Source organism: Rhyacophila brunnea, unplaced genomic scaffold (genome assembly GCF_057557595.1).
Source record: "Rhyacophila brunnea isolate RB1 unplaced genomic scaffold, BYU_Rbru_1.0 scaffold_22, whole genome shotgun sequence".
NCBI classification, from domain to species: domain Eukaryota; kingdom Metazoa; phylum Arthropoda; class Insecta; order Trichoptera; family Rhyacophilidae; genus Rhyacophila; species Rhyacophila brunnea.
In genome coordinates, this window is record NW_028232882.1 from 12,480,861 (window position 1) to 12,552,949 (window position 72,089).

Consider the following 72,089-nt stretch of genomic DNA (forward strand, 5'->3'; position numbering starts at 1 on the left):
GTACGCGGACCAAAATTATAGTACAAATACTATAATTATAGTACGGTTGGCAACACTGTTCGTTCCTCAAATTTTTTAGTGTTGCCATCTTTATGACACCGTATTCGGTAAAAATTATTATAGTACAGACCACAGAGGTATTATTTAATCTAGAGACATACAAACTTATCTGTAGAAAAGGCCAAAAATGGAACTTCAAATTAAATGGTATGATTTGTGAAATTCCGAGGCCCTTTTTTACTTATGTAGGTACCAAAGGTACCTAACTCTTCCGAACAAAAATGCTGACTGGCAAATTTAAGAAATTCCATTTATGTCAGGGGCAAAGACATTGCAAGTCTAATCTCTTTGGTCAAGGGCTTTTGTTAGGTACCTACTTCTTTTGAGCTACTTTTTTTCGGCTTCGTTCTGTGTATAGCCTTAATACATAAATTTGGAGCTCCGGAGCTGGGTCCCCTATCTCCTTCGTCTCAATTATAATTTTGGTTTTTGTAGGCTTTGGCAAGTACAAGATTATATAATTTCATACCTACATAAAAAATACGGTTTATTTTCTTCATCCTGGCAGTGATGTAACCCAGATTCAGGTCACATCACTGGTCAGGTGGTTTCCGGTGAAATCTGCTATGACATTGATAGCCCGGTTGTCTCCCCCGAGCAGTATTTAATCTTTTATACTTATGTCCCTTGTTGTTGGAATGGAATACGAGTACCTATTTCTATTTTTTAATACTAGGGAGGAAGGTTCCCTCCGCCCGTACTTGCGTCAGGCGGCGGGGTGCCCTTCATCTTTTATTATCCTCGGGAGAGGGTCGGGTATCAAAGTCTCTCCATGTTGCGCTGAAAAAGAATAGGTTAATCGCTCGGATGATAGGGAGTCTGTAGTATGGATGTAAGGGAACTATGGTGATTGCTTGTCCAGCAGGATTGCCTTCGGCCTCCTATAGACGTAGTCTGTGTCGCTACTATTTTTGATTAACAAGTTTTTAATAGTCGCGTTGGGATGGTTTATCATGGTTTTGTAGAGTTTCTTCGACAGTTTCATGATATGTTCGTGGATGGTTTCTATTTTAAGGTCTTTGTGAAGTGTAGTATTGCGTACAAACCACGGTGCGTTTGTGATTTGTCGCAATGTCTTGTTTTGTATGGTCTGAAAGATTTTAATGTGCCTAGGGTTTGAGTAGGCCCATATGGGGCTTGCGTAAGTGATTGTTGGTCTGGTGATTGCTGAGTAGAGCAAAAGTTTTGCTCGAGTAGACAGTTTACTCCTGGGACCCATCATGGGTCGAAGTCTTGAATTGACTGTTACGGCTTGGCGTTTTTTCTCTTGAATGTGTTGGTTAAATGTGAGTTTGCTATCTATCGTAAGACCTAAGTATTTAACTGACTTATCTCATGGGATTTTGTGATTATGCATTTTGAGATTTTCCATTTTGGAGCGGTGCCTATTCGGATGTAATAGTATGGCAAAGTGAATGGCAGTGCTCTTGGATTGATTAATCTGAATACGCCATTTGTCGTACCAGTTGGAGATTTGGTTTGCCGCTTTCTGGACTTATTGAGATTGAGCGATTTGCTAAGGATAGCTGTGTCATCTGCGTATTGGGCTACGATGGTCGAGCTATCGTAATTAATTGTCGATGGGAATCGGTATGTCCTTCGTGTACAGGTTGTACAGGGTGGGACCTAACACGGATCTTTGTGGGACTCCGGCTGTGGGTGTTTTTGTAGTGGATCTAATTCCGTTAATTTTTACATTAAAGCTTCTATTCCAGAGAAAGGAGCTTATCATATTAATCATGGCAATGTCAAGTTCTGATTCTGAGAGTTTAACTATAAGACCTTTGATCTAGACCTTATCAAAGGCTTTTGCTATGTCTAAGAAAAGTCCTGTTGTGAAGACTTTATAATTGAATGCTTTGGTTATGTATTCAATAACCCTAAGTAGTTGGTGATTTGTCGAATGCCCTGCTCTAAATCCGTGTTGGATTTCTGGGATGAGGTCTGATTCATCGATCATGATTTTTTGAAGTCTCCGTTTTATGACTCGCTCAAAGATTTTACTTAAAGTGGGCAAGAGACTAATAGATCTATGATTTTCTGGTATAGTCAGGTCTTTACCGGGTTTTGGAATGATGACCATGTCCGCTACTTTCCAGGCTGCTGGGAAGTATTGGAGTTCTAAGCTGGCGTTGATTATCTGCGTAAGTATTTCTATACCTCTGTCTGGGAGGTTTTTGACAGCTCTGTTTGTTAGACCGTCATTACCAGGGACTTTTCGGTTATTGAGCCACTTAATGAAGCATCCGATTTCGGTGACCGTAGCCGGCTTTAGAGGATTTGGTGAAGGATCTGACCTCTTATTGTAGATATCCCTGGCTTTTCTAGTGATTTGCCTAACATGGTTAACTACTTCTGAATTGTTCCTGTCTATTGTGTTGAAGAGAATTATTTGGCTATGCTGATTGCGAATGCTTTGGCGTTATCTATGGATGAATATTATACTGGACCATTAGGTCCTTGGACATGAGTTATCTTTTGTTTAGTCTGTCTTAAAATGTTGGTTAGGGACCAATATGGTGGGCTGCCCGGTGATTCATCAGTGAAACGGCAAATAATTTTCAACCATAGGCGCGACGAAATTTTGCACTCGCTCCCATTCGGAGAGACAACGTAGAGCCGGAAACACGTCATTTTGCTTCGTGATGGCAACGGCCGTAATAATTCTTAAATCGTGTAAAGATGACTTAAAACGTTACCCATTTACTTTAAAAAGAACACATGTCAATGAATATATTATTATTGTTACTGATAAAACAATAAACAGAACATTAAATGGACGCATGTTGGATTTATAAGACAAATTATATTTGGTTTGACATGCCTCATTTGCACCCGCGACCCGCAATCCGCGCATCGCCTAGCGACGATCTTTTTAGACCGTGTCTCAACTGAGGTATGGCCTTAATTAAATTACTGACTTTTTGGCACCAGGGCGCAGTGTTGCCAACCGTACTATAATTATAGTACAATACTATAATTTTGATTCTGCAAAAAATGTAAAATACTATAATTTTACGCCAAATATGCCAAAATACTATAATTTTAAAGGATTTAAGCCGAAAAATGTTCCTGTACTATATTTTTTACAGAAAATAAAAAGCATAGAAAAAGATGGCAACACTGCCAGGGCGTCATCTAGTTCTGCGAGTTCTTTTCTGATCTCGGGTATCAACCTGTTATAAATGGTTTTGGATGTGAGGAGTTTTAGCTCCTGCCACTCCTTACGTGCTATATTTTTTTCTCTGATTTTATCTTTAAAACGTTGTTAGACGTCTAGGCGGAGTTTTTCGGCTCCCCAATATTCTTCTTATATTACGCAGTTATAGTACATTGCACTAATTTATAGTACGAAAAATTAAAAAATTATGGATTTTAGATACTTTTAATGTCGAAATTAAATCTTTTAGTTAAATTTATTTTTACGACATTCATAATTAAATTCTTTTATCGTACCTACCTACATAGTACGCGGACCAGAATAATAATACAGAATGATACTTTAATCATAGTACGGTTGGCAACACTGCTAAGCTGTTCAAGCTTGCTATTATAAGGTTCGTATCATTCAACCTGAATTGAACAAATCAAATCACAAGATTGGATTTATTGGATTTGGGACCGTTTGGTAGAATATCCACGGAAACGCTTTTCTGACGTTTGACAGATCATCATTAGTCTATGAACCGTCCGAATTGGTTTGACGTTTCATGTCAAACCATTTCTGATGGTCCGAGAACGGTTTGATTTTCGATACACTGAAAGTCTGTATCATTCAACCTGAATCAAACAAATGAAATGGGACCGTTTGGTTTGGGACCGTTTGGTAAATGTTCACGGAAACGCTTTTCTGACGACTAATTAGTGCTGCCAGTACTTAAAATTATTTCATAACATGTCAGTCTCTAAAATAGAAACATATTTATTGAAACGTCAACTTGTTATGGAATTCTAACCTCCTATCGTTGTCTACAATAATACAAATTCGTATTCATTTATTTTAAATGTACAAAATATAAAGAATGCTTCGTGAATAGGTAACCATTTACTTAGTTAATTTATAAGATTTATAGGTATGACAAGTTTTTAAAAAATACTTTTGATAAGAGCTTTTTATAATAAATTGACCACTTGTTCATGTCGACAGTATGATTTTGTGACTTAGACGACAATCGAACATATTAAATTGATAAAATTCGTTTGGTAGGTAATATAAAGATCATTCCGGGTTGATTTAACACAGTTTGTAGTTTAGAATCTCCGTTACAAAATATAAATAAAATCTTGGTCTGAAATAATAATTGTAGTAATGATATTAAATCGAGCTCTTTGCATAGAAACTATGGTTGGATTTTGAGATAATAAGACCAAAAGCGGCTTCTTGTTCGCGTATGGTTACTTATGAATAATAGGTATTGTATATTAAACTATAATATACCTAATTCAAGTAAACTTCTATGGTGTAAATGTCCAACATATTAATATAAACACCTCCCGATATCGTGCCGAATAATGCTTATCAACACTTTGACAAATTGCCATTAGTCTATGGATCGTCCGAATCAGTTTGACGTTTCATGTCAAACCATTTCTGATGGTCCGAGAATGGTTTGATTTTCAATGATACACTGAACCAAACGTCAAATCTCAAACCATTTCTGGTCTACTTTCACAATTTGTACAATTTGTAAGTATATTGTCTATGGTTTAGTTTGATTTGTTTGATTCAGGTTGAATGGTACGAACCTTTGGTTGAAGTCGGAATGACATGTCGAATTTTATTACTACTCGTTAACAAAATAGGTTACGCAGATAAATAATGACCTACTCATGATGACGTGTCAAAAGCGCCAAATAATTTCATCGATAGTTAAGCCGTGTTGCCACGATCCGAGTACAATCGGACCGATGAGACAGCTTCATACTTATTACTAGGATACGAGCTACTCGGACCGCGTTCTACTCTTCCGAGCTAGCTCGTAATTCCTCGTATAGGACTATTTTTTATGTAGTTTATAACTAGCGGCCGTTATATAAACTATGCATTAGCAAACTGCAAACCTGTGGCTCCATTGTTAAACTTTCGCACCTCCCTTTGCAACACTCCGCGCTTCACAGGTTGGAAATCGCTGATATACATGGATTAGCCATATGTTTTATAGCATAGTGAACTCTTTAAAGAACATTGAAGATTGCTCATAAAATAATATACTGAAATTTGCCATATGATTTTTTGGCGCATAGTTCTTTATTTCTCTCGAGTAACCATTCTATGCGTTTTATATTATATGTTTTGATTGTCGTTGGTGAACGTGAATAGCTTTATATAATTAGTATCTTTAACAAATTTTAGTAGGTACCTACTTTTATTTATAATTTGTTTTTGTAGGTATATAGGTACTACCTACTTACTTAATAAAAATCACCTACCCGTTGATACCGTTAGTATTGTATTCATGTATTGCTACGTGTGACTATGATTTATAAATTATTATTTCACTATATTTCATTTCAGATCATTTATTTTTCATTAAATATTATCAATAATTTATTCGATATTTGAGTTGTTATTTAGGTAATTACTTTTCATATTGTCAGATATCCATGACATGACAATAGACAATATTAATTAAACTAGTAGCTGGCAAGTAATGTAAATATTCGAACAGGCTAAATCCATAGAAAATATTTGCCGACAGGCACAAGCTGGAAATTGAATTATCCAGCCATTTTGTTTATTTTCACATGAAAAGAAGTGTCCCGCCGCCGTAAATTTTAGTGAACACAGTTTATTATAATCGCTTAATGCCCACATGTGGTTCACGGAACATCAAATTAAACCTTACTAATCGATTATTTGTGGCAACCGCCAGATTCTCTCAAAAAGAGGGCTGGAAAATTTGCAGACATTGGGCGCACCGCAAGCAAACACTTTGTCAAAGTGACCAACTCATCCGCGAATAAAAATAACTCACACAATTCCCATTTCTCGATCCAAAACTCTCAAAATCCGCAAAATCATTCTAACCGAGTGTCCAAAAAGTCCAAAGGGCCAAACCCTCTGGCGCTAAAGGTAATCAATTAATGATATGATCCTATTATTGACATTGATGTATTACATTGCACATTAAAGAACAACGAAGTAGTGACTGTGAAAAGTTTTATGGAGTATTATATCGATTTAGCCGGGCGGTGGGCATTGTTTAATAGTTCTACGCTCGTTTTTCGCTGTAGATTAATGAATTGATTTGTTTAGGACGTTACTGATTGTGCGGGGCGAGATCTCCCGGTGGCGCGCCCGGCTAACATGAACCACTCGCCTGCGGCTGACAGGCAACCAGATAATAATGTCAGCCAGGTTGAAGAAATGGAAACACAAGACGGTAAGTTACGACTTCGGTGTTCACGCCGATGACTTTCAAATCCTTTGTTCCAATCTTGTGCAACTGACTTAATATAAACATTGCTGGAAGATTTGCATGGCAAATTCGCATTTGCATTCAAATTATCGGGTATTATCATTAACACGCTTAAATAAATCAATAAATGTTGTAAAAGCATTCGGTAAATATAATTAATAGGGTAGCTGAGTAAAAATCAGCTTTCACTTACATTCATTGTTTTATGAAATTGTGTAAATATTGATTTATAATTTAACTTTGCCTAAGTATGTATTTACTGTTTTCAAGATTAGTTGTCGAATTTGACACTTATCGACTAATAATAGACACTTAAGTCACTCCCTTAGAAAAAAAGTATTCTCTGTGGTGTGACATTGTTTTAAATTTGGAACACTTTCAATATCATAACAAAACAAAAGAAATTCAATGTGTCAATGTTCTCGCGATGCATTCAATTGGTGATATTAAATTATTTAGTGGACATAGAAATAAATTGATGTGCAACAAGGTACTGTCATATTTTTCTCTATTTCACCGTAATAATTAATCTGTCATTGGTCACCATAATTAAAATACTTTAATAAAGTATAATATTTTCTATATATTTTTCTTTAACATAAAATGTTTGAAGAAGTACTTAACTATTTTTATAGCCTATGGCCTTGGCGGCTTAAACGTCGGCCAAAAGCGTCGTGGGTCCCATGTTCGAATCCTCTGTGTCTGGCAAGTGCACATATTGTTTTTCAATTTGTGTATGAGTCAGAGTATGGACCTAATAGGTTGAGCAAGTGGCTGACATCCATCTCTCGTAATAACAAAATCTGTTAATACAAACTTCCACTCTGAGGAGGCCCATATGATTTTATTAGGATTGGACATGGTCGGAAGAAGAAGAAGAATATTTTGTGCAATTGCTGGCTTTATTGAAAGGCCGAAAAGGCAAGGGGTCCCATGTAGTCCTATTGGACTTGCATTCTTCTGTTGCCATTGCATTCTATAACCACAATTTAAACATTACTCTGTAATGACTATAACCAAGAAATACGGCTTTAAATGATCGTAATAATCATTCCAACCAAAAAAAGTGTTAGTTGCTGTCATGTACTAAAAGCTTTTTTTTTTGTTTGTTTTTAACATTTTTGGAGCAATTATCCGTGCTTCACAATATGCTATTTATATGAGATGTACATAACAAACATAATTTTAACCAGAGCAAACTGGAACCATGATAACTCCATAATTATTTTGGTACCTATCGTATTTAAAATATTCTAAATTGTTACTAAAAGAATTATTTTTAAATTAAATGAGGTGCATTGAATGATCATGTTTCTTATGTGTCAAAATATGTATGTGTATAATATTTTTGTATATTGAAATATACCTCAGGCATCATAATATATACATATCTACATGATGATTACAAACTTTTGCACAACACTTCATCATTGCAGCCCTCGTAGTCCAATGCGTAAGGCGCTGGCCTTTTATCCAAGGGCTCCGGGTTCGATCCCGGTGAGATCACAATATATTTATGTGATTTTCTCTAAATCTGGGTGTTTCTGATTGTTTCACTTCGATTACATGGACCTCGTGGCCTGTTGTAGTGTTAAAAAAGTATAATATAGGTAGGTATTATACTTAAATTGTTATATAGAGTCTGATATATTATTTTAGAATTTGATTTATAAAATCTATTTTCATTTAAATTTGTTAAACTTGTTTGTACCAGTTTGGTAGTAAGTATGAGGTGTTTGAGAGAATAAAAAACATAAAATGGCCCTTTATCTTCTAAATATCTTGAAGAGTATTATATTATTTAGGTCCAGTTTTAGTATATCTCTCTTTTATCATTTACTTCTATCATGGAATTTTTACCTTTGTCATTTTGTATCAAAAAAAGCTAAAAAAATACAAAAAACTATATTTGACATGTTTTCTTAATTCCACAGTGGGACACAAAATTAACTTAAAATATAAATAAATAAAAGAAGAATTCAATACCTATAAATATTTAAAGGATTTATTCGAATTCAATGAATAATAAATGAGTTATCGTCACTGTACCTCCTATGTGGTGATTTTGATGAAAATTAGTTATTGATACCATGTGATAGACATTTTTATTCTGTACCATATGTATTATGTCACTTGTGGAAAGATCAAATAAAAAATTAAATCACCAAATGAAATCGATATTAAATTAATACTATGTGAGAGCATCCAAAATCATACACCGTAATTAATCCTATGACACAGCGTCCGCCGCAATAGATCAGTATTAAAATCTTATGTGAACACGGCATGTTTACACATGATTCAATGTATTCAACACGGTGCATATAGAATTAATCCGATGTGATAAAAAGCTACGATTTTACCATTCTATAATAAATAATAAGTATATTATAAAAAAAATATGATTATCCAATTTTAATTTATGATTAGGATCTATACAAAATGTTAAAACATATATTTACGATTACCTATTTTTGAAAGCAGTTTTTTTCGATTATCTCAGAATATGACTCAAAAGAGGTATTTAGAATACGGCAACATTGTATCAATTTTAGTAATCAGTGTGCTTTTTTAATTGATCCTGCAAAATTTACCTTTTTTCAAAATAATAAGTTTTTAAACTGTTAATTTAAGCAACTTAATTTTTTTTTGGATTTAAATCTATTGACTTTATCAGTAAGTACGTGTTTGTCGCTGGTTCTCGCTGTATGCATAAATATTGTGTGGCACACTGTTTGGACTGGTTTTTTTTTTTTGTTCAGCATCCATCAAATAAAGAAAATAATGGAGCTATCTCAAATTCATGAGGGGGTTGTCGGTTTCAGAAATGAGCATTTCTATCCATTTTCTATTGTGTAATAACACAGTGCAGATTGGTTCAAAGTGTAATAATTAATAAACCATTGCCTTGTTCGGTTTCAGTGGAAACAGTTGAAACTCTAACGGACACCGGGGGTGGCGAAATAACGGAGCGCAGTGCCAACGGAGATGTGATGATCGGTCCACAGAACCAGGATGTCGCCGGGGCAGCTATTCAGGTCTTTACAATTCATTACATGTACAATTTGTATATTTAATATAATTTCCATAGCAAATGAAGCTGTCATCGCTTAGGACAGTCTTCCATTTATTGTTATAATTGTAATTTTAGCTAAAATAGATATAGCAATTGCTGAAAAAATAATTTTGAAAAGAGAGGAATATTAAAAGAAAACGTTTGTCGCAGGATGCGGAGATGGTCGACGATGAGGCACGCTCGGAGGCGACGTTCACATTCACGGTGCAGAACTTCAGCCGCATCAAGGAATCTGTGCTCTCGCCGCCGTGCTATGTACGAAACCTGCCGTGGAAGATCATGATCATGCCGCGGCACAGCCCGCAGGTTGACAAGCAGCAGAAGTCTCTGGGCTTCTTCCTGCAGTGCAACGGGGAGAGCGAGTCCTCCAGCTGGTCCTGCTACGCCATCGCCGAGCTCAAGCTGCACTCCCACAAGGCCAAACCCGAACCCTTCATCCGCAAGATACAGCATCTCTTCTTCAGGTATAGACAACCTCGAATTTTTGCAGGGTTTTCTGTAAAACCGATAACTGGTGCAACATTTTTTGTTGCAAACAGAAATATGATATGATCTCTAGGTAATGATAAACTATCTATAAAGTTAGATTTGACACCTACGTATAAGGTCGGAACTGCAAATTGGTAACTTTTCAGTACAGTCTCACCCCGATTCTACGTTTTTGAAGGGACCCTAAAAAAATAAAGGCCAGACTCATAAAGATTTTGTGTAAACATTAAAATACGCAGTTATATATCAAGTTCTTTCATAATATCCTTAAAGAATATGTGTATATACTCACTGCGCCGAAAAGGCGCCTGCAGATTGTCATATCCATCACCATACATCAACCAATTATTATTAACACTCGAACATTCCAGGTTTACGATTAGAAAAAAAGCGACATAAAGCGACACGACTGAAAGGTCTGTATGTATCATAAACAATTCTACAAAAGCGAAATGAAAAATATTTGACAAAAACGCTCAATCGGGATAATATTTTTGACAGGACCATAATATTTAGACGATAGATCGAGGAAAACGATAAATCGGGGAACGGTTAATGCGGGATTATTTAACATTGTTCTTATGGGTGTTTGGCGGGACTTTTAAAAATGAACGATCCAAGCGGGAAAACGATTTATGCGAGAACGGTAAATCGAGGTTCCACTGTAGTATGATTTTAATAAATCTTAACGACACCATGTTAATTTAAACGTTGGAATCATAATTTTTTAGTTATGCTTATAAAATATTGTTTGAATTTTTGTTTTTTTTCGATATCATTTTATTATCTTTAAAATTATTTAATAAAAGGCAATTAAGTCAAAATAGCCAGTGATGCAGTTCAAACCTTTTACGTAGGAGTGTCAATATGTCAGCTAAATGTGTATAGTCAATTATTGTCATCACCAGAAGCAAAATCTATCATCAATGAACTTTTGGTGTAGATTACTGGCGGCTGCAAACAATATTTTTTTCAAGACTGAGTGAAGAAAGATCTTGATACAAAATTATACTATTTCTATAAAGCAACTGTAGAAACGATGACTCTTTAGGACAGTTACCTCCCGGAAAATACTATACACAAGATTCATACCCAATCATTGAAGAAGCATCACAATGTAAATAGCAAATCGATACATTAGTTTAATAGAGAAACAATTAAAAAAATTGATAATTCTTTTAAAAAGCAATTCAAAAAGTCCTCGATGTGTCATAAAATAAACCTTCAGGGATTATTTTAGTTCTACAATGTCTAGGTTGGTTCCTTATGGTACGTTTACATTTGACACTAATATCATCATATTTATGTATGACACCATATTCACTTATGGTACGTTTACATTTGACACTAATATCGTCATATTTATGTATGACACCATATTCACTTAAGTGTAAACAGTAAGTATATTTGTATCTGCCACTTATTTTGCGTGTGTCGACTCTCACCTGCCACTTATTCAATCTACTTATATACGCAAATGTAAACACCGCGTATTCGACAAGTTCGAACTTGGAGCGATATATCACCGAAGTTGGACCACCGTCTACTTTTATGTCAAGTACCTGACACATTATTCGTAGTTTGACAGGTACCTAGTGAATTGCATATGTATATTTCTAAAACAACGGACAATCAATTATCATAGGTACACCATGAATGTATGCCCAACGTTTACGTTAATAAATGTACTGTAGCGATCTGTCAAAAATCATAGGACAATGAGAAATACATCGGATGTGCCGTGTTCTATGGATTTTGTTCGAAAATAAAATATCGCTTGTTCTCGGCACATACGATTAATTCTGATGCACTCTGTGAAGAAAAAATGCGCTTCAAATGGTATTACCTAATTCATTTTGGCCCACACCTGCACTCGTATTAGGTACGATAATATTATATTGAATATGCAATGACGATCAAGTGCTAGATATCGCAATGTTACTGTTAATCGTTCTTCTACGCATTTCTGAATTGTGTCTTGTTTTTTGGCAAAAGGTCCAATCTTGCAAACTAAAGTTCACAAATTGAGTTGGATCTTCGATTTTAAACTCTGACATTAAACGGAAGGCACCTAGTTCTTCTCGTCGCTGAATCCATTCCTGCATCCATCTAGACCAGGGGAGGGCAAACTGGGCTGCATGTGGCCCGCCGGGTACTTTTTTGCGGCCCGCCATCATTAATTGTACTTCTGATTACGAATTACTTTTTTTATATATTTTTTTTAAATATTGACAATAGATTAAAATTTGAAGAATTTGTTGTTTCGTTAATGGATTATCTCAGTATGTCTTCCTTGCGTCTCGTCTCACACTATGTAACACTATTTTCTATGTTGAACATCGTGATATATTTAAATACTTTTAACTCTGCGTTGCAAGGAAAAATAATATATGCCCACGATATGGTGAAGAGTTTGAATGGATTTCAATTAAAACTCAAGTTGTTCCTTCGACAAATATCGAATAAGAACGTGGACCACTTTCCAACTTTGAAGTTGCTGAATATACCAGAATATAAATGTGAAGAATATGGTAAAATTATTAAAGCTCTGAATGACGATTTTTTACAAAGATTTGGTGACTTCCGAAAAATTGAGACAAGTTTAGCAACAGTACGCGATCCATTTTCAATAGATATTGATAGTGTACTGACAGAGCTACCTACAACTTGAGATTATTGGTCTGCACTGTGACACTGATTTAAGAGAATTGCATCGTCGTGAAGATATATCCAAATTTTACAATGCCCTTAATTCAGACAAATTCGAACAACTTAAAGATTATGCAAGAAAAATGTTCGTTGTTTTTGGATCAACCTATATATGTGAACAAACATTTTCGATCATGAACCTCAATAAAAATTCTTTACGATCAAATATCTCCGATGCCCATTTACAAGCAGTTTTGAAAATATCAACCATAAAATTAACACCTGAATTTGAAAAAATGTACAACACTTTCATTCTTCTCATTCATTTTTTTGTAATGTTTATTTTTCGTGATAATAAATAGTGTATATCTAAAAATGGTGTTTTACTTGCGGCCCGCCGCTCATTTTGAATTCTTGAATTTGGCCCTCCATCCAAAAAGTTTGCCCGCCCCTGATCTAGACCATTTTTTCCTCCTTTTTGTTGCCAAAAGACTTATAGAAAGATAGAAAATAATAACACTCGCTGCTTTCTTTTTTAACATTCCCATATTGACAACTGATATAACGTTTTTGAGAAGTATACGAAATAAGTGTCCGAATAAGTTACAATACCATATGTAAACACCGCATATATTTATTCCAAATGTTGCCATTGAATAAAGTGTCGAGACTTTATTTCAACGAGAAGTATACGAGCATTTTATGTCAGATCCATGCAGGTGTAAACAGTAAGTGAATTTTTATGTCAGACACATAAAATAAGTATAACAGTATAAGTGTCAGATGTAAACGTACCATTAGTGTAAACAGTAATTATATTTGTATCAGCCACTTATTTTGCGTGTGTCGACACTCACCTGTCATTTATTCCAACTACTTATATACCTAAATGTAAACACCGCGTGTACGACAAGTCCGAACTTGCAGCGATATATCACCGAAGTTGAGCTGCCGTCTACTTTTATGTCAAGCATCTGACACATTATTCGTAGTTTGACAGCTGGTGAAGTTGATATTATTTCGGAAACAGTATGCAATAAATTATTATCCATGATGAGTGATAAAAAGAAGTGGTTTAAGACAGATATTGACGAATTAATTGATCGATATTATTTAATATTATTAGACTTCACGGTAAAAGTGCACTATTTGGAACGGCCCTCAAAAATCAACTTTTTTAAAAGTAACTGCTATAAACACTAGATATATGGATAGAGTGACATTTTGGCACTTTTTAAATATACTCAATTCATAAGGAATAAGAATCAATTTCACTTAGAAATATAGTTTCTCCAAGTGGACTCATCAAAATGATTGATTTTTGAGGGCCGTTCCAAATAGTGCACTTTTATCGACTTCACATTTAAAGTTAATTTAAGTGGGTAGGTAGGTATGTAAAACTATCGATTTCAAAAACTATACCTAATTTATTAGTTTTTTAAAATTTTATATGTAGTAAGTACCTATAATATTTTATATTGCCAAGATAACTCTACTTGAGAACTGTCAAAATATTCCCAAAATTCTTCTCGTATATCTTTTGCATCCAAGGAATAATTATTACTCCCTTGCTGTTCTAGAGGTAATGGGTTATGTGTTGATTCCTCATTTTGCCAACTTCAATTTTCTATTTCACCTGTTTCGATATTCTCTTTATCAAAAAATATTGATAAGAGAATACAACTGACACAACGTTTTTGAGAAGTATACGAAATAAGTGTCCGAATAAGTTACAATGCCATATGTAAACACCGCATATATTTATTCCAAATGTTGCCATTGAATAAAGTGTAGAGACTTTATTTCAACGAGAAGTATACGAGAATTTGATGTCAGATCAATGCAGGTGTAAACAGTAAGTGAAATTTTATGTCAGACACATAAAATAAGTATAACGGTATAGGTATCAGATGTAAACGTACCATTACTGAACTATAAAATTTTTTGACCATGTCCGAACCTGATAGGATCATATGGGCCTCCACAGAGTGGAGGTTTGTATTGACAGATTTTGTTTTTTACGAGAAATGGATGTCAGCCACTTGCTCAACCTATTAGGTCCATACCCCGACACACACAAATTGAAAAACAATATGTGTACTTGCCAGACCCAGGATTCGAACCTGGGACCCACGGCTTTGTAGTCCAACGCTTATGCCGCGCGGCCACCGTGGGCGTTTGATTGAAAATATCAAAAAAGTCTTGTTTCCCTAAAAAAACAGTTTTCAAGGAAAGAACAGTTTGTACAAGAGAAGTCAAACACCGTTAACTTAGAATATCATTTTTGAGTTGTTTCCGTATCGAAATGTAATATTGTATACCTTCAAATTATTTTAATTACAGTAAAGAAAATGATTGGGGATTTTCGCACTTCATGGGTTGGAGTGACGTACTGGATCCAGAAAAGGGTTATGTGAAGGACGACACCATCACGCTGGAGGTCCATGTCTCGGCTGAAGCTCCCCATGGAGTTTCATGGGATTCAAAAAAACACACTGGCTTTGTTGGTTAGTTTATAATTTCAAATTTTCTCCTCTGGAATCTCTTCCTGGAAACCGTCACTCGTAACCACAATAGCAACTTCTTTTGACATATTATGGTTACAATGTATGCATGATTCCCTGTCCTTTGTTCATTTAAATTCATGCTCTATCTCTATAGAATGAGGTTTTCGTTGACATGTGTGCTGCAAAACTGCACGGGAACACTGATGATATTAATCCTTTCTACGCGGACGGTACACCTGTTGTACACTAATTAATTGGCCATTCGATATCATTAGCATGTTATTTAAATGCGGTAATTAAATAGTAATTAAATGCTCCGCAGTCAACAAGATAAGAAGAGTCAAAAGCTGTGGAAACTTGTTAAATTAAATTTTACTTTCTCGTAATATAGTTACAATACTGAAAATGGATGTATTTGTTTGCAGGTTTGAAGAATCAAGGTGCGACCTGTTACATGAATTCGCTGTTGCAAACGTTATATTTCACGAACCAGCTGCGGAAGGCGGTGTACAAGATGCCGACCGAGTCAGATGACAGCACCAGGTCGGTGGCCCTCGCCCTGCAGAGAGTCTTCCACGAGCTGCAGTTCTCAGATAAACCCGTCGGCACCAAGAAACTCACCAAGAGTTTCGGCTGGGAGACACTTGACTCCTTCATGCAGCATGATGTCCAAGAATTTCTTAGGGTGAGAGCCTATCGATTTACTGCCAATGTTAGCATGCTCACAGAGTCATTTGCAAGTACAATTCACTCATGTGAATGGGTTGATTATGATAATTGCCATACAAGATCTGCTGTCTCATTATGACGTACAAAAATAGGTCTAATGTCATAGTTTTGATATTGCCTTTTATTTTGATTCCACATACATGATGGTTTGTTATATATCGTAATGTACCCCACAGGGTATGCAGATGGGTTGAAAATCATCCCTGGTGAATTTTTATACACCCTTGCGATAGTGATATTTGAAATATTTGTGAATTGTGTGAATGTGATGTATTTACTATGCTAGAACCAAGATAGGATCGATTTATCAAAGGCTGGTCATCTAGGTCCAATATCCGGCAGTAAACGCCTCACAAAAGACCGCCCCACTGCTTGCCTTTATCAACTGGCTTGTATGATGAAGTGAGACAAGTTTTTTTTATCAATGCAAGTTAAATTCATAAAATTTTTAAAATCTATTCATTCTCAGGGTCATTGGTAACTTCTTTCAGATCTCTACTTGGTATGCTTTAAATATACTGTTTGATTATCCATTAGTATATTTATCGTTAATGCACGGTGCTTGTTCGAATGCCTACCCAAGTAATTGTATTGTTCTATATCTATCTATTGAGCATTTGGGATGAATTTAATAATATTATGTAGATTTGACATTGTGAGTTTTGACCAAACTTGCTTTTATCAATGTATAATTTTCGCTGGCGCCCAGATTATTTTTTACTGTGCTGGTCAGAAATCATCCTAGAAAAGGCCACTGGTAGGTACCACAAATGCGTAACATTTAAATTGACAGGGCGAATAATAATTATTGATGTCATTTTTACAGAAATGAATAATTAATAATTTCTATTTTCTCAGGTGTTACTAGACAAATTGGAGAGTAAGATGAAAGGCACATGCGTCGAGGGAACGGTGCCAAAGTTGTTTGAAGGAAAAATGACCTCATACATCAAATGTAAAAATGTCACCTGCTCTAGCACACGGCTGGAAACGTTTTACGACATACAGCTCAACATCAAAGGAAAGAAGAATAGTGAGTATATCATGATCATGTTTGAACCGACCGTAAATATTGCTTTTGAAGGTTATCGACATAATTGGGTTTAGTTATTATCTTTTTACTATCTTTTAATAAAATTAATCTGCTAATGGAGTACATAATGTATGTAGTTAGGTACCTGTTTATTATCACATATTATTATCTGGAAGTCTTCTAAACCGATTCTCCTTTTGTTCAGTCGACGAATCCTTCAAAGATTACGTCTCGACGGAGACATTAGAGGGTGACAACAAATACGATGCGGGTGAACACGGACTGCAGGAGGCCGACAAGGGAGTCATCTTCGCCTCCTTCCCCCCCGTCCTGCATCTACACCTAATGAGGTTTCAATACGATCCCGTCACCGACTGTTCTGTTAAATTTAATGATAGGTAAGACATTCATATTCATACAACAGTTCTTTCACTAAAAGGTGACTATTCAATAGGTGGATAATAATTAAGAAACATGTGGCACCATTCCGAATCATTTGGGTCTTGTAATTTTAAGTTTATTTGTTATCAACCGTCCATTCAATTCACCGACTATCATTAAGACAAATTGTATTTGTCCCAAAAATGTTGGAGGAGAGGAGAAGAGTATTTGAAAGTGAAACTAAATTATGATTAAAATTGGTTTCAATTCAAATTGCATTGCAGATTCGTTCATATCAACTTCACAATATTAATGCTACGAGGGTGGGTCAATAATTCCTTAGAAAAAAGCATTAAAACAGTTTTTATTTTTGTATTTTTTTTTTTATTTCTCAACATAATCTCCTTGGAGCTCAATACACTTGGTTAGACGTTTCTCAATTTTTTTTAAACCGTCAGAAAAATAAGTTTTCGGAAGGTCCTCAAAATAAGCATTTGTCCGATCGATGACTTCTTCATTTGAAAAAAACGTTGTCCACTTAGCCATTTTTTTAAGTTTGGGAAAAGGAAAAAGTCACTGGGGGCTAAATCTGGCGAATACGGTGGGTGGTCGACCAATTCGAACTTCAATTCTTCAATTTTAGCCATTGATCGTAAACATGTGTGAACACGGGCATTGTCCTGATGAAAGAGGATTTTTTTCCTGTTTAAATGAGGCCGTTTTTCTTCAATTTTGTTTTTTAGCTGGTCCAATAAAGATGCATAATAATCCCCTGTTATTGTTTTTCCTTTTTCCAAATAGTCAACGAAAATAATTCCACGTGCATCCCAAAATACAGTAGCCATAACCTTACCAGCTGATTTTACGGTTTTCGCCTTCTTTGGACATGGTTCGCCTTTCGCAATCCACTGCTTTGACTGTTCTTTCGTCTCGGGAGTATAGTGGTGTATCCATGTTTCATCTACAGTCACAAAGCGACGAAAAAATTCATCCGGATTGCGTTGCATGAGCGACAACAGGGCTTTAGAGGCCACCACCCTATTGCGTTTATTGTCGACTGTGAGCAAACGCGGCACCCATCTTGCAGAAATATTTTTCATGCCCAATTTGTCATGTAAAATAGAAATGACGCTACCTTTTGAGATCCCTGTAACCTCAATTATCTCACTCAACTTTAATTTTCGGTCACTTAGCACCATATCGTGGATTTTATTGATCATTTCTGGTGTAGTCACCTCTACAGGACGTCCTGAGCGTGGTGCATCCTTTGTTGATGTACGACCACGTTTAAATTCATTTAACCAGTTATAAATAGTTGCAAGTGAAGGAGCAGATATGCCGTGAACTAAATCCAACTCATTTTTTATTTCCTTTGCTGTTAACCCTTTTATATTAAAATGTTTAATAACAGCTCTAAACTCAATTTTCTCCATTTTCCATTTTTCCATTTTCCACAAGCAAATTTTTTTTTTAAATGTACGAGAAACACACAACAACCCGACCAATCTGATTGAAACTTCGCAGCATACTGAATCGGTAGTGCCGCTGCATGAAAACAAACCGCTTACAGTACTAGTCGCGCCACCTGTCGGCTTTTCTAAGGACTTATTGACCCACCCTCGTAGCATCGAGTCAAACTACAAGCATTTCAATACAGTAAAACCTCGTTAATACAAATACCATGGGACCGAAAATCGAAAAAAAATTCGAATTACGAAATATGAAATGTATGGGGGAAAAATATTAAAATTTTGAAAAAAGTTGGATTTTTTAAATTTTTTTAAAATTTTGAAGTTGTGTTTCATTAATTTCGTTTCCGATTATAGATGTGCCTACCAAATTGGGTCATAAAATGCCAGGATTATTTTTATTACCTTCATAAAATAAGTAATTTTTGATGTTTTAAGAAAAGTCTGTCACAATTTTCAATGACTGGCTCATGGAATAGTGTACTTTATTACAATTTATTGAATATTTTTATATGCCAGGACTCTGAAATCATTTAGAATTACGAAATTCGAATTAAAGGTATGGTTTTATATGAAAATAATGTTCAAGGGACTTTTTTTTCAGGAATATTTTGAATTACGGCGAATTTCGAATTATCAGTTTTCTTACCAACGAGGTTCTGTACAATACTAGATTCACTCAAATGTGGCAGATATTGACAAGATAAGCCCTGAAACTTGAATTTGTGTTATCAATGGATGGCGTTGTCTTGTTAATTACTATGTATATTGTTCATTTCCAATAAACACTGCCTGTGAAGGAATACGTTACATCACTTATTTCCTACATAAATAGGCAGCCAAATAACTCTTTTTGGTGGTCAGGGAGACGTCATTATTCTTTTGTTTGGGACAGTTGAGAAATGCTGCACAATTTTTTTTAAACATCACTGATTCCGTCGATTTATTTTAGGTTTGAATTTTACGAGCACATAAATCTTGATGCATACCTCCAAGAGAAGTCATCGGTTCCAGCTGATTATACTCTTCATGCGGTTCTGGTGCATTCGGGAGATAACCACGGAGGACATTATGTCGTCTTTATTAATCCTAAGGGCGATGGAAAGGTTTGCATTCCATCATAATTACTTTTATTTACATACTGGTTCTACTGTCCATGTGTTTTTTATTGTTTAGTATTCTCGGTAAAATGTGCACTTTTTGAGTTCCATCACCAACCAGGTCTGTCAGATTTCAGTTGCGCCGTGGGAGGAGGGCCTAATGTATTTTGAATTATTATTCATTATTCGTGCTAATTTTGTAAGTACGTACGTTAAAATAGCTTGCGATATTGCATCCGTAGATTATGTTTTGAACAGAAGCCAACCTGAAGACCATACATAATAGACGTAAACAGCAGACATAGATAATAATTTAATAGAAAATCCACAGAGAAAACCACTAAAAACAAAGAACGACGCGAGTCGAAGCCTGCAGAAAAAAAGTTCACTGACTAGTGCGGTTCATGATGTAGCACGATACGTGTGAGGTGACCTCATTGTTGTTCTGCCAATTTCGGAACATTTTGCTAACTGACAATGTTCGTTTAAAGACCAAAAATGTGCTACTGAATGGGAGCATCAGTCTGTAACATTTTAAATACCAAGAAAAACGACATTACACATTTTTTTCCCGTTGCACATGCATTGATTGCATTGCATTTTATGAAATATTTGTGACGAATTTACTACTCTTTCACAATCATCAAAAATTAATGAACCTTGTTACTCTATCTTCTCTATCTTTAATTCATCCGTGAGAAAAGCCGGCACATTTTCAACTGTGGCTCGTCAATGATGGATTGCCTGCATTACATAATATTATTAAGCTACTTTGGTCGATCATACTGTATTGATAGTTTTTAATAAATATAATATTTGTTAGAATAAAATATATCAAATGAAATACCTACACTTAATTAACTAAAATGACATAGTTGATGATTTGTGTATTACAGACAAATTAAAATATTTTTGTGTTTCCGATTTTAGTGGTGCAAGTTTGACGATGATGTAGTTTCGCGTTGCACCAAACAAGAGGCGATCGAACACAACTTTGGAGGGCACGACGAAGACATGATGCTCACCGTCCGCCACTGCACCAATGCTTACATGTTGGTTTATATTAGGTGAGCACTGCTAATGACCTTTTCATCTATTTTCTGTGTTCAGTGTTATGAAATTTATAATAATATATTTATATGTAATGGGTTTATGTTTTACATTTGAAATGAATCTTAATCTCAGTTTAACTTATTTTTGATAATCAGACCTTTCTACCAGCAAATAAATGCTTTTCTCAGCTTAGAAACTTTTCACTTTGATTTCGTAGCTTTAGATTTATTCGTGGTTTACAATTTGTTATTGTGTTTCAGGGATTCACAATTAAAAACAGTGCTTCAAGAATGTACTCAGGCAGATATTCCCAGTGAATTGGGTGACAGGCTAGCTGAAGAAAAACGGATAGAAACAGTAAGTAGGACTTTATTTCATTATTGTCCTTGCGCGAAATACAATCTTATTTCGTCCGCTGACTCATAAAATTTTCTCATCGCTTGCAGTTCAGACGCAAAGAAAGGAATGACGCTCATCTCTACATAACTGTAAACATTTTGCTGGAAGACGCGTTCACCGGACATCAAGGAAACGATTTGTATGATCCCGAGAAAGCCAACTACAGAGTGTTCAAAGTGCGGAAGCACGCCAATGTGCAGGAGTTCCTGGAGATGCTGGCTGAAAATTTCAAATACCCCATTAAACAGCTCAGGCCGTGGCCTTTCAGCGCACGCTCCAATCATGTATGCTATATTACTTATTTACGCTTTTCGTATGTGTTGTCAAAAAGGAATCAACCTTCTAATTTTTTGAGTCGATAAATTTATTACAGTAAAAAAAGTAAATCATAATTTTCACTTCAATCATAAGTTTTAAATTTTTGAACGAGTTCACATATGGCTAGGTCTACTTGGCTCCTTCGTCTTATTTTTTCAAACTGTAAAACGTTTGTAGAAAATATTTAACTGAATATTTTGTGTAAAGAATTGAAACTAAAGTAATTGAGAAAGAAAATGTAAATTTCTATTTTCACTCCTAAGCATGTCTCTGCAGACTTTTTATGGTTGTTAGCTATTGGCCCAAACATTGGGTCCTTACTCTGGATCGAAGACACATTGAAAGAAACGTGTGATTTGTGCCAGACACATACAGTAAAACCCAGTTAGTAAGAACACTGATAATTCGAAATTCGCCGTAATTCGAAATTTTCCCGAAAAAAAGTCCCTTGAACATTATTTTCATATAAAACCATACCTTTAATTCGAATTTCGTAATTCGAAATGATTTTAGAGTCCCTGGCATATAAAAATATTCTATAAATCGTAATAAAGTACACTATTTCATGAGCTAGTCATTGAAAATTGTGACAAACTTTTCTTAACCCTTTCCCGGCGACCGTATTCCAGTAGGATACAGCTAGTACGTAACACATGGGCGACCGTATAGCAGTCAGATACGCAAACCTTGACCTGTGGATAACGCAAGAAATATTTTTCATGCGGCATTGAGAATTTTATTAAAAAATAGCCCGATCCATCCGCCTACTTCCACCTATATAACTTTGTCAAAAATATGTTGTTTTAATTTCATAATCATCGATCTTTCGAACCCTCTCGATCTATTGAGATTCGCCGGTACGATTGCATCAGTTCAAATCTACGCGGTATTTTACAGCGCCTGCGCACTAGGCATACAAAATATTTTCATTCGAGTTGAGTGTGCGCCGAGTGATTTACCTTGTAAAGTTGAATATTCACCGCGATCTTTACAACACCATGTTTGCGGGAATAAAAGACAACCAAAAAACCGAACCGAAAACAATAAATAATGTGTCGTCGAAATATTTCTAAATATGTACTTGAACTTGTGTTCTGGATTATGTCATTTATTTTTATTACTCATGGTCATGTCATCATGTGTCACCCCAATTGTTTGAAAGTCATAAATCGAGCTCATTATTGAAAGTCGTAAATATTTGTAAAGATGCGTCCACACGGAATGAAAAAATATAATATATTATTATATTTTAGTTAGGACGATTGCGAGTTTTACCAATAAATTACGAATTACTATGAAGGAATATATAAAACGTATAAATAAACGTAAGTATAAAAAAAACACACGGGTATAATACAACATAATATAAAATATAAATCATGGAATATTGACTTTTCAACTATATTACATATTATCTTTGCATGCAATTTAATGTTTATAAAATTTTAAAACCTCACGCAAAAAATGTTTTTATAGCACTTAATTAAATATTGTTTTTTTTATAAAACATAAAACGACAATCACTAACATAACACAATGCTCAATAAAACTGAAAAGTTTAATCTAGTAAAAATCCAAATTTCACTCAAAAAATAACAAAAGAAATTATTATAATATTTCAACCAGTGTGGACTCAACTTTACGCGAACCATAAAACATGTAATAATATGCGACACACATTTTTATATATTTTCAATTTTCAATTTTATTTTCAATATTTTTAATGGCATTTTTAAGTGTTTCTAACATGAGTAAAATATTATAGTGAGTGATATATTAATTTTTATGGGCGCACAAGCGTGTCTACGTCATCAAACATGGCTCCGTGATTTTTCAATACAAAGGACTATCAATGATTTCATTGAAGTAAACACAGCTAAATTCAACAATCGATTCTATTTTTTAGTGTGGCACTTCGAACCTTATGTATCTAGGCATGATAACAGTTATACCAGCTATTTTTAATTGCCGTATTTATCATAATACAGCGAAGCACAGCATTTAGAAAAACCTTACCGCAGAGCGGGCTTCTTTCATATTGAAACTGACGCGGCGGCCGGGTTAAACATCAAAAATTACTTATTTTATTTCAAAATTTTAATATTTTTCCCCCTTACATTTCGTAATTCGTAATTCGAATTTTTTTTCGATTTTCGGTCCCATGGAATTTGTATTAACGAGGTTTTACTGTATAGTGCAAAATCATAAAAAGGTGTAAAAATTATAGTATTTCTGAAAAAAAAAAACTATTAGTAGGTACACAAGTATTTCTTTGTATTGAGTCATTAAAAATTATATTGTTTGGAATAAAATTATATGTACTATTTTAAGCAGAACCAAATTTTACTATAATTGGCTACATATAATATGCATAAACCCCTAGATTCTTTGTACATACTGTGTTGGAACAATACTCAGAAGATCAATGTAAGGATCTGTGTATCACCTGGACCTGTTCTCACTCAGGATTTTGTCGAGTAATGAAAATAATGATCGGTTGTTTGTGTTCAGACATGTCGACCAACCTGCTTGGATATTGTAAATGACCTGGGCAAGTCAATTCTGGACCTGACAGAGAACACTCCCATGTGGAACATCTTCTTGGAGCTGCTGCCGCCTGACTCGGGCCTCACTGCGCTTCCTCCCTTTGACAAGGACAAGGATGTAGTTCTCTTCTTCAAGATGTATGACCCCCACAATAAGAAGATACACTACTGCGGACATCACTACTTGCCCATATCCAGCAAACTTACCGATCTGGTGCCCATATTGAATAAAAGAGCAGGTACGCTTCAGTCATTCAACATATTCGTTTCAATCACAGTTATTTTTATGCCATTATATGCATATTATTTAATTCTGATTTTTCTTTAAACCCATTTCTTTTACTCTCCTTATATCTTGTGGTCTGCATCCATGATTATATTTTTCTCGCCAATTTGTTCCTCTAGATTAAACTACATTATGTTATATTGTTTTTTATATTGAATTTTTTTTATTTCTCCAAATTTTGAAACTAATTTCCTGCCATTTTTGTTTGATTCCTCTCCTTCCACCAATTCTGTCAATCAGTACTTTCTGTGACATCTGGTTTCGTCTTAGTGCACCATACCCCTGAGATATAACAGCTGTCTTTTTTTATTATTTGGCAGTTGGTGAGTTTATCAACTGATGTAGCTGGGATATACATATCTGTGATTTTTCAATTGACATAAGAAATTTTTCTAAAACAAAATACCTTTATTAAGCCTTTTAATAAATGGCTTGGTATACGCCATCACAATAGTAATTAATACATGTATTTGAAATGTCCAGGTTTCCCTCCCGATACGTATCTCACGCTCTACGAGGAAATAAAGCCGGACTTTGTGGAGAAAATTAGCAACTTCAACGATCCTCTAGAAAAGGTACTGATATAGATAATTTTGTAAGATTTGTCTTTAAATATGAATGTTAAAAACCTTTTTAACTATTGTCAATTTATGGTTTTCCGCATGGGAATACACCAGGCAAATGAAAAGGTAAGACTTCACATTAAAAGGTGTCTATTTTTAAGGCTTCTTTACTAAAATAGAATCTCATTAACTTCTCACAATGACATTCTTATTGTCATGATCCCATTCTCACCCGCTTATTTAATCACACTTTAAATTAAGATTTTATGATCTCCGGGGTAATTAATAAATTAACAGTATTTCTTTTTTGCCAATGAAATGCGATGTAACATAATACCAAGCAAATTTGCCAGTTTGTTTTTGTAGTAAATTACTATTTTGTGGCAGTTATATTAACAGATTTTTATAAAGAATGTTGGTTAGCCATTCACAAAATCATTGGTTCCTTGCACTAGATCAAACATTGATAAAAAAAATGTAATTTTTACCGGCTGTGGGTTCGACGTGATGTATTTTTTTTTTGTATTTTAACATTTTGAGATTTGTCATGCATCATTAAAATCAAGTTCAGTGCTACTCTAATTCAACTAGGGACATCTAGCGACAGATTACGAAGCATGAATGTAGTCTGATGCAATTCATTAATAATTTAACATTTAAATTGTTTTAATTAAACAACGTGTATTTTATAAATTCGAAGATAAAACTTTCAAAATGTACACTCGTCAAAGGCTTTAATTTTTTATATTATGTATTGTTTTATGCATTAATTGAATCTGCGTTTACAAGTTTACATGGTAGAACTCAATTAGAATGGTTATTTTACCACGTTTTTATTAGCTCGTATTCATGTTTGATCAGTACAAATTTTTTCTTGTTTGCACAAGATTTGTATTGGACTTCCTGACTAACTAGACATTTGAAACTTTTAGAATATATCAGAACACGACGACAATGCATTCTTTTGATACTTTTAGCCATCTTTAAGTAGAATTGAATTCATTTTCAGTTAATTTTGTTTTGTATGGAAAGTTATTTCGGAAGAAAATTCGAAAAAAGGAAAACACTATTATTGGTTGCTAAGGGGGTCCTAGCAACTAAATTATTAATATATACGTGCGTTGCTATGGAAATCAATATGAAATGTCAAAATGACATTTCAGTATTCTATATTTATTCAGTATTTCTATCAAGTACAAAAAAAAGTATTTATTAATACATAGAATTGTCAAGTTTATTCAACAGAAAATTTAAAAATGTGGTTGTAATTATTTATTATTATATTATAAAATGAAAGCCTTCAATGAATGTATGTTTTATTACAGTTTCTATTTAAATTTTTTAAAAGTTTATCTGAATTTATCAAATATTTATTAATCCTTTTAATGTTTTAAATACGTCTTGATTATGAAAAAATAATAAAAAATGAAAATTATCAATAAATTGTTTTAAATTGCACGCTTCATATTCTATTGCGAGATGCCCCCCGCCCCTAGCTGCACTCCCTCTTAATGGCAAAGGAGAAGATTCAAGATGCCAATATGTATGTGTCGTTTTTAAGTGCGTGCGTATAATTTAATTTTTTTTATAAAACGATTTATCGAGAGAGTAATTTTGTTAACCCCCGTTATAACGTAGTATAGAGTGGTTTGAAGCTTGTAATATTCAAAATAAAATACATTGAATTGACTGTGCAGGTGCTGGATGAGTTGATGGACGGAGACATCATCGTCTTTGAGAAGCACGAGAAGAACGAGGAATTGGAGCTGCCGACCTGCCTCGACTACTTTAAGTACATCTTCTTCAAGGTCGAGGTGCAGTTCGTCGACAAGACTATCCCCAATGATCCAGGGTGATTATGCAACCTTTTATGCGCCTTCTCGCCTCGAGTGTTTGCCAAAAATCGAGATAGACATTTTCGTTCTCTATTTCAGACATTTCTGAATGTATCAAGAATTTTTCATGTTCAGAGGTTAAATAAATGCAAAAAATAAAGTGTTCTAATAATATTAAATTTATTCATAGTGCTTATCAACAGGGGCGCGTTCACTGGTACTCTTGAGTGCGCGCAGGAATAGGATCTCGCAATGTCAAGGGGCCAGCAAATAAAAAAAAATCCATAATAATCAAATCCTTATCAAAGAAAGTTTGAAAAACCTAAAAATGCTTTACTTACGATATTATAAAAATTGTCATTTAATAATTATGACACATTCGAAGCATCAAAGACAAGCAATTATTATTACAGTAAAACTCTGTTACAATGAACATGATTAATTCGAAATTTGTCTTAGCTCAAAATATTTACTAAAATACACGGTCCTACATATACATTTTTCACATAAGACAGGACCTTTTTGTAATAAGAAATAATTTTGCGAACCCGTCGTAATACCCTATTTACACGTGAATGGATTTACTGCTGACTGACTGTATGTATTTTCGCAGCCATGACAAGAAAATGCATGTGTAAAAACGTATTATCATACAAGTTTGCATGCATCAAAAAGTTCAGAACCTTCTAAATTTTCTCACAACAGTTAAAATTTGTGAGATATGTTGCGCCTGCGCAGTGGAACGATAGTGGCGAACCTGCCGAAAAAAAAAAACTACACAGAGCAAAACATTTTTGACATTTGCACTATACAATGACAACATCGCATCTCGCTTACGCTTGAAGAATGAGATTGGCGAGACAGTCAGCACTTTTACGTGTAAAGAGTTTAATCACTAGTTTAAAATACACACTATTGGTACAAGTAAATCCATCCGTGTGTACAGTGTACACAAATTAAATTATTTTTCCTGTTTATTTACATATGTTTTGTTTATTGATAATTTAGCTTTACAATGGAATTGTCAATGCAAATGAAGTATGACCAGATGGCTGGAGCCGTAGGACAGAGACTGAACGTAGACCCTTATTTAATACAGTTCTTCAGGTGTCAAAAGTGAGTTTATAATATTATTATCCATCGCAATCTGAATATCTATCCATGGAATAATTAATGGAATCTCATAATAGCCATCGTTAAATAGCAATTAAAGATCTACCATCGTAAGTTGGCAGCCGGTCGAATTTGAAACTAAAATTGTCTATCGAGGATAAATTTGTTACAAATGCCATTTAATTTTATAACATGTTTCTCGAATTATGGATTGCATAATATTTGTACAGAAATCTACTACCAATAAACAATTATAAATTACCATTTTTTTGTTAGTTATGGTAATATTCTCAATGTCATACTAGCGCCCTCGCTGAAATGCCAATTTATGATGGTAGATCTATACACAAATATTTTTTTTTTAGTCAATAGCTATTTCGGTTGTCACCATTATCAAAATTAAATCCTCTGTTCTTGCTATTTATACGTATTTGTGTTACAGAAAGAGACAAAACCTTCTCTTTTCACTTATGGTGTGATTGTGACAACTGTCATAAACATCAACTAGAAAACTAATTTGAGGAATATCAATATATTTGCTTGAAATATATCTTGCTTGCATTATAAATGTTTCTTTAAATTAAACATTATTTCAATTCCGCAATTATTCATGCGTTTGAATTTAACCTGTATTTTTTTGTTTTGTTTCAGTTACAAAGATAGTCCCGGGCAATCGTTGAAATACTCTTACGAAGGAAATCTCAAAGAGCTTTTAACGTACTGTAAACCCAAAAGTCCCAAAAAGCTGTTTTATCAATTATTAACAATTAAAATAAACGAATTGGATAATAAAAAACAATTTAAATGCACATGGGTAAGTTCGTAACTATTTATTTACACTTTGATTTTGTTTGCGAAAGAAAAAAGGGAGATAAGCAACATCACTACTTTTCAAGAGAGCATAAAGAAGATAGAGATTTGGAGAACTTTGAATGTGAATTTCCATGTATCTGTGACCTATTATATTAATTCAGGCGCATTGATTCTATGCTAATGGCTATAGTCGAACAAGCACTTCTTGTCCATGTGTTAAAACTGTGAACTAACAATCTCCTCCAGTGCAACTAATCGCACTTCCATTTTCAAATGAGGAACGAAATATGTCTAAAATGATCAGGAGTAATGTTAGAATTATTATTAGTAACCTTTTGGTTTATTGCGAAGAAGAAAAGTAGTCACATCTTAAGGTAGAACTGATACATTATTTAAGCACGTGTTGCCGCCATGATAGCTACTGAGAAGTCTATATATGCGACTACAGCGACTTCTTGTTATTGCCGATTTGTTATTGTAGGACAGTAATTGGCATATCCAAAAAATTATTTCCTCCCTTTTTTCTTTTGAAAACACAATTAGCAATAATTTCATAAATAGTACCATAATGAAGATTGAGATGAGGTGGCTGACTGTTTGCGTCCGATTGCAGGTGGGTCCGAATTACAAAGAAGACAAAGACCTGATCCTGTACCCGAACAAGGGGGGCCGCGTGGCAAATGTGCTGGAGGAAGCGGCCAAGGTGGTGGAGATGTCTGCGGACGGCAGCCGGCAACTACGCATCGTAGAGGTGGCATGCCATAAGGTGCAGCTGGGCCCTGACGCCGACACCCTGCTCGATCAGATCAGCACGGGCGCGCCCAAGATCTACCGTATTGAAGAGATCCCACTCGACGAGCTGCACATACAGGTTTGCTGATGCATATATTATTATATTATTTGCGTTATTTATGTTTTTTTTATCATTTTTCAATCAATACTTACATCTTGTTATAATTGGGGTGCTGAAGATTAAAGGGGTACAAGTGGAACAAGACCTCGTTTACAGAATACTGAATAAAATAGAATATAATAGCATATTTAATTTTGAAGTCGATTGACTCACCTCGCTCAACCAGTACACTTGTATTGCTCCAATCCTCAGTTTCCCAATTATTCCACATTGAGAATGACGTTTGATCGGTAACTGGTAACAATAAATGGTAGGGGTGGGTTTACTGGTATACAAATTATTCCCTCCTGCTTCTTGCGTACAGGAAAAAATGGTATGTGCACACTTTAACTAGTCTCACTGTGGTATGTACCACTGTAGATAGGTAACTCCTTTCGCTAGAGTCAATGCACCACAATATCTTCATGTTGGGGATTTTAGAAAGCAACCAAATTGTATTGTTCTCAGTGATGGCACCTTTTTTAATTAAGTTTATTTTTTCAAAAGGAAGTTATAACCTATGTCTTATGCCTTTGTTGTACTATGCCTGGTGTTATTTGACATTTTTAATTTGCAGGAGGACGAAGCTCTGGTGGCGTGTGCTCATTTTCATAAGCAAGTGTATGCGACTTTTGGAATTCCCTTCTACGTCAAAGTTAAGCATAGTGAACTCTTTACAACTGTTAAAGACAGACTTCAAAAGAAATTGGATATACCCGACAAAGAATGGGAAAAGGTAAATGACTGAATTGCCATATTTAAAATATACTTTCTCCTCAAATATCGTCTCTGTTCTGGCAGAACACACTAACTGGAGAATGTTTTGAGTAATTTGACTTTGAAGTTGTTAAAATGTTTGAAATGGTCTATCATATGAGTTTATTAAGTAATCGTAAAAAGGATGACTTTAAAATAAAGACTGTTTATTTATTAACCTGATAGCTGCCCGTAACGTAACGTTTACGTCATGCACGTCGGCGATTCAGGCGCCCATACCGTACGATATACGCCGAGCCGTTCTACGCGCTTGTATGAGTCAAATATTTATTTATTTAATTTTAAAACGTGTAACTACATTTCTGATCAGACCTTGCAAGCAAAAAACATTTGTACGGTGCATACATCGCAAGAATAAGGGAATTTCCCGAGAGGCCAAATCAGGGTTAGCTCAAAATTCCCCTGCACACTGGGATATCTTGTACAATAGGCAGTTGTATGATTCGATAGTGATGCGTCAGTTGTCGCCGGAATATCATTTAGTCGGGATGCTAATTCGGAATGCTTTCTTATTCAGATTTGCGTTATAATTGGAATGTTTTCAATGTTTTTACATTCAAATTTAATTTCTAATGAGTGACCAAGTGTTTTTATTTATATTTCATATGCAATTTGCGTATAAAAAAGTGTTATATTTACGAGTTTTGTTTTAGATTTTACCTACTAAACTTGAATGAAAAGAAAGATTTTCGATGTTTTTAGATAGAAATTGACAAAGGACTAAGTGTTGTGACTATTTTTTATTTGTATTTCGGATACGATTTGCGTATACAAAGTGTTTTATTTACGAGTTTAGTTTTACAAATTTTATTATTCAAAATGGATGAGATCGACGAAGTTGGTGAAATCGATAACCTTATCGAAACAGTTGAATCTGAAGACGATGGAAGTGATGATTCGGATGTCGAACTTGAAGAAACTTTGGAAGTCGATGAAAGTGAAATTATCACACCGGAATCCACTGAAAGACCGACATTTGATTGGAAATCGGATATGTTTGAGCCACGCGCATTTTCCTTCGATGCTAACGTTTCGGGATGCAAAGCTGATAATTTGACTTCGGATGCACTCGAAATGGACTATTTCAAATGTTTCATCGATATTTCTTTTGTTGAAATGTTAGTCCGAGAGACCAACAGACAATTTGTATTTGCCACAAAAAATATCACAGTTTTGAGTGATCGTCTACGGCGATGGGTAGACTGCACAATTGATGATATGTACACATTTTTGGGGCTGTGTATGCTAATGTCAAGGAATTCACGGAATAAAATATCTGAACACTGGTCTATCCACAGATTGTTATTTTCACCATGTTATTCCGAAACCATGTCCAGGAATCGTTTCGAACTCATGCATCGAATGTTGCATTTTTGTGACAATGAAACGCAGGTTCCCAGAGATCGACTATATAAAATTAGACAGGTCCTGAAGGAACTGAAAATTTCTTTCAAGCAGTACATGTGTCCATATCAGAACATATGTATTGATGAGAGTCTTCTCCTTTTCAAAGGCAGACTTTTATTCCGCCAATTCATCAGGACGAAGGCTAGTCGTTTCGGAATAAAAATTTTTGTAATGGCTGATTGCAAAACTGGTTTTGTCTTAGATGCAATCATTTATACCGGAAAACAAACTGAAATTGAGAAAAATAATTACATCGGTATATCGGGCAACGTGGTGGTAACGATGCTTGGACCATACTTGGAACTAGGGCATACATTGTACATTGACAACTGGTACAGCAGCCCAACGTTATTCAAGTATCTTTATGATCATCGGACGAATGCCTGTGGAACCGTAAGGAGAAACAGAATTGGGATGCCCAAATTTACTAAGAAATTGAAAAAAGGGGAAACCGATACATTCCATACTGACGAAATTATGGCTTTGGCGTGGAAGGATAAAAAGGATGTTACAATGTTGTCCACAATTCACAACAATACTTTCAAACCTACTGGAAAAGTAGACTATAAGACTAAAATTCCGATTTCCAAGCCGGAATGCATTGTTGATTACAATAAAAACATGGGTGCTGTGGATCGTAGTGATATGATAATTTCTTCTGTAAATTCGACAAGAAAAACTGTCAAATGGTACAAAAAACTTTTTTTCCATTTGATAGATTTATCTCTGCTGAATGCCCATGTATTGTTCCAACAAAAAACTGGAAAAAAACAACCGCTGGGTGAATTTCAATTGAAAGTCATCGGACAACTGATCGAAAAACATAAGTTAGAACCAAAAACTCTTTTGAAGCGAAAAGCACCCTTACCCTCTAGGCTAACAGAAAGACATTTTTTGGGTAAAATACCACCTACTAACAATAAAATTAATGCGGCAAGAAGATGTTACGTATGTGCCAATACAAAAAATCAGAAAAGACGGAAAGAAACTAGGTATTTGTGCAAGCAGTGCGACATTGCTCTGTGTTTTGAACCGTGCTTCGAAATTTTCCATACACAAGAAAGTTTTTAGTGATTTTAATGTGTTTAGTATACTTCTTAGTGCTATAAGTATTTATGGTGACATTTTACAAAAATACTATAAAATTTATTTTTCAAAATACTTATATTAAAAAAAAAAAAAAATTCATCTAATTCTTGTAAGTGCAGTGTTGTGACAACCCTACCATACCTGAAAATTTTCAGACATTTTCACGAAATTGTGTATGAAAAACTTTTTCGCCGAACTTCAATTGAGGTCTCATATATGTAAGTGCATTATATTAAACTTTTCACTATTCTTTTAATTTTTTTATAATATAATTAATTCCTGGGCCCTGGGGAGTATACCTAGTACTTTCAGCTGGGCTGTTAAAAGGTTAAGAAGGTTAAGAAGGTTTCCAGACGGTAAAGTTTGAAATAAGGAACATTTTGGTATAACTAACTCAACATGTCATTTTTTCGAATTAGTGTCTTCTGCCAGAACAGTGACGATATAGTGTTGGGTGTTTATTTGTTTGTTATTATTAACCATGGTGGATTTGTATTTTAAAAAATCATTGAATTGTTTACTTGCTTATAAAAAGAAATGTAATATTATGTTTATTTTTTTTCAGTTTAAATTTGCAATCGTAACCAATGGGCGACCAAATTACATTGTGGCAGAAGATCAAACTATTAATATAAATGATTTTAAAGCAAATGGTAATTATTATTTTATTTGTATGTATTATGTACGTTTTTCTATTATTCAGAATTCGTTATGGTCATTAGAATAGGTCATTGAACATAAGAATGTTCATCAAAAATGGAGTGGATAGTGTTTATTCCGGAAGTAAGAGTTTTTGATTTGGTATTCTGATTTATCATTATTCAGACTACTTTATATTACTATGCTCGGTAATTTTTTATGAAATTTTAATTTAGCCCACAATTATTAATAAACTTGAAATGATATTCTTATGACATTCCTAACTGTCCTAAATTGAAATTTCAATGTCAAAAAGTTGGTTTAGGAACATGTAAGTGTGCATTACTATAGCTTTGGTTTAATTTCAGATCCAACCACCCCCAGACCGTGGATTGGCTTGGAGCACATCAACAAAACACCAAAGCGGTCCCGCATCAACTACCTCGAAAAGGCAATCAAGATTTACAATTGAGAGGCCGGACGACGCTTCACCGCGACCGGTTGACTTATAAATATAACATATATATTTATTATTCGAAACAAAGCTTGCTCAAGACTGACACACTGTCTAGACTCTCCTCAAATAAATGTTTCATTTCTGTTAGCCTCGACGTCTGCCCAAAGTTTCCAGTGAAGCGACATTCAGAAGCCGACCTAGATTCTACAGTAATACACTTTTAAGAAACTCAAACGAAGCCACGTCTTCTATCCTTTGTATATATTTGGTGTCATTTGTATCATTCTATAGACGTGAATTAGTTTGCACGGTAATAATGAGACAATACTATTTATTTTTCGCCTCACACTCGTGTCGATCTTATATCTTTCTCAATGATTCGTACAGGGGAGACCGAAGCAGTTTAAAAAGATACTTTAACAATACAGGTTAATAAAAAAAAAGGAAAAAGTTTGATTTCTTGGTGACGCTATTAAATCTATGTAAACCGTACACTGTTGTGTTATTTTTTACCTTTGCTCCACCCTGTACAGACAGACACTGACAGTGTATAATGTGTCTTTCAGATAAAAATGTAAAATCGGTACGACTGATGTAATCTAATGACAACATATTGTAATGATAATTGGAATATTTTTAATGCAAAGTGAATGTTAATTTTTTTTATTTGTATCATTGTAAGTCAACCCTTTGATGCAGCGCGCCTCGCTTGTCACGCACCCCGTAATATTGTTTTTTTAATAAGACGCTTATAGACGTATATTTTTCAGTTCTTCCATATTGTATTATAACTCGCCGTCGGACGGGATTATTGATTGTGTTTAGATTTTTTTACCACATTGACGCGGGGGCGAAATATCCTGACGGGTAGCCGGCTGACTGTTATCTGTTTGATAACTGCGGATGCGATGATTTTTTCAACCAGGGCCGTTATCAAGTCTTAAATTGATAACCATTGTTAGATGTAATTTATTCTTTCGCTTACGGCTGTTATATTGTAAGAGGTCGTCGGTGACGTATCTCGCCCCCTTTTAGGTATCGCAGCGATGTATTTCTATAGAGTTCAGTTCAACATTTTACTTTTTATGGAGTGTTAATATATTTTAGTGAACACTTTTTTTAATTTTAGTGAGTGCGGTGGGGTGATTTAAAATGTCCGCACGCGCATTCTGTTATACTAACTTATTTATTTGAATGAAGTGATCCGCATTTAAAAACTAATTAATATTTTCATTCGCATGACGTAATATATTGGTAGCGTTTTTCAAATGAATTATTTTTTTATCGAAGCGTCGACGCCGATTGGAAACATTTTGTATAATGCAAATGGCCCTTGTGAACCATCGATTTTTTGAAATTATATTTTGTAAGCTTTTCATATTTTTAAAATTAGTGGTCTTGAAATTTTTGTTTGTGCACTATTAAAAAATCTAATATGGTAAATAGTATATTGAAGACAATTAAATTGCGGATGATTGAATAATATAAGGTAAAATCTAATCAATTACTGAATGTTATATGGGCTACGTAGAATCAGGACTAAAACCTATTGCAGAATGAAGTTATGTATTTTAAATATTCTATTCTCCATAAAATAATCGGCAATGTAGTTATTCATATAAATAAACATGAACTATGTAATATTTAATAATAAAGTGCCCTTTGAAGTGTTGACATGATTGTTTTTTCTTCTTTTAACGAGATACTCTTAAAAAATAACTTTTGTCATTTTGTGTACTGATTTTTCCTTATATTATTTTTAATGTACATCTATTATTGTGTAAATGCCAGTATAATGCTATAGTGTTGCATATTGATATATTAGAAAATAATATTTTTTCCTCTACAATGTGGTCTTTATTTTACGTGGAAAATAATGTTAGATGAAGAAGGCACATGTGTTTACCCCAAACCATGTTAGGGGTGGGGTATTAATTAAAGAATTTTAACAACAGTAATCAACATATTATAACTAGATTGTTGCAGATAACTATTTATTTATCTGTAAGCATATTCGGTTCAATAGATAATCTGTTATATGTTAAGAAAATTAAATAATCTATAATTTGTGATGGGAACACGGTTTAAGAAATATATTAACATCTTGATCATGAAGAAGGATGTGTCATTTTTTTACTGTTTAATTTTTAAATAGAAATTAATGATCATATTGTTGAGGTAAAAATGCATGTTATTGCAAGTACATAATAATTGTCAACACCGCCTAATATCATTCTGACACAATATTTTATTTAATTTTATATCAATGTATTTATATTTATGTAATGATTTAATTATCTCTGCTATGATAATAATAATTTTTATAAATAACTAGTGTGAACAACATTAAAAAAGCAACGTTACGAAGAGAACTAATAAGTAATATTTTGTTATAAGCATTTTTTACTGATAGATATTGAGCTTGGTCTGCCTTGTGACCGGAAATGGAAAATGGCACGAAGGTTGTTTTATAAATTCATTGAAAATTTTCAGTTTCTTTTTTTAATTTGGCTAAAATGAGATTAGGTACATTAAATATATAAAAAAGGTATAATATTATCGATAAGCATTGACCGCCTAAATTAATTTATTTTAATTATGTTCGTAAAGTAATTAATTGGAAACCCATTGAGTATTCAAAAGTGGCGGAGTGATTTTAAGAAAAAAACATTACAATTGTAATAAAGCTCATTTGGACATACGTCTCAGTGACTTTTTTTTGTTTCCTCAGCTGCTTGTTGATTAAGTATTGGCAGTTGTTTATTAGTAATTCTTGTATATATATGAATAATACATAATGTCTTTGTATCACATCCAGATGAATATCATTTTTTTGTTTTCAATGAATGCCTGTGTTTTATTTTTGTACACTACCACCCATCAATATCGTAAATTATTACATAATGGTTTAAATATAAAGCTCCTTCAGATACGCTGATTTGGTGAGACCAGACATAATATTGGGTCGTGTGCTAATTTGGATATAATTCTGTCTGGTGATATCGGACGACCATGCCTGACCAAATCAAATTTTCTGTACTATTGTCAATTGTCTCGGTGTCACTCAAGCTTAAACATCAGTGCGAAGGTGTATGCACATATATAATTGATACATTTTTCTTACATTAACCATTCCCGCATTCCGCTGAAGTAAACGGCATAATAACCTGATTGTCAGGCCGACCAAATTAGATAGGTGTACGTAGGGGAAGTCTCGGTCATATTGCACCCAGAGAATTGACACAACCTCAAATTGATCTGATCTGAGAATAGCCAACAATGGTTTTCTCATTCGCACACACATTTGATTTATTCAATAGATAAAATACTCAAACTGGCTAAATAAACATTGAACCAAAAATCATCGATGAAGAAGCAGTGATTTTATAAATAAAATATTGGTTGCATACAGCAATAAGGAAATTGTAATAACAATGTATCTGCTGAAAGTCTATTGCGATGGTATTTCTCAACCTCATGAATGAATAAGATGTCAGTAAGATCCATGTAAGATCTTATTGACGGTTTGACAGATGACCTGCTGATGGTGGGGAAACTTCAGCCAAAAGCAATAAACATGCTACTACAATACAGAAATCCGGACGAATGATTAGATTGTGACAAGGAAAAGTAAATATAATACAGGTAAACAATTTAACTAAAAAAATTGGCTTTTAACTCGAAGCGTAAAATGTAAAACTCTTATCATTTGTTCCTACTTCTCGCTTTGGATTAAACTTTTCGTAAGTGTTCGATATATTTATCTCTTTTGTCATGAAGATAAACACGATTTGATACAAAGTGTTACGATTCCAATGAGCAATGAATTCTTCCAGCAGTTAAAGCTTGTCCTCATGACAACTAACGGACTTCTGTACAGTACAAATTTCCCTCGTACCTAGCTCCTGAAGTTAGGTTTGATAGAAAAGAAGTGGGTTGTTACCATGTATTTTTTCAATGCTTATGATGATGGTTATGAAAAGTAAAAAAGACTATCCACCTATCAATACACGGCTACACTGAAGGAGTGCCTAATTTGCTTAACATTTCAAAACATCACTTGTTGCAGAAGGCAATTTACAGGGAAGCCATTTCAACAAGATTAAATTTGTAAGTTTGAGTCTCTTGAATTAAAATAATAAAAACAAATGAAATGCAATGCATGAATTTTCTGTTAAATTAACCCTTCAACCAGTGATGTCCATAGGCAAAGTGCTGCCCTTAGGCAGACTTGGAATCCGCCCCCTTTCATTTTTAATATCAATAGTTGTATGCAAATTTATTTCCGGCTCTAGGTAAAGTTGTTTTTTCATCAGGACCTCATAATTGAATCTTGACACCAATGATTTGACTGTCAAACAGCCTTCTCAAAGGGTTGGTCCTACTTCTCTCAGTGTTCTATGACACAAGGCGTGTGGCTACTTGAAGTCCCGTGGCACTCATAAATTGGTGCAACTATCTGGAGCATCCAATGTTTGCTTTAATATTCCGATGCGGCATGTCTAAAAGACATGATAGCGTGGATGACATAAATGGACTCTTAACGATCCTAATAATTATAACTGTTAAGCCATAGGTACGCAATTGATAGTCACTTGTGGATGTGACAGCTCGCAATAACATAGGTGAACAGCCTTAGTTGTACCTGTAAGCCAGGTGTTTATCGCTAGACTCAAAGTGTCTGGGTATGAAGAATGTGCACGGACACAAGAATACAGAAAAGTGCGGTATTAGGAGCGTAAATGTGGAAGTCGGTGACACCTGCTAGATTTTGTTAATTTTTCAAAATGGACCAAAAGGACAAAATGGATTTTTCTGTGTGCGTGCCTGACTATGGTAATATTATTAGTACCAACTTCAAAATCTACATACAGTGGACTTACCAATTTTAGTAGCGCCTGGAATATTCTAGAACTATTAATTGTATTGGGCTGTATACAGTGCTAACGACCAGTGTTGCCATGTCTACTGACAGTCAATTTCAGTAGATCTACTGAAATTTTGGTCAGGAAAAGAAGAAATTATTATATTTGCGATGAATAAAAGTCACTTTTTACATGATTTTTTAAAAGACACTTGTGAGATTATGTCAATATGCACGCTTTCACCAAACACAATCGTTGAATTTCATACATTTTTGTCAATCTACTGATATTTTGAAGAAAAAATCAAAAAATCTACTGAATTGTGAAAATTTTAGTTGGCAACACTCCTAACGACTTCAGCGGGGGTCGGTTGGGGCAGTATCAGTATCAAAATAGACTGCCGCTCTAGAGACCGACAAGTTTAACGTGAGGCTCTGCGGCGCAGCTGCCGCGTTGCCGTGGGGCCTCACGTTAAACTTATCGGTCTCTATATCGAGAAATACACGGTCACCGCGGTTGTTTCTGGAACTAAAACCGTTGCAATACCGCCAGCATGCAAAAAGCGTGTGACATAAAATACTGTCTTTTCAAAGAGATTGGACTCTGCGGTGACGTAGTGTCAATTATAGAGGCACACAGTAGGTACTGTAGGTAGGTACCTAAAAGTTCGGGGATCTATAGTTCCGCAGATTGCCGATATGATGTCCGCAACCGTGGTATAATGGTCTTCACATCGTGTAATACAGTGTTGGAGCGGAGCTCGGAGCAGAAGCACGGAGCACTGGAGCAATGAGATTTTATCCGGAGCACCAAACATTTGTAGTGCTCCGGTTGTTTTTTTTATTATGGAATTTTCGTCCTAAAATCTAATGAAAATGGTAGATTTATTTTGACACTTTGCAACACTGGAATTATTTGAAATATGGCAAAACTGCTGAGTGATAAATAACCTCACTTTTTTGACTGAAGAGGCAAATAATGAGAGACGATTTGCTGTCGGTTTTGTTTAATAGAATTAATAATGAAAATGAAGATTATTTTAAAACTACTTACTTATTTTTTTATTTTTTTAACATTAGTAGAAGTACATAATATAATAGGTAGGTACCTACTTATTAAAACTTTTTACCCGGAGCGGAGCAGACCATGGAGCGGAGATGGAGCAAATATTTGGTCCCGGAGCGAAGTTGGAGCGGAGCAACTCAAAAAAGGGTCCGCTCCAACACTCTGGTGTCATATTTTAACTGAGGTCGGTCAACATCAGGGCGATTCTTGCTTTATCATCTGCTACCCGAAACGACACGAAATGCGACGTCGTCCTCTGCTATATTTAACATTGATCTTTCTTTGGATGACAAGTTGAGGAATGCTGTACCTACCTTTATTCTTACACCTACTACCTATATCTACCTATACCTACTACGCAGAACTTTGAGAACGTCAATCAGTCCAAGGAATTTAAAGAATGAGCAACATCTGCTGTACAATTGATGGCTGTACAATTAAAACTAGGATGTGATCATGGCCCCTACATCCTGAAGCGGGCCCCTCTACATATCGCTAAGGTTAAAGGCAATGTTTGAGGGAAAGTATTCTTTTTAGCGATTTTTTGTATTTTTTAATACATCAATTTAAATTATGGAGTTGTGGAGTATTAATATACAATAATCATTTTTTCTATTAGAGAAAATTTGTGATGTGTTTATCTCACTTATCTGGTGAACCCGCCACGCCCCCCTCCCCGACCCCGCGCCATCATGTTTGAGCTGATTATCAGTTGGGAAACTTTTCATGTTGGAAAGCTGCATTAAGTTAGCCATTAACATAATAAAGTCGCCAGATGTACCTTTAGGTAGTGTCACTATAAACAATATTTTGTAAAAATCGGTATATTGACCATGTCCGATCCTAAGAAGATCATATTATGGGTTTCCACAAAGTAGAGCTTTGTATTAACAGATTCTTGTTTTTACGAGAAATGGATGTTAGCCACTTGTTGCGTAGCGTATGACAGAAGGATGCGACTCGTTGCGGAGTTCGGAAAATCCATAGCTAGCCGCCGCAACTGAGCGCTACTTGTACCCCGCGTACTATTTTACGACGCAGGCGCTTCCACCGTGGACCCTCGCATTTTTTCGCGTACATTCCTCATAACATAACACTTCGCGTTTTAACTATAGCGATCAACAACCTGGTTGATATGTATAACCCTAGGGGCGGCAAGTTATATGAAAGTATGGTGAAGTAGGCAGGTTATATTAAAAAGTATGGTGAGGCAGGCTGGTAATCAATTTGCGGTAAAATTAACGTTAAGGCCATGCATTAGTTGAGGCACGGTCTACAAAGATCGTTGCTAGGCGATGTGCGGATTGCGGGTCGCGGGTGCAAAAGACGCCTGTCAAACGAAATATTATTTCTCATATAAATCCAACATACGTCCATTTTACGTTCTGTTTATTATTCTATTAGTAACAATAATAATATATTCATTGACATGTTTTCTTTTTAAAGTAAATGGGTAACGTTTTTAGTCATCTTTACACGATTTTAGAATTAATTGGCCCGTCGCCATCACGCAGCAAAGTGACGTATGTCTGACTCAACGTTCTCTCTATGAATGCGAAGCGAGTACAAAATTTCGTCGCGCATACAGTTGAGAATTATTTGGCGTTTCACTGATGCGTCACCTTAACATTATTCATTACATGGGTACGTTATAATGTTCAAAGTAAATCCTCCGTGATGCCCTGCATTTTTTTTTTATCGCGTCGCTATTTCTCGTAAGTAGTAGGCTATCAATAACTATTGTTGGCCTGCTTCATTTAGTTGTATGAGAAAGCCGATTCTTTACCCTTCTCTTTATTTAATACATCTAAGGTATAACCACCGGTAAGTGAATCAATATCTGCCCCGCCCAGTTTTACAGAAGTAGGTACATTTTTCAATATTTCGGTACAGTGGCGTCCCTCGATAAAATGCCGCCCCGTTTTTTATACAGTATTTTTTATCATCCTTTCATGACTCCAATATCTATAGATACATTAGATATTAACAAATATAAGTACCACTACTTAAATCTAATTTAAATGCCATACTTCAATAGATAATTAATAGGTATTGCGTGTCCACGGTTTCAGATACATTTAAATATAGGTACACATGACAACTTCCAAAACTCGCGAATGACTGGCAAACATATTTGGATAAATTAATAATTAAAAAATAATCAGTATGTAAGTACTTACCTATAATTCAAATATAATTCGCAAATGTGCACGTGTCATTGCTAGTCATCAAGGATGTGACGTCCAAGGACAACGGAAGTAAACTAGACATCGCGAACCCGTAAAAAAAATCAGGCCTGTTGAACCTTTTATGTTAATTAATATATTTTGTTTCCAACCAGTGAGCTCAATATTTTATTGGAAAGATATTTCCTTTATTACTAAGTTTAGATACCCATTCATATATACCTACACTTAATGATTCTCCTCGATTTGCCGCCCTTCGAGTAACTGCCGCCTCCAAGCGACGCTCAATCTGCCTACCCCCACGGGACGTCACTGTTTCAGTAATTCTAGAAAATGCCGAATTTTACCGTTCTAAGTAAAAAAAGGCGATACATTTTCTCATTAGACTCATTATCACTGTGGAATTTGACTGAGTAATTAGGTATAATCATTGACATTAATATGGACGAAGCATCTGGAAAAAAATGACACTCACTTTTTGTCGGGTCTGCCGAATGGCATAATCTGTTGTAACGCCATTACAATAAAGGTGATATTGCTATAAATTTCCAATACTTGTTGTCGGGTCTGCCGAATGGTTCGGTTCAAACGGGTTCGCTCAAATGAACATTGACACTAGAAACAGTGTTCTAACGCCATTACAATAAAGGTGATATTGCTATAAATTCCCGATGCGTGGTATCGCATAATGGAAATTGCGTGATGTCTACTTATGCACGTGCGAATATCGATATGCACGAATTTACTTGCTAGCTACTGTATTGAGCGCGTTGTCCATTAATAATGTCGTTGGGTATAATATGTCCAGTTTACTGGGTATGAATATACCTACTTCCTGATTCCTGATTTCTCCCCTAGTTAAAAATAGTAATAACATAATAATATGTACTATTATTCATGTGATTGAAAATTATTCTGTGTACTTAACATAATATTGATGAGAACTGTTGAAAGAAGTGCCGGAGCCTATAAAAAAAGTGCCGAGTGGCGCGCTCCGGCCTCATTCTCATTACACCAAACCACTTGACTGTCTGCCACTATCATGACTCATGAGTGCTCATCGTGTGAGCGTGGTGGCTTACACGTTGTAGCGTTGTGTCAAGAAAAAATAAATAACCAAATAAGTGACAGAAAAGTTTGATTTTATGTTAAATTAAAGATTTGTTTGTATAGCATATAAAACGCGGGACGCTAGATTTGGGGCCGAATCAAGAGAATTTGGAGCCCGAAAAAAAACTTTAAATAAAAAGTAAGAAAATATGTGTTTTTACGTAATCACATTTTCTTGGATGACATGGATATATTGTCGGATTTTCTTCTGTTAATAATGATTCTTTTTAGCTTTTCATAGCGGCACATTTCAGATTTTTTTCATAATTCAATGTGAAAGCTATTCTTAAGTGGATTGTGCTCGTTTTTTCCCTGCATGTTTCTGTTTTATTAATGCACCGTTAGAAGACAGTTTCAGTTTCACAGTTCAACAGTTTCTCCTAACGGTGCATTAAAAACCTAACCTAACCTAACAGATACTAATAGGTAATAAACACTTTTCGCGGAGGAATGATGAGGTGGAGGAGATTAGGTCATTGAAGCTTGGATGTTTTAAGAGGACAGTTTATTTATTGATACGAGAATACAATAATAAATATGACAGCGTGAGGTTATGATCGCGGATACTGTCCTACTGGTTAGATCGATGTGATCAAGAGATGATTATATTAATGCACTGAAAGACTTGATTCGAGTGGAATGACGGTTGACTACGTCGTGTGAAGAACTCGTGACGATAGTAGTGCGTCGCGTGACGGACTCGATGAGTGGGTAAGGATTCACGGACTGTCCTTCCAATTTGTACACAATATGCAGAACATATATTACAAGAGATATTGTCGCAATTAACAAATCAAAACAGACCCTGCCGATCTAGTTATGATTGAGGAAATGTTAACGATCATCAGCGCTCTATTGTTTTGTTTTGACAACAATGAGACATATTAAAGTGTGTCACTCATTTAATACCGAGTCGTATGATTGCTACACACTTAATAATTATAAATTGTACCTACTTACTCTTTAGCACTTATTTTTAGCATTAACATGTTCAAATTACGTAACTTTTCGATTTACGTTATAATATAATATAACGCAATAATAATTTAAAAAATATATATTACTAGCTGACCCGGCAAACGTTGTTCTGCCATATAAATTATTTCTAGTGAATATTTTGGTTGTTAAATAAAAAATAACGAATGTATCGTAAGTGTGTGGGGATGGGATCTATGACAGAAAGAGGAATAGAGCGCTGTAGACGATGACCGCCGATAAAAACAAAAAACATCAACCATTCATTTTCTCAATTCAAAATGAGTAATGATGTTCATAATGAATGAATTACCTGTGACAGGATCTCGTTATTTAATGTTTATGCAATATCCGTCTTGTCCCTTCCAGAAAATTAGCGGATATTGGAGAGCGTTGTATGAACGGTGTGTGTCAGCGATGAACTCCAGATTATTGTTTCTTCTTCGAATCATGATTTCTCACGTCGATGTGCGGTCGCCAACCATGATTCCAGCAATGTCGTCAACACCAGGCACAGTGAATCGACGCACGTGCTCTCCAGCTGGTGTTTTATCAGGATTGATGACAATAGCGTGATTGTCACTTTGCAATTCGTGCATGTGTGCTTTGAAGAATTTCAATAATTCATTGTGCTCATTCAACAGGGCGTCCAGTTCGCCGACGATGCGCCTGGCATTAGGCGAATTGAGGCTATTGTAGCCGCAACGTGCATCCACATGATTGATGTCCTCACCGCCCATGAAGTAGATTTGTAAAAAATTATGTGGTTCGTTTGGCATTGGCAGCAATGAGCCTACTTTGTGGTATACTTGGCCTTTGATTTTGAACGTAGAATGGAATTGTTGACCATTTGCCGCAGTATTGTGAACTATTTCTGTTGCTCCGAACGAAGTCATTTGGAAGCATGAATTGAATGTGCGAATGGACTTCAGGAACAGGTTTGAATCTGAAACCGTGCCGATGAGCAAGCCGTTCAATGGTTCTGGTGGTATCTCAATTTTCCTGATGCACAACACATCCCGGCTGACTCATGTTTGAATTTGAGCGCATGACAATGTGGACATTCTTTGTCCATAGCACCAATCAGCACTTTCGGATGAGCGGAATATTCAATATCTGGCTCGTACTCGAATGCGAGACGAAGGAACGATATAAATGTTCGATGTACTTATTGGCGTTGTCGGTCATTTGCTCTGCGCGTGTTAACTACGAACCGGCGCGCTTGGCTCCGTTCCAATTGTCGTTGTTGATTTCGTTCAGCTCGTGCTTCTTGTGATTGAGATGCACGTAATTGCGACATGCTTACACGCACATTTTTGTTATCTTGTTGGATTTGTTCGTCTGTTCTTTCTGCTCTACTATTTCGCATGTTTGTTGCTTTATTCGTTCGACAGCCCAAATGGCCCCCTTGCGTCTTGCTGGCATTGTGACTTTGATACACGCACATAAAAATAGATAAATTAAAATAAATCGTACAAAATTTTGAACGCACTGCGTTGTGATATGCAGAATGAAATGTCAAAATGACGCGACGCTTCTCTTGAATTCTTCTCGGACGTAGCTCCATCTGTCATTCAACAACATAAATAATTTCGTTCTGTTTGAAAATACGAACGACGGTTAAATTTGTTCATACAAAAATAATATAATCGCGATTAAAAAATGGGAGGGTGGGGGTAGGAGAGTGAAAATTTGGAGTTATAAGTATTTTTTTATGCCAAATAATCAAAAAAAATACAAAAAAAAAATTGTCAAAAAAATAAAAGAAATTTTTTCTGGATAGAGATACCCTAATCACCTAGCGGTATGAAATATACTTGTTGACCTATTCTCATACCTAAAAAATATACAGTAAAAAATTCATAAAAATCAGTCGAGCCATTTCGGAGGAGTTCGACCACAAACATCGTGACACGAGATTTTTATATATATAGAGATGACAACGAAGAAACGTGGAATATTTGGAAAAATAACGGTCATGAAGTCATTTTAATTTCAGTACAGATTGGCCGAATTTCGGTCATTTTTAGGTAGGTATATAATAAATCACACAATATTACATATTGTTTTATTGTAGTTCAACATTAAATTTTTATTGCATTAAATTATAAGTAGTAACGGAAAAATAAATAGAAATCTATACATTACGACGTATAGTAAATTAGCGACTTTATATTACCAGAACACGCCTTACGTTACTTGTAGTTATCGTCTTATTAGAAGGTTCAAAATTAAAATAAGTTTGATGTATTAAATTACTTTTAAATTAACATTTCATCTATCAAATTGCTTATGTTAGGCATCTGCGCATCTATTCTATACACAAGGCTACTATCGGCGACTATCGAAGGTAATTTATCAAATTTATCTATTGAGGTATTATAATTGTTACAATAAGTTAGTCGTCTAAGCTGAATACGTGTATTAATTAAGGCGCTAAGTACCAAAAAAATAAATACTGACATTTTATAAAAAAATGTTCTACATACCAACGCCAATAACTTCAACTATAGTCTAAGTGCCTCAAACAAGTCAAAAAAATACAGCAAAATAATTAAACCTGTCGACGTTGTAAGTCCGTTGGCGTGTTTTATTTATAATGGTGTAAGTAGCACTGCAGTTGTCAACGGCATTCAATATAAAATAGCTGACGATGGTGTGTTGACACTTGCGAGTTCTTAATACCTAAAATTATAGAAGCTGCCGTGATTGCTTCACACTGTAAAACTACATTTTTCAAAAGGTCTGCTTCATGAAATTTTACTGCAATGACTCGGTATTTTGTAACTAGTATACTACTTTTTGGTACTTAGAGCCTTATTTAATACACGTATTTACTGTCAAAACTACTTATCACGCTATAAAAGTTAACCAGGAAGGTGCTGTTGAAACATAGTACTTTTTGACAGTTCAGACAGTTAAATTATTGCAACAATTAACCTCCTCAACAGTGACGTCCCGTGGGGCTAGGCAGATTGAGCATCGCTTGGGGGCGGCAGTTACTCGAAGGGCGGCAGCTCGAGGAGAATCATTTGGTATTTATATAGAAATAGGTAAGCTAACTAGTTGGAAAAAATGTATTAATTAACATTAAAGGTTTTACAGGACTGTAATTTTTTTATCGAGTTTGCGATGTCTAGTTTACTTCCGTTGCCATTCGACGTCCTTGGTGACCAGAAACGAAACGTTCACGGATGATAAAAAAATAGGTACGTATAAAAATGTGGCGGTATTTTGGCGCTGTCCAGTGGCGGCATTTTGTGTTGGGACGTCACTGTGCCTCAATACATAAATATGATAAACTACCCTCGATAGCCTACATATAGAATAGATGCGCTGGACTACATTGAAATGTTAAATAATTTTCCCGTCCACGTGCTCTGGTCTGGCCCTGCATTTTCATGGACCGGACCCTGCCAGTGGTTGCCACATCAGAAAACATGTAAAATAAATAATAATAATATAACATCAGCTGACAGACTTGTTTGCCGTCAGTTTCCCGAAGATAATATTTGTTTCAGTATGGTAATTTATTATTCTATTGTAAAAGAAGACGGCGCAACGTTCGCCAATTTCCAAGAGGTTTTTTTTTTGAGGAGGATTCCAATAAATTTTGATTTATATTCCATCGGCGGTGAGTTTTGGTAAACATGCTCATTCAATTCCATCCAAATTTTCCTTTCGCGATGTATTTTTCATTTCAAGCGAAGGAAACATACCCTCGGGCGGCCGGTCGATTTGCATTATGTGAGCGGCAAAGCCACGGAATAATAACAAGTAAAATGAGTAATATAATATGACAGAATATCTACGAAGTTAATTCGGGGTTACGTGGTGGAATTGCATTAATAAAGTGTGAAGACATCGGAAGGTGAATCCCAGGTAATTATAGTATTCGATTAGAAGTATCTTCTTTTTCTTCTTCTTTCACCCTGTCACGATCCAGCATTGGGGCACAGGGCAAGCACAAGTTTGCGCTACTTCCCTCGATCGATTTTGTAGCACCGCTGCAGGGTGAGGGAGGGTTGGCCACAGCGACGGAACCCTTGAGCTGTGCCACAAGTGTACGAAGTGTCGCACACATGTCCCAGCCACGTATAGCGTCTCTTCGTGATTACCTCAATCACCGAAGGCTGCTGTGTCCGCTCACGAACTCGAGTGTTTGTAACGCGGTCGTACCAATATACGTACTTATTTACTATTTTTCAATTCATTTAGTAATTAAAACGCTTACATTCACTAGAAAAATATATATTTTAAAATACATTGACCTCAGGCGCACACACAGAAAAATGTGCATAATAATTTATTTTTGAATTTTTAACGCTGTACGAGGCAGCGGGTTAACAAATTCTGACAGGTTCCACTGACTTCCGAATTTTCCGGGCACATTTCTCATACTCAGACATTCCGTTTTTTTATTCTAGCGATAAACACTTGGCCTGCATCTATAACTAAAGATGCACACCTAGCGATGTGTCGCATCCACAAGTAGTTATCGAATGCGCCTGGCTTAAAATTGATAATTCTTAGGAGTATTATTGTCATTTTGTGTCGTCCGCGCTGTCTTATCTTTTAGTTTGTTACATCGAAATATTAAAACAAACATAATATTATGATGCCTCAGTTGGATGAACCTACTCATGAGTGCCATGGGTCAGGAAAGAGGGGTCAATCCGTTGAGAAGGCTATTCGACAGCTAAATCATCCGGGTCACGATCCTCAATCATAACATCCTGACGAAGGAGAAGAAGAAGTAACATTCTATTATCTTATTAATTTGTATTTCTTTTGTTTTTTGGGGAAGGGTCCACCCCCCTTGTGTGCACGCCTGTCTGACCTAATGATAATTTCTAAACGTTTAAGGCTATACTTCAGCTGAGGCACGGTTTAAAACGATCGTGACTACTCGACGCGAAGATTGTGCAAATTACGCGTGCAGAACAAAACATAATTTGTCATAAAAAGTCAACATGCGTCCATTTAATGTTATGTTTATCGTTCTATTACTAATAATAATAATATATTCAATGACATGTTTTCTTTTTCAAGTAAATGGGTAACGTTTTTCACTCATCTTTACACGATTTAAGAATTAATTCCCCCGTCGCCATCACAAAACAAATTGACGTGTTCACAGCTCGACTTTCGCTCTCTGATTGCCAGCCAGTCCGAAATTTCGTCGCACCTATAGTTGAAAATTATTTGCCGTTTCACTGAAGTACCGTTTTAACAACAATGTTCCAATCAATTTTATTATACAAACTAAACAAGTCAAAATCACAGAATGTAGTTTCAATACTAACGGATTTTGTGATAACATGTAAGTATTGATATTATAGTTATTAGTTGGCGTGATAAATGTTATGCAGGTTGCTTAACTGGTAAAACGTTTTAGCCAGAATTTGATGGAAGCAGGTTTGAGTCCGGGTAGGTACATTTTTTTCACTAAAACGTACGATTATGAGGATTTTAAAATAATTACGTACGTATATTTCTATCGATTGAGGTAGTCGCTTTATACCAGTTATAAACTACTTTTTTTATCAGTAAGACTAATAATAATTTATCCATTGTGATTTCTCGAGTTTTGAGAAGTCTCGAAAAATATCTCCTCACGGTTCATCCTTTTTTTCAATCTTTTTTTTACCGAAGAAATTAACTAGGTAGGTACTACTTAATTCCGTTTGAATTATGTTAAGTTATATTATTTATCTCAACCTCTAGTTCGGTAACAATATCTCGAATTCTCATTGATGATTTCTCGAGTACCTAATAAGAATATCAAAATTTTTGAAAAGTTATTTCTCGAGAATTTTTGAGATGTCAATGACAATCGCTAATCGCGGCAAATGATGCATTCTCTCCCGAGTCTAGACTCTCTAGAGCAGAGAGAGTCTAGAGACTCTCTAGAGTAGAGAGAGTCTAGAGACTCTAGAGCATGATCAGAATGAGAGATAATTCTGTCATTCTTCACCCCGCAATACGCTTCTATAATTCTGTACAAGATAAAACTCAATGTCATCGTTGGTGAGATCGCTTACATTTTCCTTTAACAACGACAAAATAATTATTGATTTCCTCTAAAATTGAGGAGTTAGATCTTTTCCAATTGGATTCTGCTGGTTTTGCAAGGGTTGTGTCAAATTCCACACTTCACTACAAAGCTTCATGTAGGCTTTCTGCCTAAGAGAGCTTGCGGCAGGTAGAGAAGTAAGACGTGAATCCGTTTTTATAGCCGGTCAAAACATTCTTGCTGATGACAAAATTAACCCTCTTATGGAAACAGATTTTTTTTAATTAAAAACAATATTGTATCTAACCACTTGTCACATCTGTTGTTTAGTAAGCCAGCGTTCCACCCTTGAATTTTTCTAGTCTAGGAAATGAGCATTGATAGACTATTATAATATGTATACAGAGCGACCAGACGAGTCGTTTTTAACGAAGTTGTTAATATTTACTTTTAAAATTGAAAAACATGTACGACCATAAATATTACATTCAATCAAAATACAGAACGTATACTCAACTAGTATATCATTCCGGTTTACATTTTGTTTTATTACATAATAATATTGTCCATAAGTAGATAAAACTAGTTATTATTGATATTTGATGGAAGGTTATAAATATATACCATATTCAAGTTAAAAATCAATTAGTTCTGTAAATACTATCTTTATTATATTGCCATTTGATCTTTTAAAAATACATATGAATTATTATTTTCTCTGTGTATGTGACACTGTATGTATAAGTTATAATAATCATCATCATAAGCCTGAATCTATCCACTGCTGGATGAAGGCCTCTCCAAGCTGATTCCACTTTTCTCGGTCCTGTGCGTTGCGTTGCCACGTACTTCCGCAGAACTTTATCATTTCATCGATCCAGCGGCCTCTAGGTCTACCTTGCGGACGTTTTGTACTTCGTGGATACCAATGGATGACTAATTTGTCCGACAATATTATTGTCCCTTCTTCGAGCTATGTGTCCAGCATATTTACATTTGAGGTTTAAATACAAGTCGCTAATGGTATCCTGCGAAGTATCATGGTGGTTGTTAATCATATAAATAAAATAAACAGGTTCGTCACTGTATGAATCAAAAATAATGGACCAGAGCGGTGGTGAACAATTTTCAGTTTCACTTTCATCTATATAGAAGAAGGATTTCTCAAAAATGTTTAGTTTTAACTAAATGATAATTATTGGTGGGCATTTTTGTAACCCAGTTAAGGTACCTATGCGACAAAGATCTTCTGTGGTTTTCCTATTAGAGGAGCGAATTTCATTTTCTCATAAAAATGTCAGTTGCTATGCAACAAATAATGTAGGTATGTCTTTCAGAGGTTTCAGTTTATCTTTGTCAAGGGTTCCCAATCGGTTAATCGCAAACCAAAATTTAGTCGACCCTAATTACGATTAATTAGTAAAGTTTGAAAATAATAATGATTTCCATTGGTTTTGCTAGATGAAAATAATGTTCATACTTGAACTCAAACCATTGCAATGATATTTCCCGATGGATTTGGGGAATTTCGAATTACAGTTGATTCAATAATTGCAAAATGACGTTACGTTGACACAATTACAATCTTCTGATATATTTACCTACTGAATAAAAAAATACTTATATTTAAAGGACATCTATCTTCATATTTTGTAAATGCATGTTTATGTGAATCTTCATTTTCTCATATGAAATTTATTAAATCTTGATGAACGTTTGCGTTTTGCAACAAGTATTTTGGTATATGTCAAATCATCTGAAGAATGCCAATGATCCACAATGTCAAATATTTCACTGATTATACATATTACAATATAAGTATATCTATATACTTATTTGAATTAATGTAAAACTGCAAGAAGATTTTTATATTCTTCCTTGCTTTCCAATATTTATAAAAAATACGAACATATTAAAATTATTTTGTTTTTGCAGATATTCAAATATATTTTATATATAAATAGAAAGGATTTCAGGTTATACACATTTATATTTTAATAAAAATCACTATTTTTTAAAATAAATATAAACAATATGAAAACTATTAATTATTAGTCAAAAATCTCTTCATGACATTATAAAAAACTTAATAAACTAGATTTTAATAATAAATATGACCATACAATAATATGAAATAATAAGATGGGATCCTTTAAAAAAAATCACACGTTATAACATTTTTTTACAATTTATTGTAAGTTTATCTTTGACTTGAAATAAAATATATTTTTCTTTTTAATGTTTGTTTTCAGATACATATTTATTAATTAGTACTTCTACATTTTAAATTGTAAATAATCAAAAAATTAACTCAAATTACAAACTTCGTATATTTCCGCTAGGTGACTCTGGTAGGTAGAGGTATCGCCTTAAGTAGGTACCTATTTTCTCCATTTAAGATTGAACATGGGTAGCTGTGTCATTAATATGTATTTTCAATTTATTATTAAAAGAATATGGTAGATACTTATTGATTCTATTTTGAAAATTAATACACTAATATTTGCTGTGGAAATAAACTTTTCATGCTATTAGAGAAGGTACTGGTATTCAATCTCGGTTTTCTTGTAATGAGTAATTTAAAAGAATATTAAAAAAAACATCGTTTGAGTTTGCAGGACTTCGCTGCAATAAGTCCACTCCTGTTGTGATAAATACGAGTTTTATGTGTAGCTAACTTAATCAGTAAAGGCCTACTTTTAAGCTTCATTTATATTTCAAATAATTTGTAAAATGACACCTTTATTAAAATTGTATCTACTGAAATTCATTGCGTTTAAGTTTTTGAAAAAAGAACGGTCTCCGATAGAACATGTCGTTGTCAATATTGAAAAATAGATGGCGCCGAAAAGCAATATTGTCTTGTTTTAAAACGGCGGAAATGCTTCAGGCGAGTAGGCAAAATTTATATCAATAAACAAAACGGCTCTCCAGTTCCACTGCAACGTTTCAACAATGGGAGAGCCTTTCATTTCACGCTCTAACAGTTTCGAATAAACTAAATTGCCGAAGTGTAAATTTTGCCGATTAATACAGAATTGCTTTCATGTACTTTTTTCCCGTTTTGTTTTGTTTTTGCTAAGCCGCAGTTTTGCTGAATTCGCTCGCGCCTAAATGCTATTGAAATTGCTGTTACAATGGCCACTAATTAAACTGTCATCGCTATGAAATAGAAGTGCCAGTTATTTGTTTCGTTTCATAAAAATATTTTGACGTGTGTCAGATTGTTTTAAATGTTGTAGCAGAAGTAAACAGGGAATGCGTGTGATATTATGACATTCAAAGATCAATGTAGGTACACATATTTTTATCTCACTTCGTTATAATATTCCCAGAAACACGCTAACAAGAAAAAAAACTGATAAATAAATCCTTACTACAGTTAAATAATAGATATTTCACGCCTCTCATGAAAGTCAAATCAAAGTCAGATTGGAGAAGAATTAGTATCCTAGTAAATTTTTGATTATAGTCGTAAAATAGTGCAACTCTTCGGATAATAACTTCGGAGACATAATCACTGTCACCACTTTTGAGAGAAAGATAAAAACATCACACGAACTCTATAAGCCACTGAGCACTGATAGCCCATCTAAAAATATTCGAACTAAAGCAGCTTTCTCATGTATCGATTTTTGTTGCTCAACTTTGTGTTGAATTGTTGAAAAAGAAATTTTAAAAACTGTTGAGAACGAAGATGGAGTCGAGTGAATTTGTCAGTTCGTTAACGTCCACTTTAAAACTTTTATGGATGAAGACACCTTACTTAATTCAAAGACTAAAATAATAAAACTGTGACATACGACAATTAACTATGTAATAGCATATTAGTAAAAAAAATTACGAGCCGATGCGAGTTGTTATCATCTTGGCTACTGTAGACAACTTGCCTAAGCAACCGATTGACTTGTATGATGATCAACTGTTGAATTGACTAAAAGTAGAAAGGACATCAATTTCGTTCAATTCAATTTACAAGTTCAAATAAAATTTACAATTTGTGGATCAACTTGATTAGCATATGGTTCACACTTATCAATTGACTTTGAACAAACAGTTGAATCACAATAGTTGCCACGTGAGAATGTGTCTTTAACGACTGCCCAATACTATAAAAGGAATTATGTGCAGAAAAAATACTCCTAAAAACTATACCTCCAAAAAACCTTATGGAATATTAAACAACAAATTACCACAAGAACATTACACAAAATATCTAATTCCGGGTATTAAATAAATTAAAAAAAAATGGAGGAACATAACAATGCCATGGTACTCGCTACAGATTCATCTAAAAGTCGCAAAGTAAATAAACTACCCTAGCAATTTCATATTATATTCTTTTTTGACCATGTCCGATCTGATAAGAGCATATGGACCTCCACGGAGTGGACGTTTGTATTAACAGATTTAGTTTTTACGAGAAATGGAAATCAGCCACTTGCTCAACTGATTGTATGTCCATATTATGACTCATACAAAATTAAAAAAACGATAATATGTGAACTTGCAAGACCCAGAATTTGAACGTAGGATCCACGAAGCTATAGGCCGACGCTTAAGACGGTACTTCAGTGAAACGGCAAATAATTTTCAACTATATATAGGTGCGACGAAATTTTTGACTGGCTGGCAATCGGAGAGCAAAAATAGAGCTGTGAACACGTCAATTTGTTTTGTGATGGTGACGGGGGTATTAATTCTTAAATCGTGTAAAGATGACTAAAACACGTTACCCATTTACTTGAAAAAGAAAACATGTCAATTAATATATTATTATTATTAGTAATAGAACAATAAACATAACATTAAATGGACGCATGTTGACTTTTTATGACAAATTAGTTTTGTTCTGCAAGCGTCGCGTCGCATAGTCACGATCGTTTTAGACCGTGCCCCAGCTGAAGTATAGCCTTAAACCGCGCGGCCATCGTGTGTGCTTAATGGGAACCTTATGAATAATCTCTCAAAAATGTAAAAACTGTAGTTAATTTATCTATACGTGATAATAGAAACACCTTGTACGAAAAAGCAACGGTATGGTTCATAAAAAACTCTTTGGATAGGCCTATAATATAGATATAATAGCAGGGTCGGAACCAAGCAAAAAATAGGCATACATCACATTGGTCAAGGAAATATGACTCCGGTCAATGAAACAAAAACAAATACATACCTATATGCCTGCGAGTAACCTAATAGAATCTCCGACTTTATTATGTGGTGGATTGCACGATCACACCATCAGGGAGGGTCCCCATATGTCAGTTGAAAGGGAAGAGCTTCTCAAGTTGGTCCGGCTCTCAGTTGGACCGGTCGGCCATTGCGACTTAGTATCTACAAGGGAAAAATTTCTAAGCTTTCAAAAGTTTGCGCCATTTTACGACGAGCGAGAAGGACTTTTCTCACCGAGGATTGACCGTGATATATTATATCAAAATAGTAATCATGCACACCAACCAAGGTTTTGGGAAGTTGCTCATAGAACACTCTCAGCAAAACATTGAAGGGCGTCTATTATTCGTTACGCTACCCAATACGCCTGCATAACGGGTGTGGAGACGGGAGGGAAAAGCAAGTTCTTAGGACCACTGAATGACTGAATTTGCTCAGTGATATTATGCCTACTCTAGATGGAGTCTTCAAAAACAAAAACAATATTTTTTTCTTGAAATAGTTATAAAAGGTCATTAATTTTGAGGGTGAAATCTCATTTACAGAATATTGAAACCATTATTGAAAGTTATGTGGAATTTACAATCGCATGTTATTTAATTTTGTAATCAATTTGTTCAACTTTGACCCTAGTGCACTTGCATTCGTATAATCCTCAGTACTTGAATAATTATCTATTATAATAATGTTATAAAAGTGAATAAGGACTTCTGTAATAATCTTAATATTAATACTATCCACCGAGGGGAGGGTACTTGATGGAATTTGAATTTAAATCCATTAGAACGATAATAACCTGTTGTATGAAATTTCGATTACCTACTTTAAAGAACAGGGGTTGCAATTTTAATACAAACCACTTTAGAAATAAATACGCAAATATGCGTCAACAGTATACCTATCCGCAGAGATTCTTTTTATCTCTTTGTGATTGTTCACGAAAGTGACGCACAAAACAGCTTCCATCATTCACGGAAAAGCTTTCACGAACACCGGGTCCTTCAAGGTCACGTTTGATGCTTTCAATTTTCCCGCGCGAAATAAAAGAAAAGAATGATCGCAATAATATAAGAAACCCGGTTCCATTAAAACAGAGGGGAGGCGGGAAGACCGCGGGAGGAGATAAGAGGACGGCTGGTACATTAGTCATGGCGGACTGGCGAATTTGTTTCTGTCAGGTTGCGACTGCAACAAAAACGACGCCAACGTCCCGCCTGAAGGGGTTAGCAGTAAACTAACCATAGATAATAATGTGATAATTTAATGGGTAGGTGTAATAACCTAACAAAGATAGAAAACAGATGTCACTGTGGTGATATTAATGAATAATATTATTTTGTATTAGACTTTAGATAATATGAAGAATTATAAAAAAAAAATACGTTTTTCGACTGTGTCTAACATTCGAATTAAAGCTATCGTTCTGTAATAATAACAGAAAAAAATATTTCTTTCTCTTCTGTCATCCATGTGAATGAATAAGATGGATAATAACAGCACGTTTTCCATTTATGAAAAATATTATACTCACACAATAAGAGTGAGTTTATATCACATCCATATACAGATCCAAGAGGGGTGGCCATCTTCTTGGACGAATTTAATATTACATACAAATGTATCATTATTTCACAATTATTAACAAGAGTTGATTACTTATCTGTATACATAAAGACAATAATAATACGTTAACTACATTTGAGATAAGTTTTGATACGATAAAAGTGACCATTCGCGTTGTTATCGCAAGGAAGCTTTATTGTACAGAATATAAGTCCCTAAAATGTACTGCCTTAAGCTTTAAATTAATCCAAGACCAATATAACTATTATCAGGTATTACATTTCAATTTGTTTGTGATATAGTGTGTAGAGCCCAATGGGTTGGGCATATGGTTAACAACTATTATTCATACAAAAATTTGGAGGCCCAAATACTCCATTGATGGGCAAAGAAGCATAGGAAAAAAGCAAAAAAGCATTGAATCCTGAAAGGCGTATATTTTATATTCAGTTGTGCTATACCATGATTTCATTATGATTGGAAGCCTGCGTGTCGTCGTCGTCGTATCACTTGATTCGTATTGCAACACTCACGTAGGAGTGAGAAAAAGAGAATATATGAATCTAGGTGTTTTAATTGAGGCGTAGTTTCCTTTTAATGTAGCATAGTAGGCTCTTTGAATTGTGGGAAAATAGTTTGATGGTGATCTTTGTGTAACGTTTCACGTAACAAGTAGATACACGTAATTTTTATTCAAATTTGATTTGGACACTTAGGATATTGTAGTCACTACACTGTAAAACTATTGATAAATAAAATTTTATTTTTTTGGAGACCCACGCAGGAGAAGCACCAGTTTGCAAGTTCGTAGATAGATTAAAATAATAATTTTAGTGCTGGATCCTAGAAGTTTTGACTGGATTTTAAATCACAGCCTACTTGAAGTATGTTGAACATTGTGACCATCGATTTATAATAGACAATCTTTTACAAACAAATTCGCATGTGGAGTAATATTGTTTGATTTTAATTAGGTAATATAATAATCAAAAAGATTGATTTAGGTATTTTTAAGGGTTTATAAATATAGGGGTTGTCAGAATGTAGAAAAGGAAAAAAGTGAAGTGAGTTTACCTTCTGAATGTGGCTATAAAAATCTGTAATAACTTCTTGAGTGTTTTTACACGTTTTAACAATTACAATATTTCCAATATTGTCTGAATTTAAAGTTTGTCATTGTTTTATATTTGATGACATTATGGAGGGTTGTATTTCTTATGTTTTATGACCTGACCGTCATTTTGATAAAGAAAACTGCATTCAAAGTCTTGGTCTATGGCGACTGGTTGTTGCCTTATTAATCTGTTCTGTGTTTAGATATCATTATTCTATATAGTACTGTTCATTGTAAATCTAATATCGCATATTGTTTAATTCGTGTCCATCTTTTCACTTTTGTAATAATAATAATTATTTTAATCGTTCTCACTAGTAATAATTCTTATTTCATTGAATATAAAACAAATGATTAGTAACTACTGTATTTATCCAGTAGAAAAAAGATGGTCACCAAATCTTCTGTCGTACTTATTCTAGTCATTAATTACTACGTTATATTATAGAGTTAACCCCTTTGGTTTGTATCCACCCTCTTCGAGATGCACAGCAACTAGTGTTGTTGTTTTTCACTGCTTGTGGTAGAGTGAGTCCACAAAAAGATTATTAGCATAGACCAGAGTAAGGGTTGGTACTCAAAGTGTCGTGTCCACTGCTAAAACAATACTATGCAATTTTATCGACCAGAAATAATATAGAGTTTGGCTATTCGATTCAGATAAGTTAAGCATATTCTCATTTACAGGGGCTATTTTGGAGGCGATCTAGTACTAGTAATAAATTATTCATCACAAACTTGTACTTAATTGTGAATTATTGAAAGTTCGTCTCGTCCGTATGCGTTAATGTCATGGGGTGCATTTGGGGCGTTGGAGGAATGCTCAATGAAAAAGGATAGAAGACGCTATTGAACGTGTTTATTGTCTGAAGGGGGTGGCGCGTATGAAAAGCTTGAGAAGTGTTGGACTGAAGTACACTTTAGACTAGTAGAGTTAGGTAGACGTTGGACATAGACAGAGCTTTAGCCGTTTTAGGCTTTGAGCAAAAAGCTCGTTACTCACTCAAAGCGCTTTAGTTCTCGCTTTGCGCGAAATCAAACTAATTATAAATGCACAGTTTTAAAAGTTAATTGTAAATTATTAATTAAGTAAAATATTTAAATATTAATTAACTATTTTTTTATTCAATGAACTATTCACAAGATTTAAGAATGTAACATTCTAATTATTGAACGTACATAATTTTGAAAACATTTCTGAGAAAATATATTATAACCAATAGAAAAAATCTTTTTGAAAAAAGTAAGAACCTGCATCTCTCGGGTATCGAGCCACGCACATGGACCACTATGCTAAAGGAGTCATACTTAATTGCGACAAATTTTAACTAATGGCTTTTAATAGTCTTAACGGCCCACATGCTCAGCGTACGTCAAAATGAAGCTTTTATGCTATTTTCAAAGCATGATCCTGGACATTCCTTAAACGTTGTAGATATTCTATTTACATAATTTTGAAGCTTTGTTATCCTTTATATTTATTTTAAACATTTGATGACTGCATAAAGTATTTTTATTACTACCCTTAAGTGTTTTCAAAATTATATGGATGCATATGGATCTCATAATCTAGAAGTAGATATTCACACATTACTCAACTCAGTAATAGGACAGGATGTTGTGATATCCAATTACCAGAATCCAGGGACAACTGGACGAGAATCGAAACCTAAAATTTCCAGGCGAACCATATATATACCACGAATTATTTTTCAAGCTTTAGTTATTGGTGGATTTAGTTCTATTGATTTGTAGATTGTCGCTGCCACGTATGTCCATTGAAATTAATCGATTTGTCGATAGGGTTGATAGGATGAGTCTGAAAGTTTAATGCTTTAGGCAGAAACTTCAAGGGGCCTGAACTGTAGTAGTTTATGCAACCAACCAAGAAGGAATATGAAACATCTGACGTTTATTTTTATAAGCAATTTAAAAAAAATTCAATACGTATTATGTAGCAGCGGCGTGCAGTGATGTTGGTTTGTAGAGATGTTGTTAAGAGCATACTTCAGTGAAACAGCAAATAATTTTCAACTATAGGTGCGACGAAATTTCGGAATCGCTGCCAATCGGAGAGCGAAAGTCGAGCTGTGAACACGTCAATTTGTTTTGTGATGGCGTCGGGGGAATTAATTCTTAAATCGTGTAAAGATGAATAAAAAACGTTACCCATTTACTTGAAAAAGAAAACATGTCAATGAATATATTATTATTATTATTACTAATAGAACAATAAACATAACATTAAATGGACGCATGTTGAATTTATATGACAAATTATGTTTTGTTCTGCACGCGTCGTTTGCACAATCTTCGCGTCGCGTAGTCACGATTGTCTTAGACCGTGCCCCAGCTTAAGCATAGCCTTAAACACACACACATATGTATGCAGTGGTATTTAATTTAATTAATAATTTTATTACCGCGTAACTATCGTTATTATAATATTACTTTACTAGGATTGCTTTATTTTATAATAATAATACATATTTCTAAAACATAGCGACGGGTTGAGATGTATGAAATAAATTATTTAATGAATTGAAGTGAGTACAGTACGTCTATAGGAGAATGTAGGAACTTGCTGAAGTAAGCCACAAAGCAGGGTTGAAAATAAATGTTAGTAACAAAGTCGAAAGTCATTTTCAATTACTTTGCGGGCCAAAAAGAGATCCTCATCAATGGCACCCAGCTTGAACAAGTAAAAAACTATGTATATATGGATGTATATTCGATGAAATTGTTCGCAGAGTAAAGCTGAGCTGGAGTGCTTTTGGCCACCTGTATAGTGCTTGTTCTAAAGCGCGAATTGTTCAACCAGTGTGTGTTTCCTGTAATCATTTATGCGTGTGAAGCATGGGCCCTAAGTAAAAGAGAGATCCAGAAACTTAGAGTAGCACAGTGGTATGGAGAGGTGCATACTGGACATAACGCGAAAAGACAAAATCGGAATGATTGGATAAGAAAACAGACAAGGGTGTGCGATATAATAGAGTTCGCTAAAAGCCTCAGATAGAAATGGTCTGGACAGATATTTCGAAGAAGGGATAATTGCTGGATAAATCTAGTCATTCAGTGGTACCCAAGAAGTACAAAACGTCCGCAAGGTAGACCTAGAGGTTTCTGGATCGATGGAATAGTTAAGTTCTGCGGAACGCATAGGACCTAGATAAGTAAAATCAGCTTGGAGAGGCCTTCATACAGCAGTGGATAGATATCAGGCTGATGATGAACAAAAATGTATGTATGTGGGGATGGTCACTACGGATCCATAAGATAGAGTAGCCCCTGTTAAAGGGGACCTCAATATCAGTCAGTGTCTCTCCCTAAATCCACCACTACAAACGAAGTAATACAATTAATTACTATAATTCGTATAAATATATTATGATGTCAGCAAAATGCGTGTATTCAAATGTCACTCGGTTTTTTCTATGATTTTTCTAATATGTTTCTAAAGCTTTTCTAAATTATAAAGCCACTTCCAATTATTGTAAAAATCTCGTAGAATGTTGTGTGGGGGAGCGATCGGTTTTTTTTATACAGTCACCCTCCATCAATCACATGGCAGGCACACCTGGCTGACCATGCCCCTGAACCAATGATGCAAAAAAACCATCACCTGATACATACCCTTACTCCATTCTATATATGGGTAGTATGCACCCACATCTTTTACGTGCGCTTATATTATATTAGTTGCATATTTTTTTAGAAAGGCTAGGGAAGGTAAACTAATTCGTTGATTTAAAATTAACAAGAGAAATTGGATAATCTATTATTGTACTCGTATTTAAGCCATGAATATTATTCGCATTCACTAATATTTTTAGTAATACAATTTGTTTGGCTTCCACGCGTGATAGACGTAGATTTAATAAAGCCATTCAAGTGTAAATTAATCATGTGAAACGTGTTAATTTACGAAGAAAATCATGATAAAGGTACAAACAATAAACAATTAAATAATATGTAAGTTATAATTTTATTTGCCGTAAATTTCCAGAATTTAAATTTAAAATCACGACTGGTTTCATTATAACAGACATTTCCAATTGATTTAATTACGAAATCGATATTTATATTAAAATTTGAAACTTACAATATACATATTAAATTGTTAATTATTTATAATATCATGTTTTCACATGAAGTAATAATTGTATATAGCAGTGGCGTGAGGTGACTCTTACTTATAGGAATGCTGAAACTAATTATGTATCTAGTATCTACCCATCATTTGCTATAATATATTATGTAAGTTTCTAGTTAATTTAATCTCGGCGGAAGGTTGTGTAGTGTTGAAGATTTGGTAGCTCTGACATATTGTAAAAATAATTACGTTATTAATAATGCAGCCCATTTAAAAGAAAAATACTAAATAAGATAATATTGACCAGACACACACTATAAAAAGGTGCAGCCTATTATTGCGTGGTACGTAGTTCGTCGATTATTTTTGGGGATGCTGCGTATTTAGAGCATCTATGGACCGCACATCACCGATAATAATATATATATATAATATATTAAGTATTATTAGAAGATTACAAAAATGGAATTCCACATATTGCATCATATATATTGGATACTTCAGCGATTTTCTTTTCTAACATAACATAGGAATTGTAATTTCATTTGGCCTTCAGCAATATAACGGATAAAATTTAATAATATCAGAGTTAAAACTTAACACGCTAGAAGATAACATAATTAAGTTAAATAAAACAAAAGAGTAAAGGCATTAAACACTTGAAGAGAGCGAGCTTCCAAGATTTTAATTAAAATAAACTTTTAACCAAAACTCACCCAAAAGAACTTTAATATTCGCCAAACTTTAACCACAGTGCACTTTAAATAAAACTTTTGATACAGCATATTACAAATTTATATCGTGCACTCAGATATAATTGATGTCAAAATTTCAAATTATTTTAAAGAATAATTTTATTTCGGTTCCAGCCGTAATTAAGGAAGAAGAGTTCTTAATATTTTTTCGGAATATTTTTTTTCAAGATTTAATAATTGAGTTTTCGTTTAATTTATCGCGCTCGAATATTCCGCGTAATTACGCGAAAATGTTAAATTGTAAATTACATTTTCAATTAAAATTGCAACGGCACATGGCGAGAGTGGGAAAAGTTTTTCGCGAGCCCGCGGCGGACCAGGGAAGACGGCGCGTCGCTTTCGCAACGTCGAAAGCGACGCCTTGCTGGACGGACGCCGGGAGCTTTTGGTGCCGAGCTTTCGCATTACAAAGTGTACTTTTGCCAGTGCAAAGAAAACTAGCGACGCGATTTTCCGGCGGGCAACACGCCAAGAAGGGAAACTATGGCGCTGGCGTGATTTATGCAGAGTTAATGATAAAATAAACTAAACACTTTTCCTTACTAAATAAGAAAGTATCAGAAATGAGGCAGTAATGCGATAAGAGTCACAATCTACGTAGAAAAAAAAATCTTCAACACTTGAACAAGTCTCATGTATTAAATTACAAATCATATTTATGAGTTTTATGACAATAAAGCCGTACAATTAGTCATAATACAAAAATAAAATACAAAACAAATACTTGCAAACCTCGGTACAGTCACACGCACACTTACAAAATGTATAAAGTTATCCTGCATCATCATCATCAGCCTGAATCTATCCACTGCTTGATTAAGGTCTTTCTAAGCTAATTCCACTTCTCTCTATCCAGAGCGTTGCGTTGTCACGTACTTCCACAGAACTCCACAGAACATTTCATCGATCAGGCGGCCTCTAGGTATCTATACCTTGCGGACGTTTTGTACCTCTTGGGTACCACTGGATGTCTAGATTTGTTCAACGATTGTCCTTTCTTCGAGCTATGTGTCCAGCCCATCTCCATTTGAGGCCTTTAGCGAACTCTATCACATCACAAATCCTATAATATATAATATAAAATAAATTATATACATGGATTGATATTGTTTTATACTCCAGCGGGTCTATTCCATACACAAGGCGACTATCGACCTCTAAAGTGATAAGGTGATAGTATGTATTACATATATAAGTTAGCCGTCTAAAGACTCCAAACAGTCAAAACTGTCTATCTCGCTCTAAATTTTATCACAGCCAAGAGAGGTGCTGTTAAAATATAGCACTTATTGCAACAATTACAACCAACTTATTGTAATTGTTACAAGAAGTTCTAAAACTTTGATACAAACCTACCCTAAGCTTGATAATATTTATCACTTAAGCGGTCGATAAGTATAGAATAGACCCACAGGAATTATCCTATGTAGCTTTGTGTTTTTTTTTCAATATTATTGTAATACAATTTCATTATTACATACACGTATGTTTGAAATGTGAGTTCTTCAAAAATAGAAATTACTAGGTACTATTGTAAATCGTTCGTGGAATTTATTATTTCATACCATCGAATCCGTAAAAGTTTTGAAATATCGTTACCGATCCAAGTGAACGCCGTTTTTCAAATAAATATTTGATTGCAACACGAAATGGGTGGATTGTCAGTTATGACAGTTATATTACGTTCGAGTGGATTATCTGTCTGGAGATTCAATGGTAGAAAATAATACTGCCACATAATGGGATTTCACATTGGAAACAAATAAAGCATTGAAATAATGTCTTGTATCAGTATGTAATTCCAATTCACTAACGACTATAATTTTCGTTTGTATTTTGATTTAATCCGAGTAGTACACAAATAAAGTTATACTCAACAGGTAATGTGGGTTACTAGAATAACGTATATTATTTTCAGTCGAGGCAAACGCTATTCGTTTAAATCAGAGGGGGGCAAACTGCGGCCCACCGGGTATTTTTTTGCGGCCCGCCATCATTAATTGTACTTCTGATTACGAATAACTTTTTTATAATTTAAAAAAAAATATTGACAATAGATTAAAATTTGTTTAGCAATAGTACGCGATCCATTTTCAATAGATATTGTTAGTGTACCGACAGAGCTACAACTTGAGATTATTGATCTGCAGTGTGACACTGATTTAAGAGAATTGCATCGTCGTGAAGAAATCTCCAAATTTTACAATGCCCTTAATTCAGACAATTTCGACCAACTTAAAGATTATGCAAGAAAAATTTTCGTTATTTTTGGATCTACCTATATATGTGAACAAACATTTTCGATCATGAACCTCAATAAAAATTCTTTGCGATCAAATATCTCCGATGCCCATTTACAAGCAGTTTTGAGGATATCAACTACAAAATTAACACCTGAATTTAAAAAAAATGTTAAAAAATGTATAACAGTTTCATTCTTCTCATTAATTTTTTTGTAATGTTTATTTTTCGTGATAATAAATAGTGTATATCTAAAAATGGTATTTTACTTGCGGCCCGCCGCTCATTTTGAATTCTTGAATTTGGCCCTCCATCCAAAAAGTTTGCCCCCCCCCCCTGGTTTATATAGTGGCCCTCTTAGTCTCATGTGTAAGGCTCTGGCCTTTCATCCGGGGGCTCCGCATTCAATCCCGGTGAGGTTACAATATATTTATGTGATTTTTTCAAAGCCTTGATACTTGTGATTGTTCGCTTATATGTATAGCAGTGGCGAGGGGTGGAGGTAGGATGTTAGGATTCTACATAAATAGTAAGTACACACTAAACTTTGTCAGTCATACTTATTTGTTTTCATTGAACTTAAGCTACGATTTGCAGATGGTGCTGGTTAGTTTTTAAAATTCAATTGAACCCTGCATAAACCAAACCATACTAGTTTAGATATGCTATGGGCGATCCGACGAAAATAATGCACGCTTTTTCATTGATATTTATTTGTTTTCGTTGAATTAAGAATACATACAATACACCTTTTTTTCATTGTCTCTACATTCCGATGTCGATATTTACCTAATTTTGACCACATACAAAAAGTTTCATAACGAAAAATGGCTGTAATTCACTCACAACCGATTAAGTATCATCATCATCATCAGCCTGAATCTATCTACTGCTGGATGAAGGCCTCTTCAAGCTGCTTCCACTTCTGTAGGTCCTCTGCATTGCGTTGCCACGTACTTCCGCAGAACTTTATCATTTAATCGATCCAGCGGCCTCTAGGTCTACCTTGCGGACGTTTTGTACTTCTTGGATACCACTGGATGACTAGATTTGTAGGACGATTGTCTCTTCTTCGAGCTATGTGTCCAGCCCATCTCCATTTAAGGCGTTTAATAAACTCCCACTCATTCCTCTTTTTGTCCTTTCGCGTTATGCCCAGCATGTACCTCTCAATACCACGTTGTGTTTCACCAAGTTTCTGGATCTCTCTTTTACTTAGGGTCCATGTTTCACACGCATATGTGATCACGGGAAGCACACACTGGTTGAACACTTTGTGCTTTAGGCACAGTGGAAGGTCACCTTTGAAGACATTATTCAGGCGGCCAAAAGCACTTCAGCCTAGCTTTACTCTGCGAACAATTTCATCAAACACTTGTTGTCGCAGATAGATGTAGCTTTTCACCTGTTCGAGCTGAGTGCCATTCATGAGGATCTCTTTTTGGCCCGCAAAGCAATTGAACATGACGTTCGTCTTTGTTACATTTATTTTCAAACCTACTTTGTTGCTTACTTCAGCGAGTTCCTGCATTCTGCTTTGAAGGTCTTCTGAGTCTTGCGAGAAAATTACTATGTCATCGGCAAAGCGCAGATGACTCAGGTATTCTCCATTTATGGGGATCCCTTTGTCATTTCAGTCAAGTTGCCTGAATAAGTCTTCAAGGGTAGCTGTAAATAGTTTAGGTGAGATTGTATTAAATATAAATACCATATTATATCATAATATTGTGATCTGAATTCAAACACATATTGATAATACAACATGCGAATAGACTGATTTGAAATCATGACCGGCCTCTCTTCACTCTATTGTTTTTTCGTCACGGGCACAGTGATCGAAATGCCATTAATCGAAATCCCAGACATTTATTTACCTTGGTAACCCTTAGTCGAGTAGATCGACATTGTACCCTTGAATGTCTGGGGTTGAGGTCACGCGTGTGTGGATTATATTGTGTACCATCTAAAAATACATTTGTAAATAAATAAATAAATAACTTTAGATGATATAATTGCAAAAACAAATAACTAATATCTACATGCTCTTCGAGTGACAGTCAATTTGCTTAACGTCGAGAGCTTATAAAATGAAAAAAAAAATATTTTTTGTATAAATACAATGTGAGAGAAATTTTTTTGACATTTTATCCAAGTAAAATACAAGTCAGATTTTCCACCCTTATCAGTCTATGTTTTGACACTTTCAAGTGATTGTGTTTCTTCGGATATTGGTTGGCTACAATCATTTTGTTGCATTTTTAGATGTTTTTTTTTTGCCATTTTGGATAAAAGATTATGCATCAAATCGGTATGTAAGTAAACATAGATTTATGGAAAGTGATTCAAGTACTCATACAGTACACCTGTATTTTTGTGAGTCTCTTTCTCACGTGTCAGTAAATTTTAGATTTACCTATAAGACCCATAATAACTAGTGACGTGCAGTTTATATATGCCAGGGTTGGTGAACCTTTTTACTTACGCATGCCAAAATTTCCCTAATATGATTTTTCGATTGTCTGACGTGCCTAGCAGTTTTCATGGAGAAAAAAATAGTTTTAAAGAAATCTTTTAAAAAATTATGATATTTTAGATATCACTCAGATATATTAAAACATACAGCTTTATCACTTTTTTCAATTCCGCCTTACATTTCAGTCCACCAATTTTAAAACTGTCAAAATCACTAATACAAGCTCTATCAAGGTTTGGTTTCTTATTTGGTACAGCCATTTTTGTGGGTAGAAATGAAATAGTTTATTACTGTATTACTTACTTAGTTTGGTAGATTGCACATAAATTGAACCCATAATTGCTCCGTTTAGATGAAGCATTCGCTCGCTACAGTAGTCTCAAATATTGTAAATCGATCAAAATCAGAGCTTCGCGGCGTGGTTTTCCCCGCCGCCTGATGAGGCTAGTGCGATAATATTATATAGGATGCATAACGCCTAAAAACCTATCTATGAAATTGTATGTTTATATTAAAAGTAATGCTTATTCTTGAAGAGTCTTTGCCTGCTATTTTTATGCAATGCGATCTGTCATTTATTATTATTATAGGTTTTTTTCTCTTAAAAATAAAACATTAACGTGCCATAGGTTCGCCACCACTGATATAATATGCTATGGATGCAGAGCATTTCCAGAAATAGTCGATGAAAATACTCCGGTGGCTGTGATCCGCACGTACACGTACTCGTCTCGACTGCAAAATATCGCATTTGTTGATGTGATTTTGTTGACATTCACAAAATACTTAATCTACCACCGAACATACCGTGAATGAAACATTTTGGTTGAAAAAATGCATCTTTTGTTGTGTGCAAAATGTTTCGAAGCACACATCATGAATATCGCTTGTGTGTAATTTAAAAAGTTGCCGCTACCACGCATAGAGTCCATGGTTACATGCAGTGGCGCACCCAGGATTTAATATTGGGGGGGGGCCAAGAAAGAGAATATAAATTAGTCCCATAGGCTCTTTTTCTTCTTCACAGCCTAATTTCTCGTTGTCTGTTGCACTCGGTGTACCTACACCATGGTCCCCACATCCTGAAACGGTCCCTCAGGCTAGGATATTTGGCTTTAGATTAAAAGCAGTGTGTAACACTACATTAACGTTCTTCAAATCGTGTTTCAGTTCAAATTAAGGGTACTTATACAGTGAATTATTGGCGATTTTCATTACATCCACTTTAATAATGGAGCTGTCGAATATTGGCACATAATAATCAAAAAATATATTGCACAATTATATAAGTAATTGAAAATGTTAATGGCCATGAAGTATAATAGCGCCGCAGGCGACTTTTTTTACAATTAAAGCTAATTTATGATGTGTGTTTATCTCACTTATCTGGTCAACCCGACATGCTGGGCCCCCCACAGCCCGGGCCCCCAGACTAGAGTCCTGTCAGCCCTCCCCAGCCATGACCTACACCACTCCGGAATTCGGGTGGACACCGAGAATTTTTACACAGTTCCATTAGGGATTGGGTTTCTAAAAAAACCTGACATTAGTGTTTCGAAATTTTTGTGTTAGAAATTAAAATCTAAGAAATTGTTCTAAAAAGGGTGCTGGAGAATTACAAATCATTTTTTTGCCAGTGTTTTTATTTGTCTAAGCCCAAATGTTTATTGGCTTTCAATTTCAATGGTTAAAATCATTCTGATAATTTTCATGTTTGGTGGGTGTCAGGGCCCCTTGCCCTCCCCCCCTGGGTGCGCCACTGTAACCACCTCACTTCAGTGTGAAAAAGCAAACATTCGTACTTAGCTTCCGTAGAAATGCAAAGTTTTTTTTTAAAAATGCCTGTTTTTAAAGGTCTGGATTTGATGAAATTTACCACATTGGTCTAGTACAGGTTTTAGCACTGCGGTAATGTTTTCGAAACTATAGATTCCCTGTTTAAATAAAACAGTGCGTAGATATAATGTTAGGGTTTCTTGTCTTTGCGAGGGTAACAAATCCTTTAAATGAGCCTAACATTGACGGAGCACCATCCATACAAATTCCTCCATGATAATTTAGATTTTTCTAAATATGAAGAAATAGAATCAAAAACATCTTGTCATGACGTACGCTCGGTGAGTTCTTTGCAGAATAGATATTGATCCACTGTTTTGTTTACATTTATGAAACGAAAATCTGTGAGGCCAACGGTAGACGCGTGCGATCGATTCGGCAACATCGAAATCACATTAGATCTTTCATCAGCTTTCATAATTTCACGAAGGACTTTTTCGGTTTTCGCTATTTCGCGGATTTTTCTGCTTTTATCATTATTTTCGCGGTGCAATTCCAACAAGCCAGCGGTGCACTGGTTAAGAACCACTGGTCTAGAGCCACAATATTTATGCTGAATTCCACCGAAAAAAATGTTTTTTTTAAATTTACACCACCACCGACTGTGGTGGGCATGGCCCCCACATCATGAATGTTTGGCGGGCCCCCTTACCTATCACCAGGGTTAAGGGGAACGTGATGTTCTACAGTAGTGTTCCCAAATGGTATTCCGTGGATTTATCTATGTTGTTAAATAATTCCCTTAAATTCTTGATTTGTCGGACCTCATATAATATTATCGATCGTTATCATACTATGAACCACTGGTCGCGACCCCCTCTTGTGGTAGCCAAGTAGCATTTGACCCTTCGATATTGGGTAAATAACCATTTTTATTTTTCTAGAAACACTAAAAATAATTGTAATATAAAAAGATACACGTGAATTATTATCATGTAGTTACGTATATCATATTTTCATCATACTTCATATTTTTTATGTTAATTTTGATGAAGTAGTATAGCACCACATGCGATTTTTTTTATAATATAACAATTTTCTGGTGTGTGTTTATCTCACAATAAGACGAGCCGCCACGCCGGGCCCTCTTAAGCCCGGCCCCCAGGCTGTAGCCCTGTCATCCCATGGTGGTGGGTGTAGTCGTACTTTTCGCCGAATTTTTATCGTCGATTTTGGGTTTTTTAATAGTGAAGTTCCAAAATATTAATTGAAAATGGAAAAAAAAGTATTATTGCATTTAACTTATAGGTACACAAACCTACCCAACAGAACACAGCCTAATTTCTCGTTTATCGGACTTTTGTCTATTGCACTCGGTGTACACCACTCCGAAATTCGGGTGGACACCGAGAATTTTTTGACATTTCCATTAGAGATTGAGTTTCTAAAAAAACCCGATATTAGTGTTTCGAAATTTTTGTGTTAGAAATTAAAATCTAAGCAATTTTTCTAGAGGGTGCTGGAGAATTTCAAATCATTTTTTTTCCGTGTTTTTATTTGTCTAATCTATTGGCTTTCAATTTCAATGATTTTGGGGGGGGCAAGGCCCCTTGGCCCCCCCTGGGTGCGCCACTGGTTACATGTCAGTTGTCCGTATGCAGTTACTTATTCGTGCGCTGCAGTACGTGGAACATGAGTTCGTATAACATTTTATCAAATGACGAGTTCTTCGTTGAAAATTTCACCGTGAAATGCATTTGTACGTATCTTACAAAATGCGGCGATAGTTTGCAAATAGTACCTACTGTTCCAATTAGATTAACCCTAACCTAACTTAACCTAACCTAGTAAAGACATCTCCACATGTTGCAGCATACGTACACATGACGTATTCCACGGTGAAATGTTTAACGAAGAACTCGTCATTTGATTAAATGATACACGAACTCATGTTTAACGTACTGCGGCGCACGGATAAGTGTCCTGCGGTGAACTGTTTACGTAGAGATTTCCGGATACGAGAGTCCATACCATTTTACAGCGTGTTAATCACCTTTTGAGATAGTACATAAGTACACATGATTGCCGCGTGACTGCGGGAGCAACAATGAATATTAATAGCGGTGATAATAATGAAATGACATTTCAGGTTAAGGAATATCCTTTAAACCAGGGGTAGTCAACCTTTTTATACCTACCGCCCACTCTTGTATCTCTGTTAGTAGTAAAATTTACTAACTGCCCACCGGTTCCACAGTAATGGTGATTTATAAAGTAAGGAACTAACTTTACTTTATAAAATTTATAAAGCAGAGTTACAGCAAGACAGGTTAAAGCATATCATAATAATTACTTACCAAATACTTTATGTCAGACTTTCGTTAAGTTTGGCAGAATAAATCTTTATAAAACTACGTACTTACTGTAGTTAAATCTATCTTTTTATTTATACTTATATTATATTTATACAAACATATAAGCATGAAGTCTGATGAAATTACATTTAATTAATTCAATTATAAATGAGATCCCCGAGGCTGATGCTGCGAAACTAAATATTGGATATCTGGCTCAATTTAATTT

General features: G+C 34.9%; 1 protein-coding gene across 2 annotated transcripts; it reads left to right on the top strand.

Moving 5' to 3' along the window:
* Nucleotides 1-5,757: 5,757 nt before the first annotated feature.
* On the top strand, nt 5,758-35,773 carry Usp7 (Ubiquitin-specific protease 7). 2 transcript variants are annotated; one of them, XM_085949992.1, is made up of 21 exons: nt 5,758-6,133; nt 6,317-6,443; nt 9,402-9,517; nt 9,706-10,019; nt 15,037-15,200; nt 15,626-15,885; nt 16,788-16,962; nt 17,168-17,360; nt 19,765-19,918; nt 20,843-20,979; nt 21,226-21,322; nt 21,412-21,648; nt 24,194-24,467; nt 24,998-25,089; nt 26,775-26,929; nt 27,921-28,028; nt 28,677-28,839; nt 29,452-29,709; nt 30,308-30,466; nt 33,569-33,656; nt 34,011-35,773. In XM_085949992.1, the coding sequence occupies exons 2-21, from the start codon at nt 6,368-6,370 to the stop codon at nt 34,112-34,114; spliced, it is 3,324 nt and encodes a 1,107-aa protein (XP_085806118.1). In that variant the 5' UTR covers nt 5,758-6,133; nt 6,317-6,367; the 3' UTR covers nt 34,115-35,773. The 2 variants fall into 2 exon arrangements, with proteins under 2 accessions (XP_085806118.1, XP_085806120.1); XM_085949994.1 differs by having other exon boundaries at nt 24,998-25,088; nt 26,789-26,929.
* Nucleotides 35,774-72,089: the final 36,316 nt, after the last annotated feature.

What these genes read in the sequence shown, in the direction of transcription:
- Usp7 (XM_085949992.1), top strand. Translation starts at nt 6,368, where the DNA reads ATGAACCACTCGCCTGCGGCTGACAGGCAACCAGATAATAATGTCAGC. An exon ending in ATACAGCATCTCTTCTTCAG is followed by an intron (nt 10,020 to 15,036) that starts GTATAGACAACC and finishes TTTTAATTACAG; the next exon opens with TAAAGAAAATGATTGGGGAT. An exon ending in CATCAAAGGAAAGAAGAATA is followed by an intron (nt 16,963 to 17,167) that starts GTGAGTATATCA and finishes CCTTTTGTTCAG; the next exon opens with TCGACGAATCCTTCAAAGAT.